This window comes from Electrona antarctica, assembly GCF_951216825.1.
Source record: "Electrona antarctica genome assembly, contig: scaffold_43, whole genome shotgun sequence".
Classification (NCBI taxonomy): Eukaryota; Metazoa; Chordata; class Actinopteri; order Myctophiformes; family Myctophidae; genus Electrona; species Electrona antarctica.
Genome location: NW_027637030.1, coordinates 345,596 through 417,684, shown reverse-complemented (window position 1 = coordinate 417,684; position 72,089 = coordinate 345,596).

The following is a 72,089-nucleotide window of genomic DNA, read 5'->3' as shown; positions in this document are numbered from 1 at the left end:
TCAAAAGTCAAATACTGACTTTGCGATGGGCTATAGCCCATGGTCTCGAACGGCATACTATAGCATGCCGTTTTCCATCATTTTTGAGGATTTGAAAAAAAGGCGAAAATGACTCCGAGACCATGGGCTATAGCCCATCGTCTCGGAGTCATTTTCGTCTTTTTTTCAAATCCTCGTTTTTCATAATTTATGACCATGGCGATGGGCTATAGCCCATGGTCTCGAACGGCATACTATAGCATGCCGTTTTCCATCATTTTTGAGGATTTGAAAAAAAGACGAAAATCACTCCGAGACCATGGGCTATATATAGCCCATCGTCTTGGAGTCATTTTCGTCTTTTTTTCAAATCCTCGTTTTTCATAATTTATGACCATGGCGATGGGCAGCCCAGTATCACAATTAAAAGTCAAACCTCGACTTTTTGACAGACCCCGGGAAAAGTCACCGTTTGACTTTTCAAAAGTCAAAAACTGACTTTGCGATGGGCTATAGCCCATGGTCTCGAACGGCATACTATAGCATGCCGTTTTCCATCATTTTTGAGGATTTGAAAAAAAGACGAAAATGACTCCGAGACCATGGGCTATAGCCCATCGTCTCGGAGTCATTTTCGTCTTTTTTTCAAATCCTCGTTTTTCATAATTTATGACCATGGCGATGGGCTATAGCCCATGGTCTCGAACGGCATACTATAGCATGCCGTTTTCCATCATTTTTGAGGATTTGAAAAAAAGACGAAAATCACTCCGAGACCATGGGCTATATATAGCCCATCGTCTTGGAGTCATTTTCGTCTTTTTTTCAAATCCTCGTTTTTCATAATTTATGACCATGGCGATGGGCAGCCCAGTATCACAATTAAAAGTCAAACCTCGACTTTTTGACAGACCCCGGGAAAAGTCACTGTTTGACTTTTCAAAAGTCAAATACTGACTTTGCGATGGGCTATAGCCCATGGTCTCGAACGGCATACTATAGCATGCCGTTTTCCATCATTTTTGAGGATTTGAAAAAAAGACGAAAATGACTCCGAGACCATGGGCTATAGCCCATCGTCTCGGAGTCATTTTCGTCTTTTTTTCAAATCCTCGTTTTTCATAATTTATGACCATGGCGATGGGCTATAGCCCATGGTCTCGAACGGCATACTATAGCATGCCGTTTTCCATCATTTTTGAGGATTTGAAAAAAAGACGAAAATCACTCCGAGACCATGGGCTATATATAGCCCATCGTCTTGGAGTCATTTTCGTCTTTTTTTCAAATCCTCGTTTTTCATAATTTATGACCATGGCGATGGGCAGCCCAGTATCACAATTAAAAGTCAAACCTCGACTTTTTGACAGACCCCGGGAAAAGTCACCGTTTGACTTTTCAAAAGTAAAATACTGACTTTGCGATGGGCTATAGCCCATGGTCTCGAACGGCATACTATAGCATGCCGTTTTCCATCATTTTTGAGGATTTGAAAAAAGACGAAAATGACTCCGAGACCATGGGCTATAGCCCATCGTCTCGGAGTCATTTTCGTCTTTTTTTCAAATCCTCGTTTTTCATAATTTATGACCATGGCGATGGGCTATAGCCCATGGTCTCGAACGGCATACTATAGCATGCCGTTTTCCATCATTTTTGAGGATTTGAAAAAAAGACGAAAATCACTCCGAGACCATGGGCTATATATAGCCCATCGTCTTGGAGTCATTTTCGTCTTTTTTTCAAATCCTCGTTTTTCATAATTTATGACCATGGCGATGGGCAGCCCAGTATCACAATTAAAAGTCAAACCTCGACTTTTTGACAGACCCCGGGAAAAGTCACCGTTTGACTTTTCAAAAGTCAAATACTGACTTTGCGATGGGCTATAGCCCATGGTCTCGAACGGCATACTATAGCATGCCGTTTTCCATCATTTTTGAGGATTTGAAAAAAAGGCGAAAATGACTCCGAGACCATGGGCTATAGCCCATCGTCTCGGAGTCATTTTCGTCTTTTTTTCAAATCCTCGTTTTTCATAATTTATGACCATGGCGATGGGCTATAGCCCATGGTCTCGAACGGCATACTATAGCATGCCGTTTTCCATCATTTTTGAGGATTTGAAAAGTCAAACCTCGACTTTTTGACAGACCCCGGGAAAAGTCACCGTTTGACTTTTCAAAAGTCAAATACTGACTTTGCGATGGGCTATAGCCCATGGTCTCGAACGGCATACTATAGCATGCCGTTTTCCATCATTTTTGAGGATTTGAAAAAAAGACGAAAATGACTCCGAGACCATGGGCTATATATAGCCCATCGTCTTGGAGTCATTTTCGTCTTTTTTTCAAATCCTCGTTTTTCATAATTTATGACCATGGCGATGGGCAGCCCAGTATCACAATTAAAAGTCAAACCTCGACTTTTTGACAGACCCCGGGAAAAGTCACCGTTTGACTTTTCAAAAGTCAAATACTGACTTTGCGATGGGCTATAGCCCATGGTCTCGAACGGCATACTATAGCATGCCGTTTTCCATCATTTTTGAGGATTTGAAAAAAAGGCGAAAATGACTCCGAGACCATGGGCTATAGCCCATCGTCTCGGAGTCATTTTCGTCTTTTTTTCAAATCCTCGTTTTTCATAATTTATGACCATGGCGATGGGCTATAGCCCATGGTCTCGAACGGCATACTATAGCATGCCGTTTTCCATCATTTTTGAGGATTTGAAAAAAAGACGAAAATCACTCCGAGACCATGGGCTATATATAGCCCATCGTCTTGGAGTCATTTTCGTCTTTTTTTCAAATCCTCGTTTTTCATAATTTATGACCATGGCGATGGGCAGCCCAGTATCACAATTAAAAGTCAAACCTCGACTTTTTGACAGACCCCGGGAAAAGTCACCGTTTGACTTTTCAAAAGTCAAATACTGACTTTGCGATGGGCTATAGCCCATGGTCTCGAACGGCATACTATAGCATGCCGTTTTCCATCATTTTTGAGGATTTGAAAAAAAGACGAAAATGACTCCGAGACCATGGGCTATAGCCCATCGTCTCGGAGTCATTTTCGTCTTTTTTTCAAATCCTCGTTTTTCATAATTTATGACCATGGCGATGGGCTATAGCCCATGGTCTCGAACGGCATACTATAGCATGCCGTTTTCCATCATTTTTGAGGATTTGAAAAAAAGACGAAAATCACTCCGAGACCATGGGCTATATATAGCCCATCGTCTTGGAGTCATTTTCGTCTTTTTTTCAAATCCTCGTTTTTCATAATTTATGACCATGGCGATGGGCAGCCCAGTATCACAATTAAAAGTCAAACCTCGACTTTTTGACAGACCCCGGGAAAAGTCACCGTTTGACTTTTCAAAAGTCAAATACTGACTTTGCGATGGGCTATAGCCCATGGTCTCGAACGGCATACTATAGCATGCCGTTTTCCATCATTTTTGAGGATTTGAAAAAAAGACGAAAATGACTCCGAGACCATGGGCTATAGCCCATCGTCTCGGAGTCATTTTCGTCTTTTTTTCAAATCCTCGTTTTTCATAATTTATGACCATGGCGATGGGCTATAGCCCATGGTCTCGAACGGCATACTATAGCATGCCGTTTTCCATCATTTTTGAGGATTTGAAAAAAAGACGAAAATCACTCCGAGACCATGGGCTATATATAGCCCATCGTCTTGGAGTCATTTTCGTCTTTTTTTCAAATCCTCGTTTTTCATAATTTATGACCATGGCGATGGGCAGCCCAGTATCACAATTAAAAGTCAAACCTCGACTTTTTGACAGACCCCGGGAAAAGTCACCGTTTGACTTTTCAAAAGTCAAATACTGACTTTGCGATGGGCTATAGCCCATGGTCTCGAACGGCATACTATAGCATGCCGTTTTCCATCATTTTTGAGGATTTGAAAAAAAGACGAAAATGACTCCGAGACCATGGGCTATATATAGCCCATCGTCTTGGAGTCATTTTCGTCTTTTTTTCAAATCCTCGTTTTTCATAATTTATGACCATGGCGATGGGCAGCCCAGTATCACAATTAAAAGTCAAACCTCGACTTTTTGACAGACCCCGGGAAAAGTCACCGTTTGACTTTTCAAAAGTCAAATACTGACTTTGCGATGGGCTATAGCCCATGGTCTCGAACGGCATACTATAGCATGCCGTTTTCCATCATTTTTGAGGATTTGAAAAAAAGACGAAAATGACTCCGAGACCATGGGCTATAGCCCATCGTCTCGGAGTCATTTTCGTCTTTTTTTCAAATCCTCGTTTTTCATAATTTATGACCATGGCGATGGGCTATAGCCCATGGTCTCGAACGGCATACTATAGCATGCCGTTTTCCATCATTTTTGAGGATTTGAAAAAAAGACGAAAATCACTCCGAGACCATGGGCTATATATAGCCCATCGTCTTGGAGTCATTTTCGTCTTTTTTTCAAATCCTCGTTTTTCATAATTTATGACCATGGCGATGGGCAGCCCAGTATCACAATTAAAAGTCAAACCTCGACTTTTTGACAGACCCCGGGAAAAGTCACCGTTTGACTTTTCAAAAGTCAAATACTGACTTTGCGATGGGCTATAGCCCATGGTCTCGAACGGCATACTATAGCATGCCGTTTTCCATCATTTTTGAGGATTTGAAAAAAAGGCGAAAATGACTCCGAGACCATGGGCTATAGCCCATCGTCTCGGAGTCATTTTCGTCTTTTTTTCAAATCCTCGTTTTTCATAATTTATGACCATGGCGATGGGCTATAGCCCATGGTCTCGAACGGCATACTATAGCATGCCGTTTTCCATCATTTTTGAGGATTTGAAAAAAAGACGAAAATCACTCCGAGACCATGGGCTATATATAGCCCATCGTCTTGGAGTCATTTTCGTCTTTTTTTCAAATCCTCGTTTTTCATAATTTATGACCATGGCGATGGGCAGCCCAGTATCACAATTAAAAGTCAAACCTCGACTTTTTGACAGACCCCGGGAAAAGTCACCGTTTGACTTTTCAAAAGTCAAATACTGACTTTGCGATGGGCTATAGCCCATGGTCTCGAACGGCATACTATAGCATGCCGTTTTCCATCATTTTTGAGGATTTGAAAAAAAGACGAAAATGACTCCGAGACCATGGGCTATAGCCCATCGTCTCGGAGTCATTTTCGTCTTTTTTTCAAATCCTCGTTTTTCATAATTTATGACCATGGCGATGGGCTATAGCCCATGGTCTCGAACGGCATACTATAGCATGCCGTTTTCCATCATTTTTCAGGATTTGAAAAAAAGACGAAAATCACTCCGAGACCATGGGCTATATATAGCCCATCGTCTTGGAGTCATTTTCGTCTTTTTTTCAAATCCTCGTTTTTCATAATTTATGACCATGGCGATGGGCAGCCCAGTATCACAATTAAAAGTCAAACCTCGACTTTTTGACAGACCCCGGGAAAAGTCACCGTTTGACTTTTCAAAAGTCAAATACTGACTTTGCGATGGGCTATAGCCCATGGTCTCGAACGGCATACTATAGCATGCCGTTTTCCATCATTTTTGAGGATTTGAAAAAAAGGCGAAAATGACTCCGAGACCATGGGCTATAGCCCATCGTCTCGGAGTCATTTTCGTCTTTTTTTCAAATCCTCGTTTTTCATAATTTATGACCATGGCGATGGGCTATAGCCCATGGTCTCGAACGGCATACTATAGCATGCCGTTTTCCATCATTTTTGAGGATTTGAAAAGTCAAACCTTGACTTTTTGACAGACCCCGGGAAAAGTCACCGTTTGACTTTTCAAAAGTCAAATACTGACTTTGCGATGGGCTATAGCCCATGGTCTCGAACGGCATACTATAGCATGCCGTTTTCCATAATTTTTGAGGATTTGAAAAAAAGACGAAAATGACTCCGAGACCATGGGCTATATATAGCCCATCGTCTTGGAGTCATTTTCGTCTTTTTTTCAAATCCTCGTTTTTCATAATTTATGACCATGGCGATGGGCTATAGCCCATGGTCTCGAACGGCATACTATAGCATGCCGTTTTCCATCATTTTTGAGGATTTGAAAAAAAGACGAAAATCACTCCGAGACCATGGGCTATATATAGCCCATCGTCTTGGAGTCATTTTCGTCTTTTTTTCAAATCCTCGTTTTTCATAATTTATGACCATGGCGATGGGCAGCCCAGTATCACAATTAAAAGTCAAACCTCGACTTTTTGACAGACCCCGGGAAAAGTCACCGTTTGACCTTTCAAAAGTCAAATACTGACTTTGCGATGGGCTATAGCCCATGGTCTCGAACGGCATACTATAGCATGCCGTTTTCCATCATTTTTGAGGATTTGAAAAAAAGGCGAAAATGACTCCGAGACCATGGGCTATAGCCCATCGTCTCGGAGTCATTTTCGTCTTTTTTTCAAATCCTCGTTTTTCATAATTTATGACCATGGCGATGGGCTATAGCCCATGGTCTCGAACGGCATACTATAGCATGCCGTTTTCCATCATTTTTGAGGATTTGAAAAAAAGACGAAAATCACTCCGAGACCATGGGCTATATATAGCCCATCGTCTTGGAGTCATTTTCGTCTTTTTTTCAAATCCTCGTTTTTCATAATTTATGACCATGGCGATGGGCAGCCCAGTATCACAATTAAAAGTCAAACCTCGACTTTTTGACAGACCCCGGGAAAAGTCACCGTTTGACATTTCAAAAGTCAAATACTGACTTTGCGATGGGCTATAGCCCATGGTCTCGAACGGCATACTATAGCATGCCGTTTTCCATCATTTTTGAGGATTTGAAAAAAGACGAAAATGACTCCGAGACCATGGGCTATAGCCCATCGTCTCGGAGTCATTTTCGTCTTTTTTTCAAATCCTCGTTTTTCATAATTTATGACCATGGCGATGGGCTATAGCCCATGGTCTCGAACGGCATACTATAGCATGCCGTTTTCCATCATTTTTGAGGATTTGAAAAAAAGACGAAAATCACTCCGAGACCATGGGCTATATATAGCCCATCGTCTTGGAGTCATTTTCGTCTTTTTTTCAAATCCTCGTTTTTCATAATTTATGACCATGGCGATGGGCAGCCCAGTATCACAATTAAAAGTCAAACCTCGACTTTTTGACAGACCCCGGGAAAAGTCACCGTTTGACATTTCAAAAGTCAAATACTGACTTTGCGATGGGCTATAGCCCATGGTCTCGAACGGCATACTATAGCATGCCGTTTTCCATCATTTTTGAGGATTTGAAAAAAAGACGAAAATGACTCCGAGACCATGGGCTATAGCCCATCGTCTCGGAGTCATTTTCGTCTTTTTTTCAAATCCTCGTTTTTCATAATTTATGACCATGGCGATGGGCTATAGCCCATGGTCTCGAACGGCATACTATAGCATGCCGTTTTCCATCATTTTTGAGGATTTGAAAAAAAGACGAAAATCACTCCGAGACCATGGGCTATATATAGCCCATCGTCTTGGAGTCATTTTCGTCTTTTTTTCAAATCCTCGTTTTTCATAATTTATGACCATGGCGATGGGCAGCCCAGTATCACAATTAAAAGTCAAACCTCGACTTTTTGACAGACCCCGGGAAAAGTCACCGTTTGACTTTTCAAAAGTCAAATACTGACTTTGCGATGGGCTATAGCCCATGGTCTCGAACGGCATACTATAGCATGCCGTTTTCCATCATTTTTGAGGATTTGAAAAAAAGACGAAAATGACTCCGAGACCATGGGCTATAGCCCATCGTCTCGGAGTCATTTTCGTCTTTTTTTCAAATCCTCGTTTTTCATAATTTATGACCATGGCGATGGGCTATAGCCCATGGTCTCGAACGGCATACTATAGCATGCCGTTTTCCATCATTTTTGAGGATTTGAAAAAAATACGAAAATCACTCCGAGACCATGGGCTATATATAGCCCATCGTCTTGGAGTCATTTTCGTCTTTTTTTCAAATCCTCGTTTTTCATAATTTATGACCATGGCGATGGGCAGCCCAGTATCACAATTAAAAGTCAAACCTCGACTTTTTGACAGACCCCGGGAAAAGTCACCGTTTGACTTTTCAAAAGTCAAATACTGACTTTGCGATGGGCTATAGCCCATGGTCTCGAACGGCATACTATAGCATGCCGTTTTCCATCATTTTTGAGGATTTGAAAAAAAGGCGAAAATGACTCCGAGACCATGGGCTATAGCCCATCGTCTCGGAGTCATTTTCGTCTTTTTTTCAAATCCTCGTTTTTCATAATTTATGACCATGGCGATGGGCTATAGCCCATGGTCTCGAACGGCATACTATAGCATGCCGTTTTCCATCATTTTTGAGGATTTGAAAAGTCAAACCTCGACTTTTTGACAGACCCCGGGAAAAGTCACCGTTTGACTTTCAAAAGTCAAATACTGACTTTGCGATGGGCTATAGCCCATGGTCTCGAACGGCATACTATAGCATGCCGTTTTCCATCATTTTTGAGGATTTGAAAAAAAGACGAAAATGACTCCGAGACCATGGGCTATAGCCCATCGTCTCGGAGTCATTTTCGTCTTTTTTTCAAATCCTCGTTTTTCATAATTTATGACCATGGCGATGGGCTATAGCCCATGGTCTCGAACGGCATACTATAGCATGCCGTTTTCCATCATTTTTGAGGATTTGAAAAAAAGACGAAAATCACTCCGAGACCATGGGCTATATATAGCCCATCGTCTTGGAGTCATTTTCGTCTTTTTTTCAAATCCTCGTTTTTCATAATTTATGACCATGGCGATGGGCAGCCCAGTATCACAATTAAAAGTCAAACCTCGACTTTTTGACAGACCCCGGGAAAAGTCACCGTTTGACTTTTCAAAAGTCAAATACTGACTTTGCGATGGGCTATAGCCCATGGTCTCGAACGGCATACTATAGCATGCCGTTTTCCATCATTTTTGAGGATTTGAAAAAAAGGCGAAAATGACTCCGAGACCATGGGCTATAGCCCATCGTCTCGGAGTCATTTTCGTCTTTTTTTCAAATCCTCGTTTTTCATAATTTATGACCATGGCGATGGGCTATAGCCCATGGTCTCGAACGGCATACTATAGCATGCCGTTTTCCATCATTTTTGAGGATTTGAAAAGTCAAACCTCGACTTTTTGACAGACCCCGGGAAAAGTCACCGTTTGACTTTCAAAAGTCAAATACTGACTTTGCGATGGGCTATAGCCCATGGTCTCGAACGGCATACTATAGCATGCCGTTTTCCATAATTTTTGAGGATTTGAAAAAAAGACGAAAATGACTCCGAGACCATGGGCTATATATAGCCCATCGTCTTGGAGTCATTTTCGTCTTTTTTTCAAATCCTCGTTTTTCATAATTTATGACCATGGCGATGGGCAGCCCAGTATCACAATTAAAAGTCAAACCTCGACTTTTTGACAGACCCCGGGAAAAGTCACCGTTTGACTTTTCAAAAGTCAAATACTGACTTTGCGATGGGCTATAGCCCATGGTCTCGAACGGCATACTATAGCATGCCGTTTTCCATCATTTTTGAGGATTTGAAAAAAAGACGAAAATGACTCCGAGACCATGGGCTATAGCCCATCGTCTCGGAGTCATTTTCGTCTTTTTTTCAAATCCTCGTTTTTCATAATTTATGACCATGGCGATGGGCTATAGCCCATGGTCTCGAACGGCATACTATAGCATGCCGTTTTCCATCATTTTTGAGGATTTGAAAAAAAGACGAAAATCACTCCGAGACCATGGGCTATATATAGCCCATCGTCTTGGAGTCATTTTCGTCTTTTTTTCAAATCCTCGTTTTTCATAATTTATGACCATGGCGATGGGCAGCCCAGTATCACAATTAAAAGTCAAACCTCGACTTTTTGACAGACCCCGGGAAAAGTCACCGTTTGACTTTTCAAAAGTCAAATACTGACTTTGCGATGGGCTATAGCCCATGGTCTCGAACGGCATACTATAGCATGCCGTTTTCCATCATTTTTGAGGATTTGAAAAAAAGACGAAAATGACTCCGAGACCATGGGCTATAGCCCATCGTCTCGGAGTCATTTTCGTCTTTTTTTCAAATCCTCGTTTTTCATAATTTATGACCATGGCGATGGGCTATAGCCCATGGTCTCGAACTGCATACTATAGCATGCCGTTTTCCATCATTTTTGAGGATTTGAAAAAAAGACGAAAATCACTCCGAGACCATGGGCTATATATAGCCCATCGTCTTGGAGTCATTTTCGTCTTTTTTTCAAATCCTCGTTTTTCATAATTTATGACCATGGCGATGGGCAGCCCAGTATCACAATTAAAAGTCAAACCTCGACTTTTTGACAGACCCCGGGAAAAGTCACCGTTTGACTTTTCAAAAGTCAAATACTGACTTTGCGATGGGCTATAGCCCATGGTCTCGAACGGCATACTATAGCATGCCGTTTTCCATAATTTTTGAGGATTTGAAAAGTCAAACCTCGACTTTTTGACAGACCCCGGGAAAAGTCACCGTTTGACTTTTCAAAAGTCAAATACTGACTTTGCGATGGGCTATAGCCCATGGTCTCGAACGGCATACTATAGCATGCCGTTTTCCATCATTTTTGAGGATTTGAAAAAAAGACGAAAATGACTCCGAGACCATGGGCTATAGCCCATCGTCTCGGAGTCATTTTCGTCTTTTTTTCAAATCCTCGTTTTTCATAATTTATGACCATGGCGATGGGCTATAGCCCATGGTCTCGAACGGCATACTATAGCATGCCGTTTTCCATCATTTTTGAGGATTTGAAAAAAAGACGAAAATCACTCCGAGACCATGGGCTATATATAGCCCATCGTCTTGGAGTCATTTTCGTCTTTTTTTCAAATCCTCGTTTTTCATAATTTATGACCATGGCGATGGGCAGCCCAGTATCACAATTAAAAGTCAAACCTCGACTTTTTGACAGACCCCGGGAAAAGTCACCGTTTGACTTTTCAAAAGTCAAATACTGACTTTGCGATGGGCTATAGCCCATGGTCTCGAACGGCATACTATAGCATGCCGTTTTCCATCATTTTTGAGGATTTGAAAAAAAGACGAAAATCACTCCGAGACCATGGGCTATATATAGCCCATCGTCTTGGAGTCATTTTCGTCTTTTTTTCAAATCCTCGTTTTTCATAATTTATGACCATGGCGATGGGCAGCCCAGTATCACAATTAAAAGTCAAACCTCGACTTTTTGACAGACCCCGGGAAAAGTCACCGTTTGACTTTTCAAAAGTCAAATACTGACTTTGCGATGGGCTATAGCCCATGGTCTCGAACGGCATACTATAGCATGCCGTTTTCCATCATTTTTGAGGATTTGAAAAAAAGGCGAAAATGACTCCGAGACCATGGGCTATAGCCCATCGTCTCGGAGTCATTTTCGTCTTTTTTTCAAATCCTCGTTTTTCATAATTTATGACCATGGCGATGGGCTATAGCCCATGGTCTCGAACGGCATACTATAGCATGCCGTTTTCCATCATTTTTGAGGATTTGAAAAAAAGACGAAAATCACTCCGAGACCATGGGCTATATATAGCCCATCGTCTTGGAGTCATTTTCGTCTTTTTTTCAAATCCTCGTTTTTCATAATTTATGACCATGGCGATGGGCAGCCCAGTATCACAATTAAAAGTCAAACCTCGACTTTTTGACAGACCCCGGGAAAAGTCACCGTTTGACTTTTCAAAAGTCAAATACTGACTTTGCGATGGGCTATAGCCCATGGTCTCGAACGGCATACTATAGCATGCCGTTTTCCATCATTTTTGAGGATTTGAAAAAAAGACGAAAATGACTCCGAGACCATGGGCTATAGCCCATCGTCTCGGAGTCATTTTCGTCTTTTTTTCAAATCCTCGTTTTTCATAATTTATGACCATGGCGATGGGCTATAGCCCATGGTCTCGAACGGCATACTATAGCATGCCGTTTTCCATCATTTTTGAGGATTTGAAAAAAAGACGAAAATCACTCCGAGACCATGGGCTATATATAGCCCATCGTCTTGGAGTCATTTTCGTCTCTTTTTCAAATCCTCGTTTTTCATAATTTATGACCATGGCGATGGGCAGCCCAGTATCACAATTAAAAGTCAAACCTCGACTTTTTGACAGACCCCGGGAAAAGTCACCGTTTGACTTTTCAAAAGTCAAATACTGACTTTGCGATGGGCTATAGCCCATGGTCTCGAACGGCATACTATAGCATGCCGTTTTCCATCATTTTTGAGGATTTGAAAAGTCAAACCTCGACTTTTTGACAGACCCCGGGAAAAGTCACCGTTTGACTTTTCAAAAGTCAAATACTGACTTTGCGATGGGCTATAGCCCATGGTCTCGAACGGCATACTATAGCATGCCGTTTTCCATCATTTTTGAGGATTTGAAAAAAAGACGAAAATGACTCCGAGACCATGGGCTATAGCCCATCGTCTCGGAGTCATTTTCGTCTTTTTTTCAAATCCTCGTTTTTCATAATTTATGACCATGGCGATGGGCTATAGCCCATGGTCTCGAACGGCATACTATAGCATGCCGTTTTCCATCATTTTTGAGGATTTGAAAAAAAGACGAAAATCACTCCGAGACCATGGGATATATATAGCCCATCGTCTTGGAGTCATTTTCGTCTTTTTTTCAAATCCTCGTTTTTCATAATTTATGACCATGGCGATGGGCAGCCCAGTATCACAATTAAAAATCAAACCTCGACTTTTTGACAGACCCCGGGAAAAGTCACCGTTTGACTTTTCAAAAGTCAAATACTGACTTTGCGATGGGCTATAGCCCATGGTCTCGAACGGCATACTATAGCATGCCGTTTTCCATCATTTTTGAGGATTTGAAAAAAAGACGAAAATGACTCCGAGACCATGGGCTATAGCCCATCGTCTCGGAGTCATTTTCGTCTTTTTTTCAAATCCTCGTTTTTCATAATTTATGACCATGACGATGGGCTATAGCCCATGGTCTCGAACGGCATACTATAGCATGCCGTTTTCCATCATTTTTGAGGATTTGAAAAAAAGACGAAAATCACTCCGAGACCATGGGCTATATATAGCCCATCGTCTTGGAGTCATTTTCGTCTTTTTTTCAAATCCTCGTTTTTCATAATTTATGACCATGGCGATGGGCAGCCCAGTATCACAATTAAAAGTCAAACCTCGACTTTTTGACAGACCCCGGGAAAAGTCACCGTTTGACTTTTCAAAAGTCAAATACTGACTTTGCGATGGGCTATAGCCCATGGTCTCGAACGGCATACTATAGCATGCCGTTTTCCATCATTTTTGAGGATTTGAAAAAAAGACGAAAATGACTCCGAGACCATGGGCTATAGCCCATCGTCTCGGAGTCATTTTCGTCTTTTTTTCAAATCCTCGTTTTTCATAATTTATGACCATGGCGATGGGCTATAGCCCATGGTCTCGAACGGCATACTATAGCATGCCGTTTTCCATCATTTTTGAGGATTTGAAAAAAAGACGAAAATCACTCCGAGACCATGGGCTATATATAGCCCATCGTCTTGGAGTCATTTTCGTCTTTTTTTCAAATCCTCGTTTTTCATAATTTATGACCATGGCGATGGGCAGCCCAGTATCACAATTAAAAGTCAAACCTCGACTTTTTGACAGACCCCGGGAAAAGTCACCGTTTGACTTTTCAAAAGTCAAATACTGACTTTGCGATGGGCTATAGCCCATGGTCTCGAACGGCATACTATAGCATGCCGTTTTCCATCATTTTTGAGGATTTGAAAAAAAGACGAAAATGACTCCGAGACCATGGGCTATAGCCCATCGTCTCGGAGTCATTTTCGTCTTTTTTTCAAATCCTCGTTTTTCATAATTTATGACCATGGCGATGGGCTATAGCCCATGGTCTCGAACGGCATACTATAGCATGCCGTTTTCCATCATTTTTGAGGATTTGAAAAAAAGACGAAAATCATTCCGAGACCATGGGCTATATATAGCCCATCGTCTTGGAGTCATTTTCGTCTTTTTTTCAAATCCTCGTTTTTCATAATTTATGACCATGGCGATGGGCAGCCCAGTATCACAATTAAAAGTCAAACCTCGACTTTTTGACAGACCCCGGGAAAAGTCACCGTTTGACTTTTCAAAAGTCAAATACTGACTTTGCGATGGGCTATAGCCCATGGTCTCGAACGGCATACTATAGCATGCCGTTTTCCATCATTTTTGAGGATTTGAAAAAAAGACGAAAATGACTCCGAGACCATGGGCTATAGCCCATCGTCTCGGAGTCATTTTCGTCTTTTTTTCAAATCCTCGTTTTTCATAATTTATGACCATGGCGATGGGCTATAGCCCATGGTCTCGAACGGCATACTATAGCATGCCGTTTTCCATCATTTTTGAGGATTTGAAAAAAAGACGAAAATCACTCCGAGACCATGGGCTATATATAGCCCATCGTCTTGGAGTCATTTTCGTCTTTTTTTCAAATCCTCGTTTTTCATAATTTATGACCATGGCGATGGGCAGCCCAGTATCACAATTAAAAGTCAAACCTCGACTTTTTGACAGACCCTGGGAAAAGTCACCGTTTGACTTTTCAAAAGTCAAATACTGACTTTGCGATGGGCTATAGCCCATGGTCTCGAACGGCATACTATAGCATGCCGTTTTCCATCATTTTTGAGGATTTGAAAAGTCAAACCTCAACTTTTTGACAGACCCCGGGAAAAGTCACCGTTTGACTTTTCAAAAGTCAAATACTGACTTTGCGATGGGCTATAGCCCATGGTCTCGAACGGCATACTATAGCATGCCGTTTTCCATCATTTTTGAGGATTTGAAAAAAAGACGAAAATGACTCCGAGACCATGGGCTATATAGCCTATCGTCTCGGAGTCATTTTCGTCTTTTTTTCAAATCCTCGTTTTTCATAATTTATGACCATGGCGATGGGCTATAGCCCATGGTCTCGAACGGCATACTATAGCATGCCGTTTTCCATCATTTTTGAGGATTTGAAAAAAAGACGAAAATGACTCCGAGACCATGGGCTATAGCCCATCGTCTCGGAGTCATTTTCGTCTTTTTTCAAATCCTCGTTTTTCATAATTTATGACCATGGCGATGGGCTATAGCCCATGGTCTCGAACGGCATACTATAGCATGCCGTTTTCCATCATTTTTGAGGATTTGAAAAAAAGACGAAAATCACTCCGAGACCATGGGCTATATATAGCCCATCGTCTTGGAGTCATTTTCGTCTTTTTTTCAAATCCTCGTTTTTCATAATTTATGACCATGGCGATGGGCAGCCCAGTATCACAATTAAAAGTCAAACCTCGACTTTTTGACAGACCCCGGGAAAAGTCACCGTTTGACTTTTCAAAAGTCAAATACTGACTTTGCGATGGGCTATAGCCCATGGTCTCGAACGGCATACTATAGCATGCCGTTTTCCATCATTTTTGAGGATTTGAAAAAAAGACGAAAATCACTCCGAGACCATGGGCTATATATAGCCCATCGTCTTGGAGTCATTTTCGTCTTTTTTTCAAATCCTCGTTTTTCATAATTTATGACCATGGCGATGGGCAGCCCAATATCACAATTAAAAGTCAAACCTCGACTTTTTGACAGACCCCGGGAAAAGTCACCGTTTGACTTTTCAAAAGTCAAATACTGACTTTGCGATGGGCTATAGCCCATGGTCTCGAACGGCATACTATAGCATGCCGTTTTCCATCATTTTTGAGGATTTGAAAAGTCAAACCTCGACTTTTTGACAGACCCCGGGAAAAGTCACCGTTTGACTTTTCAAAAGTCAAATACTGACTTTGCGATGGGCTATAGCCCATGGTCTCGAACGGCATACTATAGCATGCCGTTTTCCATCATTTTTGAGGATTTGAAAAAAAGACGAAAATCACTCCGAGACCATGGGCTATAGCCCATCGTCTCGGAGTCATTTTCGTCTTTTTTTCAAATCCTCGTTTTTCATAATTTATGACCATGGCGATGGGCTATAGCCCATGGTCTCGAACGGCATACTATAGCATGCCGTTTTCCATCATTTTTGAGGATTTGAAAAAAAGACGAAAATCACTCCGAGACCATGGGCTATATATAGCCCATCGTCTTGGAGTCATTTTCGTCTTTTTTTCAAATCCTCGTTTTTCATAATTTATGACCATGGCGATGGGCAGCCCAGTATCACAATTAAAAGTCAAACCTCGACTTTTTGACAGACCCCGGGAAAAGTCACCGTTTGACTTTTCAAAAGTCAAATACTGACTTTGCGATGGGCTATAGCCCATGGTCTCGAACGGCATACTATAGCATGCCGTTTTCCATCATTTTTGAGGATTTGAAAAGTCAAACCTCAACTTTTTGACAGACCCCGGGAAAAGTCACCGTTTGACTTTTCAAAAGTCAAATACTGACTTTGCGATGGGCTATAGCCCATGGTCTCGAACGGCATACTATAGCATGCCGTTTTCCATCATTTTTGAGGATTTGAAAAAAAGACGAAAATGACTCCGAGACCATGGGCTATATAGCCTATCGTCTCGGAGTCATTTTCGTCTTTTTTTCAAATCCTCGTTTTTCATAATTTATGACCATGGCGATGGGCTATAGCCCATGGTCTCGAACGGCATACTATAGCATGCCGTTTTCCATCATTTTTGAGGATTTGAAAAAAAGACGAAAATGACTCCGAGACCATGGGCTATAGCCCATCGTCTCGGAGTCATTTTCGTCTTTTTTCAAATCCTCGTTTTTCATAATTTATGACCATGGCGATGGGCTATAGCCCATGGTCTCGAACGGCATACTATAGCATGCCGTTTTCCATCATTTTTGAGGATTTGAAAAAAAGACGAAAATCACTCCGAGACCATGGGCTATATATAGCCCATCGTCTTGGAGTCATTTTCGTCTTTTTTTCAAATCCTCGTTTTTCATAATTTATGACCATGGCGATGGGCAGCCCAGTATCACAATTAAAAGTCAAACCTCGACTTTTTGACAGACCCCGGGAAAAGTCACCGTTTGACTTTTCAAAAGTCAAATACTGACTTTGCGATGGGCTATAGCCCATGGTCTCGAACGGCATACTATAGCATGCCGTTTTCCATCATTTTTGAGGATTTGAAAAAAAGACGAAAATCACTCCGAGACCATGGGCTATATATAGCCCATCGTCTTGGAGTCATTTTCGTCTTTTTTTCAAATCCTCGTTTTTCATAATTTATGACCATGGCGATGGGCAGCCCAATATCACAATTAAAAGTCAAACCTCGACTTTCTGACAGACCCCGGGAAAAGTCACCGTTTGACTTTTCAAAAGTCAAATACTGACTTTGCGATGGGCTATAGCCCATGGTCTCGAACGGCATACTATAGCATGCCGTTTTCCATCATTTTTGAGGATTTGAAAAGTCAAACCTCGACTTTTTGACAGACCCCGGGAAAAGTCACCGTTTGACTTTTCAAAAGTCAAATACTGACTTTGCGATGGGCTATAGCCCATGGTCTCGAACGGCATACTATAGCATGCCGTTTTCCATCATTTTTGAGGATTTGAAAAAAAGACGAAAATCACTCCGAGACCATGGGCTATAGCCCATCGTCTCGGAGTCATTTTCGTCTTTTTTTCAAATCCTCGTTTTTCATAATTTATGACCATGGCGATGGGCTATAGCCCATGGTCTCGAACGGCATACTATAGCATGCCGTTTTCCATCATTTTTGAGGATTTGAAAAAAAGACGAAAATCACTCCGAGACCATGGGCTATATATAGCCCATCGTCTTGGAGTCATTTTCGTCTTTTTTTCAAATCCTCGTTTTTCATAATTTATGACCATGGCGATGGGCAGCCCAGTATCACAATTAAAAGTCAAACCTCGACTTTTTGACAGACCCCGGGAAAAGTCACCGTTTGACTTTTCAAAAGTCAAATACTGACTTTGCGATGGGCTATAGCCCATGGTCTCGAACGGCATACTATAGCATGCCGTTTTCCATCATTTTTGAGGATTTGAAAAAAGACGAAAATGACTCCGAGACCATGGGCTATAGCCCATCGTCTCGGAGTCATTTTCGTCTTTTTTTCAAATCCTCGTTTTTCATAATTTATGACCATGGCGATGGGCTATAGCCCATGGTCTCGAACGGCATACTATAGCATGCCGTTTTCCATCATTTTTGAGGATTTGAAAAAAAGACGAAAATCACTCCGAGACCATGGGCTATATATAGCCCATCGTCTTGGAATCATTTTCGTCTTTTTTTCAAATCCTCGTTTTTCATAATTTATGACCATGGCGATGGGCAGCCCAGTATCACAATTAAAAGTCAAACCTCGACTTTTTGACAGACCCCGGGAAAAGTCACCGTTTGACTTTTCAAAAGTCAAATACTGACTTTGCGATGGGCTATAGCCCATGGTCTCGAACGGCATACTATAGCATGCCGTTTTCCATCATTTTTGAGGATTTGAAAAGTCAAACCTCAACTTTTTGACAGACCCCGGGAAAAGTCACCGTTTGACTTTTCAAAAGTCAAATACTGACTTTGCGATGGGCTATAGCCCATGGTCTCGAACGGCATACTATAGCATGCCGTTTTCCATCATTTTTGAGGATTTGAAAAAAAGACGAAAATGACTCCGAGACCATGGGCTATAGCCTATCGTCTCGGAGTCATTTTCGTCTTTTTTTCAAATCCTCGTTTTTCATAATTTATGACCATGGCGATGGGCTATAGCCCATGGTCTCGAACGGCATACTATAGCATGCCGTTTTCCATCATTTTTGAGGATTTGAAAAAAAGACGAAAATGACTCTGAGACCATGGGCTATAGCCCATCGTCTCGGAGTCATTTTCGTCTTTTTTCAAATCCTCGTTTTTCATAATTTATGACCATGGCGATGGGCTATAGCCCATGGTCTCGAACGGCATACTATAGCATGCCGTTTTCCATCATTTTTGAGGATTTGAAAAAAAGACGAAAATCACTCCGAGACCATGGGCTATATATAGCCCATCGTCTTGGAGTCATTTTCGTCTTTTTTTCAAATCCTCGTTTTTCATAATTTATGACCATGGCGATGGGCAGCCCAGTATCACAATTAAAAGTCAAACCTCGACTTTTTGACAGACCCCGGGAAAAGTCACCGTTTGACTTTTCAAAAGTCAAATACTGACTTTGCGATGGGCTATAGCCCATGGTCTCGAACGGCATACTATAGCATGCCGTTTTCCATCATTTTTGAGGATTTGAAAAAAAGACGAAAATCACTCCGAGACCATGGGCTATATATAGCCCATCGTCTTGGAGTCATTTTCGTCTTTTTTTCAAATCCTCGTTTTTCATAATTTATGACCATGGCGATGGGCAGCCCAGTATCACAATTAAAAGTCAAACCTCGACTTTTTGACAGACCCCGGGAAAAGTCACCGTTTGACTTTTCAAAAGTCAAATACTGACTTTGCGATGGGCTATAGCCCATGGTCTCGAACGGCATACTATAGCATGCCGTTTTCCATCATTTTTGAGGATTTGAAAAGTCAAACCTCGACTCTTTGACAGACCCCGGGAAAAGTCACCATTTGACTTTTCAAAAGTCAAATACTGACTTTGCGATGGGCTATAGCCCATGGTCTCGAACGGCATACTATAGCATGCCGTTTTCCATCATTTTTGAGGATTTGAAAAAAAGACGAAAATGACTCCGAGACCATGGGCTATAGCCCATCGTCTCGGAGTCATTTTCGTCTTTTTTTCAAATCCTCGTTTTTCATAATTTATGACCATGGCGATGGGCTATAGCCCATGGTCTCGAACGGCATACTATAGCATGCCGTTTTCCATCATTTTTGAGGATTTGAAAAAAAGACGAAAATCACTCCGAGACCATGGGCTATATATAGCCCATCGTCTTGGAGTCATTTTCGTCTTTTTTTCAAATCCTCGTTTTTCATAATTTATGACCATGGCGATGGGCAGCCCAGTATCACAATTAAAAGTCAAACCTCGACTTTTTGACAGACCCCGGGAAAAGTCACCGTTTGACTTTTCAAAAGTCAAATACTGACTTTGCGATGGGCTATAGCCCATGGTCTCGAACGGCATACTATAGCATGCCGTTTTCCATCATTTTTGAGGATTTGAAAAAAAGACGAAAATGACTCCGAGACCATGGGCTATAGCCCATCGTCTCGGAGTCATTTTCGTCTTTTTTTCAAATCCTCGTTTTTCATAATTTATGACCATGGCGATGGGCTATAGCCCATGGTCTCGAACGGCATACTATAGCATGCCGTTTTCCATCATTTTTGAGGATTTGAAAAAAAGACGAAAATCACTCCGAGACCATGGGCTATATATAGCCCATCGTCTTGGAGTCATTTTCGTCTTTTTTTCAAATCCTCGTTTTTCATAATTTATGACCATGGCGATGGGCAGCCCAGTATCACAATTAAAAGTCAAACCTCGACTTTTTGACAGACCCCGGGAAAAGTCACCGTTTGACTTTTCAAAAGTCAAATACTGACTTTGCGATGGGCTATAGCCCATGGTCTCGAACGGCATACTATAGCATGCCGTTTTCCATCATTTTTGAGGATTTGAAAAAAAGACGAAAATGACTCCGAGACCATGGGCTATAGCCCATCGTCTCGGAGTCATTTTCGTCTTTTTTTCAAATCCTCGTTTTTCATAATTTATGACCATGGCGATGGGCTATAGCCCATGGTCTCGAACGGCATACTATAGCATGCCGTTTTCCATCATTTTTGAGGATTTGAAAAAAAGACGAAAATCACTCCGAGACCATGGGCTATATATAGCCCATCGTCTTGGAGTCATTTTCGTCTTTTTTTCAAATCCTCGTTTTTCATAATTTATGACCATGGCGATGGGCAGCCCAGTATCACAATTAAAAGTCAAACCTCGACTTTTTGACAGACCCCGGGAAAAGTCACCGTTTGACTTTTCAAAAGTCAAATACTGACTTTGCGATGGGCTATAGCCCATGGTCTCGAACGGCATACTATAGCATGCCGTTTTCCATCATTTTTGAGGATTTGAAAAAAAGACGAAAATGACTCCGAGACCATGGGCTATAGCCCATCGTCTCGGAGTCATTTTCGTCTTTTTTTCAAATCCTCGTTTTTCATAATTTATGACCATGGCGATGGGCTATAGCCCATGGTCTCGAACGGCATACTATAGCATGCCGTTTTCCATCATTTTTGAGGATTTGAAAAAAAGACGAAAATCACTCCGAGACCATGGGCTATATATAGCCCATCGTCTTGGAGTCATTTTCGTCTTTTTTTCAAATCCTCGTTTTTCATAATTTATGACCATGGCGATGGGCAGCCCAGTATCACAATTAAAAGTCAAACCTCGACTTTTTGACAGACCCCGGGAAAAGTCACCGTTTGACTTTTCAAAAGTCAAATACTGACTTTGCGATGGGCTATAGCCCATGGTCTCGAACGGCATACTATAGCATGCCGTTTTCCATCATTTTTGAGGATTTGAAAAAAAGACGAAAATGACTCCGAGACCATGGGCTATAGCCCATCGTCTCGGAGTCATTTTCGTCTTTTTTTCAAATCCTCGTTTTTCATAATTTATGACCATGGCGATGGGCTATAGCCCATGGTCTCGAACGGCATACTATAGCATGCCGTTTTCCATCATTTTTGAGGATTTGAAAAAAAGACGAAAATCACTCCGAGACCATGGGCTATATATAGCCCATCGTCTTGCAGTCATTTTCGTCTTTTTTTCGAATCCTCGTTTTTCATAATTTATGACCATGGCGATGGGCAGCCCAGTATCACAATTAAAAGTCAAACCTCGACTTTTTGACAGACCCTGGGAAAAGTCACCGTTTGACTTTTCAAAAGTCAAATACTGACTTTGCGATGGGCTATAGCCCATGGTCTCGAACGGCATACTATAGCATGCCGTTTTCCATCATTTTTGAGGATTTGAAAAGTCAAACCTCGACTTTTTGACAGACCCCGGGAAAAGTCACCATTTGACTTTTCAAAAGTCAAATACTGACTTTGCGATGGGCTATAGCCCATGGTCTCGAACGGCATACTATAGCATGCCGTTTTCCATCATTTTTGAGGATTTGAAAAAAAGACGAAAATGACTCCGAGACCATGGGCTATAGCCCATCGTCTCGGAGTCATTTTCGTCTTTTTTTCAAATCCTCGTTTTTCATAATTTATGACCATGGCGATGGGCTATAGCCCATGGTCTCGAACGGCATACTACAGCATGCCGTTTTCCATCATTTTTGAGGATTTGAAAAAAAGACGAAAATCACTCCGAGACCATGGGCTATATATAGCCCATCGTCTTGGAGTCATTTTCGTCTTTTTTTCAAATCCTCGTTTTTCATAATTTATGACCATGGCGATGGGCAGCCCAGTATCACAATTAAAAGTCAAACCTCAACTTTTTGACAGACCCCGGGAAAAGTCACCGTTTGACTTTTCAAAAGTCAAATACTGACTTTGCGATGGGCTATAGCCCATGGTCTCGAACGGCATACTATAGCATGCCGTTTTCCATCATTTTTGAGGATTTGAAAAGTCAAACCTCGACTTTTTGACAGACCCCGGGAAAAGTCACCATTTGACTTTTCAAAAGTCAAATACTGACTTTGCGATGGGCTATAGCCCATGGTCTCGAACGGCATACTATAGCATGCCGTTTTCCATCATTTTTGAGGATTTGAAAAAAAGACGAAAATGACTCCGAGACCATGGGCTATAGCCCATCGTCTCGGAGTCATTTTCGTCTTTTTTTCAAATCCTCGTTTTTCATAATTTATGACCATGGCGATGGGCTATAGCCCATGGTCTCGAACGGCATACTATAGCATGCCGTTTTCCATCATTTTTGAGGATTTGAAAAAAAGACGAAAATCACTCCGAGACCATGGGCTATATATAGCCCATCGTCTTGGAGTCATTTTCGTCTTTTTTTCAAATCCTCGTTTTTCATAATTTATGACCATGGCGATGGGCTATAGCCCATGGTCTCGAACGGCATACTATAGCATGCCGTTTTCCATCATTTTTGAGGATTTGAAAAAAAGACGAAAATCACTCCGAGACCATGGGCTATATATAGCCCATCGTCTTGGAGTCATTTTCGTCTTTTTTTCAAATCCTCGTTTTTCATAATTTATGACCATGGCGATGGGCAGCCCAGTATCACAATTAAAAGTCAAACCTCGACTTTTTGACAGACCCCGGGAAAAGTCACCGTTTGACTTTTCAAAAGTCAAATACTGACTTTGCGATGGGCTATAGCCCATGGTCTCGAACGGCATACTATAGCATGCCGTTTTCCATCATTTTTGAGGATTTGAAAAAAAGACGAAAATGACTCCGAGACCATGGGCTATAGCCCATCGTCTCGGAGTCATTTTCGTCTTTTTTTCAAATCCTCGTTTTTCATAATTTATGACCATGGCGATGGGCTATAGCCCATGGTCTCGAACGGCATACTATAGCATGCCGTTTTCCATCATTTTTGAGGATTTGAAAAAAAGACGAAAATCACTCCGAGACCATGGGCTATATATAGCCCATCGTCTTGGAGTCATTTTCGTCTTTTTTTCAAATCCTCGTTTTTCATAATTTATGACCATGGCGATGGGCAGCCCAGTATCACAATTAAAAGTCAAACCTCGACTTTTTGACAGACCCCGGGAAAAGTCACCGTTTGACTTTTCAAAAGTCAAATACTGACTTTGCGATGGGCTATAGCCCATGGTCTCGAACGGCATACTATAGCATGCCGTTTTCCATCATTTTTGAGGATTTGAAAAAAAGACGAAAATGACTCCGAGACCATGGGCTATAGCCCATCGTCTCGGAGTCATTTTCGTCTTTTTTTCAAATCCTCGTTTTTCATAATTTATGACCATGGCGATGGGCTATAGCCCATGGTCTCGAACGGCATACTATAGCATGCCGTTTTCCATCATTTTTGAGGATTTGAAAAAAAGACGAAAATCACTCCGAGACCATGGGCTATATATAGCCCATCGTCTTGCAGTCATTTTCGTCTTTTTTTCGAATCCTCGTTTTTCATAATTTATGACCATGGCGATGGGCAGCCCAGTATCACAATTAAAAGTCAAACCTCGACTTTTTGACAGACCCCGGGAAAAGTCACCGTTTGACTTTTCAAAAGTCAAATACTGACTTTGCGATGGGCTATAGCCCATGGTCTCGAACGGCATACTATAGCATGCCGTTTTCCATCATTTTTGAGGATTTGAAAAGTCAAACCTCGACTTTTTGACAGACCCCGGGAAAAGTCACCATTTGACTTTTCAAAAGTCAAATACTGACTTTGCGATGGGCTATAGCCCATGGTCTCGAACGGCATACTATAGCATGCCGTTTTCCATCATTTTTGAGGATTTGAAAAAAAGACGAAAATGACTCCGAGACCATGGGCTATAGCCCATCGTCTCGGAGTCATTTTCGTCTTTTTTTCAAATCCTCGTTTTTCATAATTTATGACCATGGCGATGGGCTATAGCCCATGGTCTCGAACGGCATACTACAGCATGCCGTTTTCCATCATTTTTGAGGATTTGAAAAAAAGACGAAAATCACTCCGAGACCATGGGCTATATATAGCCCATCGTCTTGGAGTCATTTTCGTCTTTTTTTCAAATCCTCGTTTTTCATAATTTATGACCATGGCGATGGGCAGCCCAGTATCACAATTAAAAGTCAAACCTCAACTTTTTGACAGACCCCGGGAAAAGTCACCGTTTGACTTTTCAAAAGTCAAATACTGACTTTGCGATGGGCTATAGCCCATGGTCTCGAACGGCATACTATAGCATGCCGTTTTCCATCATTTTTGAGGATTTGAAAAGTCAAACCTCGACTTTTTGACAGACCCCGGGAAAAGTCACCATTTGACTTTTCAAAAGTCAAATACTGACTTTGCGATGGGCTATAGCCCATGGTCTCGAACGGCATACTATAGCATGCCGTTTTCCATCATTTTTGAGGATTTGAAAAAAAGACGAAAATGACTCCGAGACCATGGGCTATAGCCCATCGTCTCGGAGTCATTTTCGTCTTTTTTTCAAATCCTCGTTTTTCATAATTTATGACCATGGCGATGGGCTATAGCCCATGGTCTCGAACGGCATACTATAGCATGCCGTTTTCCATCATTTTTGAGGATTTGAAAAAAAGACGAAAATCACTCCGAGACCATGGGCTATATATAGCCCATCGTCTTGGAGTCATTTTCGTCTTTTTTTTAAATCCTCGTTTTTCATAATTTATGACCATGGCGATGGGCAGCCCAGTATCACAATTAAAAGTCAAACCTCGACTTTTTGACAGACACCGGGAAAAGTCACCGTTTTACTTTTCAAAAGTCAAATACTGACTTTGCGATGGGCTATAGCCCATGGTCTCGAACGGCATACTATAGCATGCCGTTTTCCATCATTTTTGAGGATTTGAAAAAAAGACGAAAATGACTCCGAGACCATGGGCTATAGCCCATCGTCTCGGAGTCATTTTCGTCTTTTTTTCAAATCCTCGTTTTTCATAATTTATGACCATGGCGATGGGCTATAGCCCATGGTCTCGAACGGCATATTATAGCATGCCGTTTTCCATAATTTTTGAGGATTTGAAAAAAATACGAAAATCACTCCGAGACCATGGGCTATATATAGCCCATCGTCTTGGAGTCATTTTCGTCTTTTTTTCAAATCCTCGTTTTTCATAATTTATGACCATGGCGATGGGCAGCCCAGTATCACAATTAAAAGTCAAACCTCGACTTTTTGACAGACCCCGGGAAAAGTCACCGTTTGACTTTTCAAAAGTCAAATACTGACTTTGCGATGGGCTATAGCCCATGGTCTCGAACGGCATACTATAGCATGCCGTTTTCCATCATTTTTGAGGATTTGAAAAGTCAAACCTCGACTTTTTGACAGACCCCGGGAAAAGTCACCATTTGACTTTTCAAAAGTCAAATACTGACTTTGCGATGGGCTATAGCCCATGGTCTCGAACGGCATACTATAGCATGCCGTTTTCCATCATTTTTGAGGATTTGAAAAAAAGACGAAAATGACTCCGGGACCATGGGCTATAGCCCATCGTCTCGGAGTCATTTTCGTCTTTTTTTCAAATCCTCGTTTTTCATAATTTATGACCATGGCGATGGGCTATAGCCCATGGTCTCGAACGGCATACTATAGCATGCCGTTTTCCATCATTTTTGAGGATTTGAAAAAAAGACGAAAATCACTCCGAGACCATGGGCTATATATAGCCCATCGTCTTGGAGTCATTTTCGTCTTTTTTTCAAATCCTCGTTTTTCATAATTTATGACCATGGCGATGGGCAGCCCAGTATCACAATTAAAAGTCAAACCTCGACTTTTTGACAGACCCCGGGAAAAGTCACCGTTTGACTTTTCAAAAGTCAAATACTGACTTTGCGATGGGCTATAGCCCATGGTCTCGAACGGCATACTATAGCATGCCGTTTTCCATCATTTTTGAGGATTTGAAAAAAAGACGAAAATGACTCCGAGACCATGGGCTATAGCCCATCGTCTCGGAGTCATTTTCGTCTTTTTTTCAAATCCTCGTTTTTCATAATTTATGACCATGGCGATGGGCTATAGCCCATGGTCTCGAACGGCATACTATAGCATGCCGTTTTCCATCATTTTTGAGGATTTGAAAAAAAGACGAAAATCACTCCGAGACCATGGGCTATATATAGCCCATCGTCTTGGAGTCATTTTCGTCTTTTTTTCAAATCCTCGTTTTTCATAATTTATGACCATGGCGATGGGCAGCCCAGTATCACAATTAAAAGTCAAACCTCGACTTTTTGACAGACCCCGGGAAAAGTCACCGTTTGACTTTTCAAAAGTCAAATACTGACTTTGCGATGGGCTATAGCCCATGGTCTCGAACGGCATACTATAGCATGCCGTTTTCCATCATTTTTGAGGATTTGAAAAAAAGACGAAAATGACTCCGAGACCATGGGCTATAGCCCATCGTCTCGGAGTCATTTTCGTCTTTTTTTCAAATCCTCGTTTTTCATAATTTATGACCATGGCGATGGGCTATAGCCCATGGTCTCGAACGGCATACTATAGCATGCCGTTTTCCATCATTTTTGAGGATTTGAAAAAAAGACGAAAATCACTCCGAGACCATGGGCTATATATAGCCCATCGTCTTGGAGTCATTTTCGTCTTTTTTTCAAATCCTCGTTTTTCATAATTTATGACCATGGCGATGGGCAGCCCAGTATCACAATTAAAAGTCAAACCTCGACTTTTTGACAGACCCCGGGAAAAGTCACCGTTTGACTTTTCAAAAGTCAAATACTGACTTTGCGATGGGCTATAGCCCATGGTCTCGAACGGCATACTATAGCATGCCGTTTTCCATCATTTTTGAGGATTTGAAAAGTCAAACCTCGACTTTTTGACAGACCCCGGGAAAAGTCACCATTTGACTTTTCAAAAGTCAAATACTGACTTTGCGATGGGCTATAGCCCATGGTCTCGAACGGCATACTATAGCATGCCGTTTTCCATCATTTTTGAGGATTTGAAAAAAAGACGAAAATGACTCCGAGACCATGGGCTATAGCCCATCGTCTCGGAGTCATTTTCGTCTTTTTTTCAAATCCTCGTTTTTCATAATTTATGACCATGGCGATGGGCTATAGCCCATGGTCTCGAACGGCATACTACAGCATGCCGTTTTCCATCATTTTTGAGGATTTGAAAAAAAGACGAAAATCACTCCGAGACCATGGGCTATATATAGCCCATCGTCTTGGAGTCATTTTCGTCTTTTTTTCAAATCCTCGTTTTTCATAATTTATGACCATGGCGATGGGCAGCCCAGTATCACAATTAAAAGTCAAACCTCAACTTTTTGACAGACCCCGGGAAAAGTCACCGTTTGACTTTTCAAAAGTCAAATACTGACTTTGCGATGGGCTATAGCCCATGGTCTCGAACGGCATACTATAGCATGCCGTTTTCCATCATTTTTGAGGATTTGAAAAGTCAAACCTCGACTTTTTGACAGACCCCGGGAAAAGTCACCATTTGACTTTTCAAAAGTCAAATACTGACTTTGCGATGGGCTATAGCCCATGGTCTCGAACGGCATACTATAGCATGCCGTTTTCCATCATTTTTGAGGATTTGAAAAAAAGACGAAAATGACTCCGAGACCATGGGCTATAGCCCATCGTCTCGGAGTCATTTTCGTCTTTTTTTCAAATCCTCGTTTTTCATAATTTATGACCATGGCGATGGGCTATAGCCCATGGTCTCGAACGGCATACTATAGCATGCCGTTTTCCATCATTTTTGAGGATTTGAAAAAAAGACGAAAATCACTCCGAGACCATGGGCTATATATAGCCCATCGTCTTGGAGTCATTTTCGTCTTTTTTTCAAATCCTCGTTTTTCATAATTTATGACCATGGCGATGGGCAGCCCAGTATCACAATTAAAAGTCAAACCTCGACTTTTTGACAGACCCCGGGAAAAGTCACCGTTTTACTTTTCAAAAGTCAAATACTGACTTTGCGATGGGCTATAGCCCATGGTCTCGAACGGCATACTATAGCATGCCGTTTTCCATCATTTTTGAGGATTTGAAAAAAAGACGAAAATGACTCCGAGACCATGGGCTATAGCCCATCGTCTCGGAGTCATTTTCGTCTTTTTTTCAAATCCTCGTTTTTCATAATTTATGACCATGGCGATGGGCTATAGCCCATGGTCTCGAACGGCATATTATAGCATGCCGTTTTCCATCATTTTTGAGGATTTGAAAAAAATACGAAAATCACTCCGAGACCATGGGCTATATATAGCCCATCGTCTTGGAGTCATTTTCGTCTTTTTTTCAAATCCTCGTTTTTCATAATTTATGACCATGGCGATGGGCTATAGCCCATGGTCTCGAACGGCATACTATAGCATGCCGTTTTCCATCATTTTTGAGGATTTGAAAAAAAGACGAAAATCACTCCGAGACCATGGGCTATAGCCCATCGTCTCGGAGTCATTTTCGTCTTTTTTTCAAATCCTCGTTTTTCATAATTTATGACCATGGCGATGGGCAGCCCAGTATCACAATTAAAAGTCAAACCTCGACTTTTTGACAGACCCCGGGAAAAGTCACCGTTTGACTTTTCAAAAGTCAAATACTGACTTTGCGATGGGCTATAGCCCATGGTCTCGAACGGCATACTATAGCATGCCGTTTTCCATCATTTTTGAGGATTTGAAAAAAAGACGAAAATCACTCCGAGACCATGGGCTATATATAGCCCATCGTCTTGGATTCATTTTCGTCTTTTTTTCAAATCCTCGTTTTTCATAATTTATGACCATGGCGATGGGCAGCCCAGTATCACAATTAAAAGTCAAACCTCGACTTTTTGACAGACCCCGGGAAAAGTCACCATTTGACTTTTCAAAAGTCAAATACTGACTTTGCGATGGGCTATAGCCCATGGTCTCGAACGGCATACTATAGCATGCCGTTTTCCATCATTTTTGAGGATTTGAAAAAAAGACGAAAATGACTCCGAGACCATGGGCTATAGCCCATCGTCTCGGAGTCATTTTCGTCTTTTTTTCAAATCCTCGTTTTTCATAATTTATGACCATGGCGATGGGCTATAGCCCATGGTCTCGAACGGCATACTATAGCATGCCGTTTTCCATCATTTTTGAGGATTTGAAAAAAAGACGAAAATCACTCCGAGACCATGGGCTATATATAGCCCATCGTCTTGGAGTCATTTTCGTCTTTTTTTCAAATCCTCGTTTTTCATAATTTATGACCATGGCGATGGGCAGCCCAGTATCACAATTAAAAGTCAAACCTCGACTTTTTGACAGACCCCGGGAAAAGTCACCGTTTTACTTTTCAAAAGTCAAATACTGACTTTGCGATGGGCTATAGCCCATGGTCTCGAACGGCATACTATAGCATGCCGTTTTCCATCATTTTTGAGGATTTGAAAAAAAGACGAAAATGACTCCGAGACCATGGGCTATAGCCCATCGTCTCGGAGTCATTTTCGTCTTTTTTTCAAATCCTCGTTTTTCATAATTTATGACCATGGCGATGGGCTATAGCCCATGGTCTCGAACGGCATATTATAGCATGCCGTTTTCCATCATTTTTGAGGATTTGAAAAAAATACGAAAATCACTCCGAGACCATGGGCTATATATAGCCCATCGTCTTGGAGTCATTTTCGTCTTTTTTTCAAATCCTCGTTTTTCATAATTTATGACCATGGCGATGGGCTATAGCCCATGGTCTCGAACGGCATACTATAGCATGCCGTTTTCCATCATTTTTGAGGATTTGAAAAAAAGACGAAAATCACTCCGAGACCATGGGCTATAGCCCATCGTCTCGGAGTCATTTTCGTCTTTTTTTCAAATCCTCGTTTTTCATAATTTATGACCATGGCGATGGGCAGCCCAGTATCACAATTAAAAGTCAAACCTCGACTTTTTGACAGACCCCGGGAAAAGTCACCGTTTGACTTTTCAAAAGTCAAATACTGACTTTGCGATGGGCTATAGCCCATGGTCTCGAACGGCATACTATAGCATGCCGTTTTCCATCATTTTTGAGGATTTGAAAAAAAGACGAAAATGACTCCGAGACCATGGGCTATAGCCCATCGTCTCGGAGTCATTTTCGTCTTTTTTTCAAATCCTCGTTTTTCATAATTTATGACCATGGCGATGGGCTATAGCCCATGGTCTCGAACTGCATACTATAGCATGCCGTTTTCCATCATTTTTGAGGATTTGAAAAAAAGACGAAAATCACTCCGAGACCATGGGCTATATATAGCCCATCGTCTTGGAGTCATTTTCGTCTTTTTTTCAAATCCTCGTTTTTCATAATTTATGACCATGGCGATGGGCAGCCCAGTATCACAATTAAAAGTCAAACCTCGACTTTTTGACAGACCCCGGGAAAAGTCACCGTTTGACTTTTCAAAAGTCAAATACTGACTTTGCGATGGGCTATAGCCCATGGTCTCGAACGGCATACTATAGCATGCCGTTTTCCATCATTTTTGAGGATTTGAAAAGTCAAACCTCGACTTTTTGACAGACCCCGGGAAAAGTCACCGTTTGACTTTTCAAAAGTCAAATACTGACTTTGCGATGGGCTATAGCCCATGGTCTCGAACGGCATACTATAGCATGCCGTTTTCCATCATTTTTGAGGATTTGAAAAAAAGACGAAAATCACTCCGAGACCATGGGCTATATATAGCCCATCGTCTTGGAGTCATTTTCGTCTTTTTTTCAAATCCTCGTTTTTCATAATTTATGACCATGGCGATGGGCAGCCCAGTATCACAATTAAAAGTCAAACCTCGACTTTTTGACAGACCCCGGGAAAAGTCACCGTTTGACTTTTCAAAAGTCAAATACTGACTTTGCGATGGGCTATAGCCCATGGTCTCGAACGGCATACTATAGCATGCCGTTTTCCATCATTTTTGAGGATTTGAAAAGTCAAACCTCGACTTTTTGACAGACCCCGGGAAAAGTCACCGTTTGACTTTTCAAAAGTCAAATACTGACTTTGCGATGGGCTATAGCCCATGGTCTCGAACGGCATACTATAGCATGCCGTTTTCCATCATTTTTGAGGATTTGAAAAAAAGACGAAAATGACTCCGAGACCATGGGCTATAGCCCATCGTCTCGGAGTCATTTTCGTCTTTTTTTCAAATCCTCGTTTTTCATAATTTATGACCATGGCGATGGGCTATAGCCCATGGTCTCGAACTGCATACTATAGCATGCCGTTTTCCATCATTTTTGAGGATTTGAAAAAAAGACGAAAATCACTCCGAGACCATGGGCTATATATAGCCCATCGTCTTGGAGTCATTTTCGTCTTTTTTTCAAATCCTCGTTTTTCATAATTTATGACCATGGCGATGGGCAGCCCAGTATCACAATTAAAAGTCAAACCTCGACTTTTTGACAGACCCCGGGAAAAGTCACCGTTTGACTTTTCAAAAGTCAAATACTGACTTTGCGATGGGCTATAGCCCATGGTCTCGAACGGCATACTATAGCATGCCGTTTTCCATCATTTTTGAGGATTTGAAAAGTCAAACCTCGACTTTTTGACAGACCCCGGGAAAAGTCACCGTTTGACTTTTCAAAAGTCAAATACTGACTTTGCGATGGGCTATAGCCCATGGTCTCGAACGGCATACTATAGCATGCCGTTTTCCATCATTTTTGAGGATTTGAAAAAAAGACGAAAATGACTCCGAGACCATGGGCTATAGCCCATCGTCTCGGAGTCATTTTCGTCTTTTTTTCAAATCCTCGTTTTTCATAATTTATGACCATGGCGATGGGCTATAGCCCATGGTCTCGAACGGCATACTATAGCATGCCGTTTTCCATCATTTTTGAGGATTTGAAAAAAAGACGAAAATCACTCCGAGACCATGGGCTATATATAGCCCATCGTCTTGGAGTCATTTTCGTCTTTTTTTCAAATCCTCGTTTTTCATAATTTATGACCATGGCGATGGGCAGCCCAGTATCACAATTAAAAGTCAAACCTCGACTTTTTGACAGACCCCGGGAAAAGTCACCGTTTGACTTTTCAAAAGTCAAATACTGACTTTGCGATGGGCTATAGCCCATGGTCTCGAACGGCATACTATAGCATGCCGTTTTCCATCATTTTTGAGGATTTGAAAAGTCAAACCTCGACTTTTTGACAGACCCCGGGAAAAGTCACCGTTTGACTTTTCAAAAGTCAAATACTGACTTTGCGTTGGGCTATAGCCCATGGTCTCGAACGGCATACTATAGCATGCCGTTTTCCATCATTTTTGAGGATTTGAAAAAAAGACGAAAATGACTCCGAGACCATGGGCTATAGCCTATCGTCTCGGAGTCATTTTCGTCTTTTTTTCAAATCCTCGTTTTTCATAATTTATGACCATGGCGATGGGCTATAGCCCATGGTCTCGAACGGCATACTATAGCATGCCGTTTTCCATCATTTTTGAGGATTTGAAAAAAAGACGAAAATCACTCCGAGACCATGGGCTATATATAGCCCATCGTCTTGGAGTCATTTTCGTCTTTTTTTCAAATCCTCGTTTTTCATAATTTATGACCATGGCGATGGGCAGCCCAGTATCACAATTAAAAGTCAAACCTCGACTTTTTGACAGACCCCGGGAAAAGTCACCGTTTGACTTTTCAAAAGTCAAATACTGACTTTGCGATGGGCTATAGCCCATGGTCTCGAACGGCATACTATAGCATGCCGTTTTCCATCATTTTTGAGGATTTGAAAAGTCAAACCTCGACTTTTTGACAGACCCCGGGAAAAGTCACCATTTGACTTTTCAAAAGTCAAATACTGACTTTGCGATGGGCTATAGCCCATGGTCTCGAACGGCATACTATAGCATGCCGTTTTCCATCATTTTTGAGGATTTGAAAAAAAGACGAAAATGACTCCGAGACCATGGGCTATAGCCCATCGTCTCGGAGTCATTTTCGTCTTTTTTTCAAATCCTCGTTTTTCATAATTTATGACCATGGCGATGGGCTATAGCCCATGGTCTCGAACGGCATACTATAGCATGCCGTTTTCCATCATTTTTGAGGATTTGAAAAAAAGACGAAAATCACTCCGAGACCATGGGCTATATATAGCCCATCGTCTTGGAGTCATTTTCGTCTTTTTTTCAAATCCTCGTTTTTCATAATTTATGACCATGGCGATGGGCAGCCCAGTATCACAATTAAAAGTCAAACCTCGACTTTTTGACAGACCCCGGGAAAAGTCACCGTTTGACTTTTCAAAAGTCAAATACTGACTTTGCGATGGGCTATAGCCCATGGTCTCGAACGGCATACTATAGCATGCCGTTTTCCATCATTTTTGAGGATTTGAAAAAAAGACGAAAATGACTCCGAGACCATGGGCTATAGCCCATCGTCTCGGAGTCATTTTCGTCTTTTTTTCAAATCCTCGTTTTTCATAATTTATGACCATGGCGATGGGCTATAGCCCATGGTCTCGAACGGCATACTATAGCATGCCGTTTTCCATCATTTTTGAGGATTTGAAAAAAAGACGAAAATCACTCCGAGACCATGGGCTATATATAGCCCATCGTCTTGGAGTCATTTTCGTCTTTTTTTCAAATCCTCGTTTTTCATAATTTATGACCATGGCGATGGGCAGCCCAGTATCACAATTAAAAGTCAAACCTCGACTTTTTGACAGACCCCGGGAAAAGTCACCGTTTGACTTTTCAAAAGTCAAATACTGACTTTGCGATGGGCTATAGCCCATGGTCTCGAACGGCATACTATAGCATGCCGTTTTCCATCATTTTTGAGGATTTGAAAAGTCAAACCTCGACTTTTTGACAGACCACGGGAAAAGTCACCGTTTGACTTTTCAAAAGTCAAATACTGACTTTGCGATGGGCTATAGCCCATGGTCTCGAACGGCATACTATAGCATGCCGTTTTCCATCATTTTTGAGGATTTGAAAAGTCAAACCTCGACTTTTTGACAGACCCCGGGAAAAGTCACCGTTTGACTTTTCAAAAGTCAAATACTGACTTTGCGATGGGCTATAGCCCATGGTCTCAAACGGCATACTATAGCATGCCGTTTTCCATCATTTTTGAGGATTTGAAAAGTCAAACCTCGACTTTTTGACAGACCCCGGGAAAAGTCACCATTTGACTTTTCAAAAGTCAAATACTGACTTTGCGATGGGCTATAGCCCATGGTCTCGAACGGCATACTATAGCATGCCGTTTTCCATCATTTTTGAGGATTTGAAAAAAAGACGAAAATGACTCCGAGACCATGGGCTATAGCCCATCGTCTCGGAGTCATTTTCGTCTTTTTTTCAAATCCTCGTTTTTCATAATTTATGACCATGGCGATGGGCTATAGCCCATGGTCTCGAACGGCATACTATAGCATGCCGTTTTCCATCATTTTTGAGGATTTGAAAAAAAGACGAAAATCACTCCGAGACCATGGGCTATATATAGCCCATCGTCTTGGAGTCATTTTCGTCTTTTTTTCAAATCCTCGTTTTTCATAATTTATGACCATGGCGATGGGCAGCCCAGTATCACAATTAAAAGTCAAACCTCGACTTTTTGACAGACCCCGGGAAAAGTCACCATTTGACTTTTCAAAAGTCAAATACTGACTTTGCGATGGGCTATAGCCCATGGTCTCGAACGGCATACTATAGCATGCCGTTTTCCATCATTTTTGAGGATTTGAAAAGTCAAACCTCGACTTTTTGACAGACCCCGGGAAAAGTCACCGTTTGACTTTTCAAAAGTCAAATACTGACTTTGCGATGGGCTATAGCCCATGGTCTCGAACGGCATACTATAGCATGCCGTTTTCCATCATTTTTGAGGATTTGAAAAGTCAAACCTCGACTTTTTGACAGACCCCGGGAAAAGTCACCGTTTGACTTTTCAAAAGTCAAATACTGACTTTGCGATGGGCTATAGCCCATGGTCTCGAACGGCATACTATAGCATGCCGTTTTCCATCATTTTTGAGGATTTGAAAAAAATACGAAAATGACTCCGAGACCATGGGCTATAGCCTATCGTCTCGGAGTCATTTTCGTCTTTTTTTCAAATCCTCGTTTTTCATAATTTATGACCATGGCGATGGGCTATAGCCCATGGTCTCGAACGGCATACTATAGCATGCCGTTTTCCATCATTTTTGAGGATTTGAAAAAAAGACGAAAATCACTCCGAGACCATGGGCTATAGCCCATCGTCTCGGAGTCATTTTCGTCTTTTTTTCAAATCCTCGTTTTTCATAATTTATGACCAAGGCGATGGGCAGCCCAGTATCACAATTAAAAGTCAAACCTCGACTTTTTGACAGACCCCGGGAAAAGTCACCGTTTGACTTTTCAAAAGTCAAATACTGACTTTGCGATGGGCTATAGCCCATGGTCTCGAACGGCATACTATAGCATGCCGTTTTCCATAATTTTTGAGGATTTGAAAAAAATACGAAAATGACTCCGAGACCATGGGCTATAGCCTATCGTCTCGGAGTCATTTTCGTCTTTTTTTCAAATCCTCGTTTTTCATAATTTATGACCATGGCGATGGGCTATAGCCCATGGTCTCGAACGGCATACTATAGCATGCCGTTTTCCATCATTTTTGAGGATTTGAAAAAAAGACGAAAATCACTCCGAGACCATGGGCTATATATAGCCCATCGTCTTGGAGTCATTTTCGTCTTTTTTTCAAATCCTCGTTTTTCATAATTTATGACCATGGCGATGGGCAGCCCAGTATCACAATTAAAAGTCAAACCTCGACTTTTTGACAGACCCCGGGAAAAGTCACCGTTTGACTTTTCAAAAGTCAAATACTGACTTTGCGATGGGCTATAGCCCATGGTCTCGAACGGCATACTATAGCATGCCGTTTTCCATCATTTTTGAGGATTTGAAAAGTCAAACCTCGACTTTTTGACAGACCCCGGGAAAAGTCACCATTTGACTTTTCAAAAGTCAAATACTGACTTTGCGATGGGCTATAGCCCATGGTCTCGAACGGCATACTATAGCATGCCGTTTTCCATCATTTTTGAGGATTTGAAAAAAAGACGAAAATGACTCCGAGACCATGGGCTATAGCCCATCGTCTCGGAGTCATTTTCGTCTTTTTTTCAAATCCTCGTTTTTCATAATTTATGACCATGGCGATGGGCTATAGCCCATGGTCTCGAACGGCATACTATAGCATGCCGTTTTCCATCATTTTTGAGGATTTGAAAAAAAGACGAAAATCACTCCGAGACCATGGGCTATATATAGCCCATCGTCTTGGAGTCATTTTCGTCTTTTTTTCAAATCCTCGTTTTTCATAATTTATGACCATGGCGATGGGCAGCCCAGTATCACAATTAAAAGTCAAACCTCGACTTTTTGACAGACTCCGGGAAAAGTCACCGTTTGACTTTTCAAAAGTCAAATACTGACTTTGCGATGGGCTATAGCCCATGGTCTCGAACGGCATACTATAGCATGCCGTTTTCCATCATTTTTGAGGATTTGAAAAAAAGACGAAAATGACTCCGAGACCATGGGCTATAGCCCATCGTCTCGGAGTCATTTTCGTCTTTTTTTCAAATCCTCGTTTTTCATAATTTATGACCATGGCGATGGGCTATAGCCCATGGTCTCGAACGGCATACTATAGCATGCCGTTTTCCATCATTTTTGAGGATTTGAAAAAAAGACGAAAATCACTCCGAGACCATGGGCTATATATAGCCCATCGTCTTGGAGTCATTTTCGTCTTTTTTTCAAATCCTCGTTTTTCATAATTTATGACCATGGCGATGGGCAGCCCAGTATCACAATTAAAAGTCAAACCTCGACTTTTTGACAGACCCCGGGAAAAGTCACCGTTTGACTTTTCAAAAGTCAAATACTGACTTTACGATGGGCTATAGCCCATGGTCTCGAACGGCATACTATAGCATGCCGTTTTCCATCATTTTTGAGGATTTGAAAAGTCAAACCTCGACTTTTTGACAGACCCCGGGAAAAGTCACCGTTTGACTTTTCAAAAGTCAAATACTGACTTTGCGATGGGCTATAGCCCATGGTCTCGAACGGCATACTATAGCATGCCGTTTTCCATCATTTTTGAGGATTTGAAAAAAAGACGAAAATGACTCCGAGACCATGGGCTATAGCCTATCGTCTCGGAGTCATTTTCGTCTTTTTTTCAAATCCTCGTTTTTCATAATTTATGACCATGGCGATGGGCTATAGCCCATGGTCTCGAACGGCATACTATAGCATGCCGTTTTCCATCATTTTTGAGGATTTGAAAAAAAGACGAAAATCACTCCGAGACCATGGGCTATAGCCCATCGTCTCGGAGTCATTTTCGTCTTTTTTTCAAATCCTCGTTTTTCATAATTTATGACCATGGCGATGGGCAGCCCAGTATCACAATTAAAAGTCAAACCTCGACTTTTTGACAGACCCCGGGAAAAGTCACCGTTTGACTTTTCAAAAGTCAAATACTGACTTTGCGATGGGCTATAGCCCATGGTCTCGAACGGCATACTATAGCATGCCGTTTTCCATCATTTTTGAGGATTTGAAAAAAAGACGAAAATGACTCCGAGACCATGGGCTATAGCCCATCGTCTCGGAGTCATTTTCGTCTTTTTTTCAAATCCTCGTTTTTCATAATTTATGACCATGGCGATGGGCTATAGCCCATGGTCTCGAACGGCATACTATAGCATGCCGTTTTCCATCATTTTTGAGGATTTGAAAAAAAGACGAAAATCACTCCGAGACCATGGGCTATATATAGCCCATCGTCTTGGAGTCATTTTCGTCTTTTTTTCAAATCCTCGTTTTTCATAATTTATGACCATGGCGATGGGCAGCCCAGTATCACAATTAAAAGTCAAACCTCGACTTTTTGACAGACCCCGGGAAAAGTCACCGTTTGACTTTTCAAAAGTCAAATACTGACTTTGCGATGGGCTATAGCCCATGGTCTCGAACGGCATACTATAGCATGCCGTTTTCCATCATTTTTGAGGATTTGAAAAGTCAAACCTCGACTTTTTGACAGACCCCGGGAAAAGTCACCATTTGACTTTTCAAAAGTCAAATACTGACTTTGCGATGGGCTATAGCCCATGGTCTCGAACGGCATACTATAGCATGCCGTTTTCCATCATTTTTGAGGATTTGAAAAAAAGACGAAAATGACTCCGAGACCATGGGCTATAGCCCATCGTCTCGGAGTCATTTTCGTCTTTTTTTCAAATCCTCGTTTTTCATAATTTATGACCATGGCGATGGGCTATAGCCCATGGTCTCGAACGGCATACTATAGCATGCCGTTTTCCATCATTTTTGAGGATTTGAAAAAAAGACGAAAATCACTCCGAGACCATGGGCTATATATAGCCCATCGTCTTGGAGTCATTTTCGTCTTTTTTTCAAATCCTCGTTTTTCATAATTTATGACCATGGCGATGGGCAGCCCAGTATCACAATTAAAAGTCAAACCTCGACTTTTTGACAGACCCCGGGAAAAGTCACCGTTTGACTTTTCAAAAGTCAAATACTGACTTTGCGATGGGCTATAGCCCATGGTCTCGAACGGCATACTATAGCATGCCGTTTTCCATCATTTTTGAGGATTTGAAAAAAAGACGAAAATGTCTCCGAGACCATGGGCTATAGCCCATCGTCTCGAAGTCATTTTCGTCTTTTTTTCAAATCCTCGTTTTTCATAATTTATGACCATGGCGATGGGCTATAGCCCATGGTCTCGAACGGCATACTATAGCATGCCGTTTTCCATCATTTTTGAGGATTTGAAAAAAAGACGAAAATCACTCCGAGACCATGGGCTATATATAGCCCATCGTCTTGGAGTCATTTTCGTCTTTTTTTCAAATCCTCGTTTTTCATAATTTATGACCATGGCGATGGGCAGCCCAGTATCACAATTAAAAGTCAAACCTCGACTTTTTGACAGACCCCGGGAAAAGTCACCGTTTGACTTTTCAAAAGTCAAATACTGACTTTGCGATGGGCTATAGCCCATGGTCTCGAACGGCATACTATAGCATGCCGTTTTCCATCATTTTTGAGGATTTGAAAAGTCAAACCTCGACTTTTTGACAGACCCCGGGAAAAGTCACCGTTTGACTTTTCAAAAGTCAAATACTGACTTTGCGATGGGCTATAGCCCATGGTCTCGAACGGCATACTATAGCATGCCGTTTTCCATCATTTTTGAGGATTTGAAAAAAAGACGAAAATGACTCCGAGACCATGGGCTATAGCCTATCGTCTCGGAGTCATTTTCGTCTTTTTTTCAAATCCTCGTTTTTCATAATTTATGACCATGGCGATGGGCTATAGCCCATGGTCTCGAACGGCATACTATAGCATGCCGTTTTCCATCATTTTTGAGGATTTGAAAAAAAGACGAAAATCACTCCGAGACCATGGGCTATAGCCCATCGTCTCGGAGTCATTTTCGTCTTTTTTTCAAATCCTCGTTTTTCATAATTTATGACCATGGCGATGGGCAGCCCAGTATCACAATTAAAAGTCAAACCTCGACTTTTTGACAGACCCCGGGAAAAGTCACCGTTTGACTTTTCAAAAGTCAAATACTGACTTTGCGATGGGCTATAGCCCATGGTCTCGAACGGCATACTATAGCATGCCGTTTTCCATCATTTTTGAGGATTTGAAAAAAAGACGAAAATGACTCCGAGACCATGGGCTATAGCCCATCGTCTCGGAGTCATTTTCGTCTTTTTTTCAAATCCTCGTTTTTCATAATTTATGACCATGGCGATGGGCTATAGCCCATGGTCTCGAACGGCATACTATAGCATGCCGTTTTCCATCATTTTTGAGGATTTGAAAAAAAGACGAAAATCACTCCGAGACCATGGGCTATATATAGCCCATCGTCTTGGAGTCATTTTCGTCTTTTTTTCAAATCCTCGTTTTTCATAATTTATGACCATGGCGATGGGCAGCCCAGTATCACAATTAAAAGTCAAACCTCGACTTTTTGACAGACCCCGGGAAAAGTCACCGTTTGACTTTTCAAAAGTCAAATACTGACTTTGCGATGGGCTATAGCCCATGGTCTCGAACGGCATACTATAGCATGCCGTTTTCCATCATTTTTGAGGATTTGAAAAGTCAAACCTCGACTTTTTGACAGACCCCGGGAAAAGTCACCGTTTGACTTTTCAAAAGTCAAATACTGACTTTGCGTTGGGCTATAGCCCATGGTCTCGAACGGCATACTATAGCATGCCGTTTTCCATCATTTTTGAGGATTTGAAAAAAAGACGAAAATGACTCCGAGACCATGGGCTATAGCCTATCGTCTCGGAGTCATTTTCGTCTTTTTTTCAAATCCTCGTTTTTCATAATTTATGACCATGGCGATGGGCTATAGCCCATGGTCTCGAACGGCATACTATAGCATGCCGTTTTCCATCATTTTTGAGGATTTGAAAAAAAGACGAAAATCACTCCGAGACCATGGGCTATAGCCCATCGTCTCGGAGTCATTTTCGTCTTTTTTTCAAATCCTCGTTTTTCATAATTTATGACCATGGCGATGGGCAGCCCAGTATCACAATTAAAAGTCAAACCTCGACTTTTTGACAGACCCCGGGAAAAGTCACCGTTTGACTTTTCAAAAGTCAAATACTGACTTTGCGATGGGCTATAGCCCATGGTCTCGAACGGCATACTATAGCATGCCGTTTTCCATCATTTTTGAGGATTTGAAAAAAAGACGAAAATGACTCCGAGACCATGGGCTATAGCCCATCGTCTCGGAGTCATTTTCGTCTTTTTTTCAAATCCTCGTTTTTCATAATTTATGACCATGGCGATGGGCTATAGCCCATGGTCTCGAACGGCATACTATAGCATGCCGTTTTCCATCATTTTTGAGGATTTGAAAAAAAGACGAAAATCACTCCGAGACCATGGGCTATATATAGCCCATCGTCTTGGAGTCATTTTCGTCTTTTTTTCAAATCCTCGTTTTTCATAATTTATGACCATGGCGATGGGCAGCCCAGTATCACAATTAAAAGTCAAACCTCGACTTTTTGACAGACCCCGGGAAAAGTCACCGTTTGACTTTTCAAAAGTCAAATACTGACTTTGCGATGGGCTATAGCCCATGGTCTCGAACGGCATACTATAGCATGCCGTTTTCCATCATTTTTGAGGATTTGAAAAGTCAAACCTCGACTTTTTGACAGACCCCGGGAAAAGTCACCGTTTGACTTTTCAAAAGTCAAATACTGACTTTGCGATGGGCTATAGCCCATGGTCTCGAACGGCATACTATAGCATGCCGTTTTCCATCATTTTTGAGGATTTGAAAAAAAGACGAAAATGACTCCGAGACCATGGGCTATAGCCTATCGTCTCGGAGTCATTTTCGTCTTTTTTTCAAATCCTCGTTTTTCATAATTTATGACCATGGCGATGGGCTATAGCCCATGGTCTCGAACGGCATACTATAGCATGCCGTTTTCCATCATTTTTGAGGATTTGAAAAAAAGACGAAAATCACTCCGAGACCATGGGCTATATATAGCCCATCGTCTTGGAGTCATTTTCGTATTTTTTTCAAATCCTCGTTTTTCATAATTTATGACCATGGCGATGGGCAGCCCAGTATCACAATTAAAAGTCAAACCTCGACTTTTTGACAGACCCCGGGAAAAGTCACCGTTTGACTTTTCAAAAGTCAAATACTGACTTTGCGATGGGCTATAGCCCATGGTCTCGAACGGCATACTATAGCATGCCGTTTTCCATCATTTTTGAGGATTTGAAAAGTCAAACCTCGACTTTTTGACAGACCCCGGGAAAAGTCACCGTTTGACTTTTCAAAAGTCAAATACTGACTTTGCGTTGGGCTATAGCCCATGGTCTCGAACGGCATACTATAGCATGCCGTTTTCCATCATTTTTGAGGATTTGAAAAAAAGACGAAAATGACTCCGAGACCATGGGCTATAGCCTATCGTCTCGGAGTCATTTTCGTCTTTTTTTCAAATCCTCGTTTTTCATAATTTATGACCATGGCGATGGGCTATAGCCCATGGTCTCGAACGGCATACTATAGCATGCCGTTTTCCATCATTTTTGAGGATTTGAAAAAAAGACGAAAATCACTCCGAGACCATGGGCTATAGCCCATCGTCTCGGAGTCATTTTCGTCTTTTTTTCAAATCCTCGTTTTTCATAATTTATGACCATGGCGATGGGCGGCCCAGTATCACAATTAAAAGTCAAACCTCGACTTTTTGACAGACCCCGGGAAAAGTCACCGTTTGACTTTTCAAAAGTCAAATACTGACTTTGCGATGGGCTATAGCCCATGGTCTCGAACGGCATACTATAGCATGCCGTTTTCCATCATTTTTGAGGATTTGAAAAAAAGACGAAAATGACTCCGAGACCATGGGCTATAGCCCATCGTCTCGGAGTCATTTTCGTCTTTTTTTCAAATCCTCGTTTTTCATAATTTATGACCATGGCGATGGGCTATAGCCCATGGTCTCGAACGGCATACTATAGCATGCCGTTTTCCATCATTTTTGAGGATTTGAAAAAAAGACGAAAATCACTCCGAGACCATGGGCTATATATAGCCCATCGTCTTGGAGTCATTTTCGTCTTTTTTTCAAATCCTCGTTTTTCATAATTTATGACCATGGCGATGGGCAGCCCAGTATCACAATTAAAAGTCAAACCTCGACTTTTTGACAGACCCCGGGAAAAGTCACCGTTTGACTTTTCAAAAGTCAAATACTGACTTTGCGATGGGCTATAGCCCATGGTCTCGAACGGCATACTATAGCATGCCGTTTTCCATCATTTTTGAGGATTTGAAAAGTCAAACCTCGACTTTTTGACAGACCCCGGGAAAAGTCACCGTTTGACTTTTCAAAAGTCAAATACTGACTTTGCGATGGGCTATAGCCCATGGTCTCGAACGGCATACTATAGCATGCCGTTTTCCATCATTTTTGAGGATTTGAAAAAAAGACGAAAATGACTCCGAGACCATGGGCTATAGCCTATCGTCTCGGAGTCATTTTCGTCTTTTTTTCAAATCCTCGTTTTTCATAATTTATGACCATGGCGATGGGCTATAGCCCATGGTCTCGAACGGCATACTATAGCATGCCGTTTTCCATCATTTTTGAGGATTTGAAAAAAAGACGAAAATCACTCCGAGACCATGGGCTATATATAGCCCATCGTCTTGGAGTCATTTTCGTCTTTTTTTCAAATCCTCGTTTTTCATAATTTATGACCATGGCGATGGGCAGCCCAATATCACAATTAAAAGTCAAACCTCGACTTTTTGACAGACCCCGGGAAAAGTCACCGTTTGACTTTTCAAAAGTCAAATACTGACTTTGCGATGGGCTATAGCCCATGGTCTCGAACGGCATACTATAGCATGCCGTTTTCCATCATTTTTGAGGATTTGAAAAGTCAAACCTCGACTTTTTGACAGACCCCGGGAAAAGTCACCGTTTGACTTTTCAAAAGTCAAATACTGACTTTGCGATGGGCTATAGCCCATGGTCTCGAACGGCATACTATAGCATGCCGTTTTCCATCATTTTTGAGGATTTGAAAAAAAGACGAAAATGACTCCGAGACCATGGGCTACAGCCTATCGTCTCGGAGTCATTTTCGTCTTTTTTTCAAATCCTCGTTTTTCATAATTTATGACCATGGCGATGGGCTATAGCCAATGGTCTCGAACGGCATACTATAGCATGCCGTTTTCCATCATTTTTGAGGATTTGAAAAAAAGACGAAAATCACTCCGAGACCATGGGCTATAGCCCATCGTCTCGGAGTCATTTTCGTCTTTTTTTCAAATCCTCGTTTTTCATAATTTATGACCATGGCGATGGGCTATAGCCCATGGTCTCGAACGGCATACTATAGCATGCCGTTTTCCATCATTTTTGAGGATTTGAAAAAAAGACGAAAATCACTCCGAGACCATGGGCTATATATAGCCCATCGTCTTGGAGTCATTTTCGTCTTTTTTTCAAATCCTCGTTTTTCATAATTTATGACCATGGCGATGGGCAGCCCAGTATCACAATTAAAAGTCAAACCTCGACTTTTTGACAGACCCCGGGAAAAGTCACCGTTTGACTTTTCAAAAGTCAAATACTGACTTTGCGATGGGCTATAGCCCATGGTCTCGAACGGCATACTATAGCATGCCGTTTTCCATCATTTTTGAGGATTTGAAAAGTCAAACCTCGACTTTTTGACAGACCCCGGGAAAAGTCACCGTTTGACTTTTCAAAAGTCAAATACTGACTTTGCGATGGGCTATAGCCCATGGTCTCGAACGGCATACTATAGCATGCCGTTTTCCATCATTTTTGAGGATTTGAAAAAAAGACGAAAATGACTCCGAGACCATGGGCTATAGCCTATCGTCTCGGAGTCATTTTCGTCTTTTTTTCAAATCCTCGTTTTTCATAATTTATGACCATGGCGATGGGCTATAGCCCATGGTCTCGAACGGCATACTATAGCATGCCGTTTTCCATCATTTTTGAGGATTTGAAAAAAAGACGAAAATCACTCCGAGACCATGGGCTATATATAGCCCATCGTCTTGGAGTCATTTTCGTCTTTTTTTCAAATCCTCGTTTTTCATAATTTATGACCATGGCGATGGGCAGCCCAGTATCACAATTAAAAGTCAAACCTCGACTTTTTGACAGACCCCGGGAAAAGTCACCGTTTGACTTTTCAAAAGTCAAATACTGACTTTGCGATGGGCTATAGCCCATGGTCTCGAACGGCATACTATAGCATGCCGTTTTCCATCATTTTTGAGGATTTGAAAAAAAGACGAAAATGACTCCGAGACCATGGGCTACAGCCTATCGTCTCGGAGTCATTTTCGTCTTTTTTTCAAATCCTCGTTTTTCATAATTTATGACCATGGCGATGGGCTATAGCCAATGGTCTCGAACGGCATACTATAGCATGCCGTTTTCCATCATTTTTGAGGATTTGAAAAAAAGACGAAAATCACTCCGAGACCATGGGCTATAGCCCATCGTCTCGGAGTCATTTTCGTCTTTTTTTCAAATCCTCGTTTTTCATAATTTATGACCATGGCGATGGGCTATAGCCCATGGTCTCGAACGGCATACTATAGCATGCCGTTTTCCATCATTTTTGAGGATTTGAAAAAAAGACGAAAATCACTCCGAGACCATGGGCTATATATAGCCCATCGTCTTGGAGTCATTTTCGTCTTTTTTTCAAATCCTCGTTTTTCATAATTTATGACCATGGCGATGGGCAGCCCAGTATCACAATTAAAAGTCAAACCTCGACTTTTTGACAGACCCCGGGAAAAGTCACCGTTTGACTTTTCAAAAGTCAAATACTGACTTTGCGATGGGCTATAGCCCATGGTCTCGAACGGCATACTATAGCATGCCGTTTTCCATCATTTTTGAGGATTTGAAAAGTCAAACCTCGACTTTTTGACAGACCCCGGGAAAAGTCACCGTTTTACTTTTCAAAAGTCAAATACTGACTTTGCGATGGGCTATAGCCCATGGTCTCGAACGGCATACTATAGCATGCCGTTTTCCATCATTTTTGAGGATTTGAAAAAAAGACGAAAATGACTCCGAGACCATGGGCTATAGCCTATCGTCTCGGAGTCATTTTCGTCTTTTTTTCAAATCCTCGTTTTTCATAATTTATGACCATGGCGATGGGCTATAGCCCATGGTCTCGAACGGCATACTATAGCATGCCGTTTTCCATCATTTTTGAGGATTTGAAAAAAAGACGAAAATCACTCCGAGACCATGGGCTATATATAGCCCATCGTCTTGGAGTCATTTTCGTCTTTTTTTCAAATCCTCGTTTTTCATAATTTATGACCATGGCGATGGTCAGCCCAGTATCACAATTAAAAGTCAAACCTCGACTTTTTGACAGACCCCGGGAAAAGTCACCGTTTGACTTTTCAAAAGTCAAATACTGACTTTGCGATGGGCTATAGCCCATGGTCTCGAACGGCATACTATAGCATGCCGTTTTCCATCATTTTTGAGGATTTGAAAAAAAGACGAAAATGACTCCGAGACCATGGGCTACAGCCTATCGTCTCGGAGTCATTTTCGTCTTTTTTTCAAATCCTCGTTTTTCATAATTTATGACCATGGCGATGGGCTATAGCCAATGGTCTCGAACGGCATACTATAGCATGCCGTTTTCCATCATTTTTGAGGATTTGAAAAAAAGACGAAAATCACTCCGAGACCATGGGCTATAGCCCATCGTCTCGGAGTCATTTTCGTCTTTTTTTCAAATCCTCGTTTTTCATAATTTATGACCATGGCGATGGGCTATAGCCCATGGTCTCGAACGGCATACTATAGCATGCCGTTTTCCATCATTTTTGAGGATTTGAAAAAAAGACGAAAATCACTCCGAGACCATGGGCTATATATAGCCCATCGTCTTGGAGTCATTTTCGTCTTTTTTTCAAATCCTCGTTTTTCATAATTTATGACCATGGCGATGGGCAGCCCAGTATCACAATTAAAAGTCAAACCTCGACTTTTTGACAGACCCCGGGAAAAGTCACCGTTTGACTTTTCAAAAGTCAAATACTGACTTTGCGATGGGCTATAGCCCATGGTCTCGAACGGCATACTATAGCATGCCGTTTTCCATCATTTTTGAGGATTTGAAAAGTCAAACCTCGACTTTTTGACAGACCCCGGGAAAAGTCACCGTTTTACTTTTCAAAAGTCAAATACTGACTTTGCGATGGGCTATAGCCCATGGTCTCGAACGGCATACTATAGCATGCCGTTTTCCATCATTTTTGAGGATTTGAAAAAAAGACGAAAATGACTCCGAGACCATGGGCTATAGCCTATCGTCTCGGAGTCATTTTCGTCTTTTTTTCAAATCCTCGTTTTTCATAATTTATGACCATGGCGATGGGCTATAGCCCATGGTCTCGAACGGCATACTATAGCATGCCGTTTTCCATCATTTTTGAGGATTTGAAAAAAAGACGAAAATCACTCCGAGACCATGGGCTATATATAGCCCATCGTCTTGGAGTCATTTTCGTCTTTTTTTCAAATCCTCGTTTTTCATAATTTATGACCATGGCGATGGTCAGCCCAGTATCACAATTAAAAGTCAAACCTCGACTTTTTGACAGACCCCGGGAAAAGTCACCGTTTGACTTTTCAAAAGTCAAATACTGACTTTGCGATGGGCTATAGCCCATGGTCTCGAACGGCATACTATAGCATGCCGTTTTCCATCATTTTTGAGGATTTGAAAAAAAGACGAAAATGACTCCGAGACCATGGGCTATAGCCCATCGTCTCGGAGTCATTTTCGTCTTTTTTTCAAATCCTCGTTTTTCATAATTTATGACCATGGCGATGGGCTATAGCCCATGGTCTCGAACGGCATACTATAGCATGCCGTTTTCCATCATTTTTGAGGATTTGAAAAAAAGACGAAAATCACTCCGAGACCATGGGCTATATATAGCCCATCGTCTTGGAGTCATTTTCGTCTTTTTTTCAAATCCTCGTTTTTCATAATGTATGACCATGGCGATGGGCAGCCCAGTATCACAATTAAAAGTCAAACCTCGACTTTTTGACAGACCCCGGGAAAAGTCACCGTTTGACTTTTCAAAAGTCAAATACTGACTTTGCGATGGGCTATAGCCCATGGTCTCGAACGGCATACTATAGCATGCCGTTTTCCATCATTTTTGAGGATTTGAAAAAAAGACGAAAATCACTCCGAGACCATGGGCTATATATAGCCCATCGTCTTGGAGTCATTTTCGTCTTTTTTTCAAATCCTCGTTTTTCATAATTTATGACCATGGCGATGGGCAGCCCAGTATCACAATTAAAAGTCAAACCTCGACTTTTTGACAGACCCCGGGAAAAGTCACCGTTTGACTTTTCAAAAGTCAAATACTGACTTTGCGATGGGCTATAGCCCATGGTCTCGAACGGCATACTATAGCATGCCGTTTTCCATCATTTTTGAGGATTTGAAAAGTCAAACCTCGACTTTTTGACAGACCCCGGGAAAAGTCACCGTTTGACTTTTCAAAAGTCAAATACTGACTTTGCGATGGGCTATAGCCCATGGTCTCGAACGGCATACTATAGCATGCCGTTTTCCATCATTTTTGAGGATTTGAAAAAAAGACGAAAATGACTCCGAGACCATGGGCTATAGCCTATCGTCCCGGAGTCATTTTCGTCTTTTTTTCAAATCCTCGTTTTTCATAATTTATGACCATGGCGATGGGCTATAGCCCATGGTCTCGAACGGCATACTATAGCATGCCGTTTTCCATCATTTTTGAGGATTTGAAAAAAAGACGAAAATCACTCCGAGACCATGGGCTATAGCCCATCGTCTCGGAGTCATTTTCGTCTTTTTTTCAAATCCTCGTTTTTCATAATTTATGACCATGGCGATGGGCAGCCCAGTATCACAATTAAAAGTCAAACCTCGACTTTTTGACAGACCCCGGGAAAAGTCACCGTTTGACTTTTCAAAAGTCAAATACTGACTTTGCGATGGGCTATAGCCCATGGTCTCGAACGGCATACTATAGCATGCCGTTTTCCATCATTTTTGAGGATTTGAAAAAAAGACGAAAATGACTCCGAGACCATGGGCTATAGCCTATCGTCTCGGAGTCATTTTCGTCTTTTTTTCAAATCCTCGTTTTTCATAATTTATGACCATGGCGATGGGCTATAGCCCATGGTCTCGAACGGCATACTATAGCATGCCGTTTTCCATCATTTTTGAGGATTTGAAAAAAAGACGAAAATCACTCCGAGACCATGGGCTATATATAGCCCATCGTCTTGGAGTCATTTTCGTCTTTTTTTCAAATCCTCGTTTTTCATAATTTATGACCATGGCGATGGGCTATAGCCAATGGTCTCGAACGGCATACTATAGCATGCCGTTTTCCATCATTTTTGAGGATTTGAAAAAAAGACGAAAATCACTCCGAGACCATGGGCTATAGCCCATCGTCTCGGAGTCATTTTCGTCTTTTTTTCAAATCCTCGTTTTTCATAATTTATGACCATGGCGATGGGCTATAGCCCATGGTCTCGAACGGCATACTATAGCATGCCGTTTTCCATCATTTTTGAGGATTTGAAAAAAAGACGAAAATCACTCCGAGACCATGGGCTATATATAGCCCATCGTCTTGGAGTCATTTTCGTCTTTTTTTCAAATCCTCGTTTTTCATAATTTATGACCATGGCGATGGGCAGCCCAGTATCACAATTAAAAGTCAAACCTCGACTTTTTGACAGACCCCGGGAAAAGTCACCGTTTGACTTTTCAAAAGTCAAATACTGACTTTGCGATGGGCTATAGCCCATGGTCTCGAACGGCATACTATAGCATGCCGTTTTCCATCATTTTTGAGGATTTGAAAAGTCAAACCTCGACTTTTTGACAGACCCCGGGAAAAGTCACCGTTTGACTTTTCAAAAGTCAAATACTGACTTTGCGATGGGCTATAGCCCATGGTCTCGAACGGCATACTATAGCATGCCGTTTTCCATCATTTTTGAGGATTTGAAAAAAAGACGAAAATGACTCCGAGACCATGGGCTATAGCCTATCGTCTCGGAGTCATTTTCGTCTTTTTTTCAAATCCTCGTTTTTCATAATTTATGACCATGGCGATGGGCTATAGCCCATGGTCTCGAACGGCATACTATAGCATGCCGTTTTCCATCATTTTTGAGGATTTGAAAAAAAGACGAAAATCACTCCGAGACCATGGGCTATATATAGCCCATCGTCTTGGAGTCATTTTCGTCTTTTTTTCAAATCCTCGTTTTTCATAATTTATGACCATGGCGATGGGCAGCCCAGTATCACAATTAAAAGTCAAACCTCGACTTTTTGACAGACCCCGGGAAAAGTCACCGTTTGACTTTTCAAAAGTCAAATACTGACTTTGCGATGGGCTATAGCCCATGGTCTCGAACGGCATACTATAGCATGCCGTTTTCCATCATTTTTGAGGATTTGAAAAAAAGACGAAAATGACTCCGAGACCATGGGCTACAGCCTATCGTCTCGGAGTCATTTTCGTCTTTTTTTCAAATCCTCGTTTTTCATAATTTATGACCATGGCGATGGGCTATAGCCAATGGTCTCGAACGGCATACTATAGCATGCCGTTTTCCATCATTTTTGAGGATTTGAAAAAAAGACGAAAATCACTCCGAGACCATGGGCTATAGCCCATCGTCTCGGAGTCATTTTCGTCTTTTTTTCAAATCCTCGTTTTTCATAATTTATGACCATGGCGATGGGCTATAGCCCATGGTCTCGAACGGCATACTATAGCATGCCGTTTTCCATCATTTTTGAGGATTTGAAAAAAAGACGAAAATCACTCCGAGACCATGGGCTATATATAGCCCATCGTCTTGGAGTCATTTTCGTCTTTTTTTCAAATCCTCGTTTTTCATAATTTATGACCATGGCGATGGGCAGCCCAGTATCACAATTAAAAGTCAAACCTCGACTTTTTGACAGACCCCGGGAAAAGTCACCGTTTGACTTTTCAAAAGTCAAATACTGACTTTGCGATGGGCTATAGCCCATGGTCTCGAACGGCATACTATAGCATGCCGTTTTCCATCATTTTTGAGGATTTGAAAAGTCAAACCTCGACTTTTTGACAGACCCCGGGAAAAGTCACCGTTTGACTTTTCAAAAGTCAAATACTGACTTTGCGATGGGCTATAGCCCATGGTCTCGAACGGCATACTATAGCATGCCGTTTTCCATCATTTTTGAGGATTTGAAAAAAAGACGAAAATGACTCCGAGACCATGGGCTATAGCCTATCGTCTCGGAGTCATTTTCGTCTTTTTTTCAAATCCTCGTTTTTCATAATTTATGACCATGGCGATGGGCTATAGCCCATGGTCTCGAACGGCATACTATAGCATGCCGTTTTCCATCATTTTTGAGGATTTGAAAAAAAGACGAAAATCACTCCGAGACCATGGGCTATATATAGCCCATCGTCTTGGAGTCATTTTCGTCTTTTTTTCAAATCCTCGTTTTTCATAATTTATGACCATGGCGATGGTCAGCCCAGTATCACAATTAAAAGTCAAACCTCGACTTTTTGACAGACCCCGGGAAAAGTCACCGTTTGACTTTTCAAAAGTCAAATACTGACTTTGCGATGGGCTATAGCCCATGGTCTCGAACGGCATACTATAGCATGCCGTTTTCCATCATTTTTGAGGATTTGAAAAAAAGACGAAAATGACTCCGAGACCATGGGCTATAGCCCATCGTCTCGGAGTCATTTTCGTCTTTTTTTCAAATCCTCGTTTTTCATAATTTATGACCATGGCGATGGGCTATAGCCCATGGTCTCGAACGGCATACTATAGCATGCCGTTTTCCATCATTTTTGAGGATTTGAAAAAAAGACGAAAATCACTCCGAGACCATGGGCTATATATAGCCCATCGTCTTGGAGTCATTTTCGTCTTTTTTTCAAATCCTCGTTTTTCATAATGTATGACCATGGCGATGGGCAGCCCAGTATCACAATTAAAAGTCAAACCTCGACTTTTTGACAGACCCCGGGAAAAGTCACCGTTTGACTTTTCAAAAGTCAAATACTGACTTTGCGATGGGCTATAGCCCATGGTCTCGAACGGCATACTATAGCATGCCGTTTTCCATCATTTTTGAGGATTTGAAAAAAAGACGAAAATCACTCCGAGACCATGGGCTATATATAGCCCATCGTCTTGGAGTCATTTTCGTCTTTTTTTCAAATCCTCGTTTTTCATAATTTATGACCATGGCGATGGGCAGCCCAGTATCACAATTAAAAGTCAAACCTCGACTTTTTGACAGACCCCGGGAAAAGTCACCGTTTGACTTTTCAAAAGTCAAATACTGACTTTGCGATGGGCTATAGCCCATGGTCTCGAACGGCATACTATAGCATGCCGTTTTCCATCATTTTTGAGGATTTGAAAAGTCAAACCTCGACTTTTTGACAGACCCCGGGAAAAGTCACCGTTTGACTTTTCAAAAGTCAAATACTGACTTTGCGATGGGCTATAGCCCATGGTCTCGAACGGCATACTATAGCATGCCGTTTTCCATCATTTTTGAGGATTTGAAAAAAAGACGAAAATGACTCCGAGACCATGGGCTATAGCCTATCGTCTCGGAGTCATTTTCGTCTTTTTTTCAAATCCTCGTTTTTCATAATTTATGACCATGGCGATGGGCTATAGCCCATGGTCTCGAACGGCATACTATAGCATGCCGTTTTCCATCATTTTTGAGGATTTGAAAAAAAGACGAAAATCACTCCGAGACCATGGGCTATATATAGCCCATCGTCTTGGAGTCATTTTCGTCTTTTTTTCAAATCCTCGTTTTTCATAATTTATGACCATGGCGATGGTCAGCCCAGTATCACAATTAAAAGTCAAACCTCGACTTTTTGACAGACCCCGGGAAAAGTCACCGTTTGACTTTTCAAAAGTCAAATACTGACTTTGCGATGGGCTATAGCCCATGGTCTCGAACGGCATACTATAGCATGCCGTTTTCCATCATTTTTGAGGATTTGAAAAAAAGACGAAAATGACTCCGAGACCATGGGCTATAGCCCATCGTCTCGGAGTCATTTTCGTCTTTTTTTCAAATCCTCGTTTTTCATAATTTATGACCATGGCGATGGGCTATAGCCCATGGTCTCGAACGGCATACTATAGCATGCCGTTTTCCATCATTTTTGAGGATTTGAAAAAAAGACGAAAATCACTCCGAGACCATGGGCTATATATAGCCCATCGTCTTGGAGTCATTTTCGTCTTTTTTTCAAATCCTCGTTTTTCATAATGTATGACCATGGCGATGGGCAGCCCAGTATCACAATTAAAAGTCAAACCTCGACTTTTTGACAGACCCCGGGAAAAGTCACCGTTTGACTTTTCAAAAGTCAAATACTGACTTTGCGATGGGCTATAGCCCATGGTCTCGAACGGCATACTATAGCATGCCGTTTTCCATCATTTTTGAGGATTTGAAAAAAAGACGAAAATCACTCCGAGACCATGGGCTATATATAGCCCATCGTCTTGGAGTCATTTTCGTCTTTTTTTCAAATCCTCGTTTTTCATAATTTATGACCATGGCGATGGGCAGCCCAGTATCACAATTAAAAGTCAAACCTCGACTTTTTGACAGACCCCGGGAAAAGTCACCGTTTGACTTTTCAAAAGTCAAATACTGACTTTGCGATGGGCTATAGCCCATGGTCTCGAACGGCATACTATAGCATGCCGTTTTCCATCATTTTTGAGGATTTGAAAAGTCAAACCTCGACTTTTTGACAGACCCCGGGAAAAGTCACCGTTTTACTTTTCAAAAGTCAAATACTGACTTTGCGATGGGCTATAGCCCATGGTCTCGAACGGCATACTATAGCATGCCGTTTTCCATCATTTTTGAGGATTTGAAAAAAAGACGAAAATGACTCCGAGACCATGGGCTATAGCCTATCGTCTCGAAGTCATTTTCGTCTTTTTTTCAAATCCTCGTTTTTCATAATTTATGACCATGGCGATGGGCTATAGCCCATGGTCTCGAACGGCATACTATAGCATGCCGTTTTCCATCATTTTTGAGGATTTGAAAAAAAGACGAAAATCACTCCGAGACCATGGGCTATATATAGCCCATCGTCTTGGAGTCATTTTCGTCTTTTTTTCAAATCCTCGTTTTTCATAATTTATGACCATGGCGATGGGCAGCCCAGTATCACAATTAAAAGTCAAACCTCGACTTTTTGACAGACCCCGGGAAAAGTCACCGTTTGACTTTTCAAAAGTCAAATACTGACTTTGCGATGGGCTATAGCCCATGGTCTCGAACGGCATACTATAGCATGCCGTTTTCCATCATTTTTGAGGATTTGAAAAAAAGACGAAAATGACTCCGAGACCATGGGCTATAGCCTATCGTCTCGGAGTCATTTTCGTCTTTTTTTCAAATCCTCGTTTTTCATAATTTATGACCATGGCGATGGGCTATAGCCCATGGTCTCGAACGGCATACTATAGCATGCCGTTTTCCATCATTTTTGAGGATTTGAAAAAAAGACGAAAATCACTCCGAGACCATGGGCTATATATAGCCCATCGTATTGGAGTCATTTTCGTCTTTTTTTCAAATCCTCGTTTTTCATAATTTATGACCATGGCGATGGGCAGCCCAGTATCACAATTAAAAGTCAAACCTCGACTTTTTGACAGACCCCGGGAAAAGTCACCGTTTGACTTTTCAAAAGTCAAATACTGACTTTGCGATGGGCTATAGCCCATGGTCTCGAACGGCATACTATAGCATGCCGTTTTCCATCATTTTTGAGGATTTGAAAAGTCAAACCTCGACTTTTTGACAGACCCCGGGAAAAGTCACCGTTTGACTTTTCAAAAGTCAAATACTGACTTTGCGATGGGCTATAGCCCATGGTCTCGAACGGCATACTATAGCATGCCGTTTTCCATCATTTTTGAGGATTTGAAAAAAAGACGAAAATGACTCCGAGACCATGGGCTACAGCCTATCGTCTCGGAGTCATTTTCGTCTTTTTTTCAAATCCTCGTTTTTCATAATTTATGACCATGGCGATGGGCTATAGCCAATGGTCTCGAACGGCATACTATAGCATGCCGTTTTCCATCATTTTTGAGGATTTGAAAAAAAGACGAAAATCACTCCGAGACCATGGGCTATAGCCCATCGTCTCGGAGTCATTTTCGTCTTTTTTTCAAATCCTCGTTTTTCATAATTTATGACCATGGCGATGGGCTATAGCCCATGGTCTCGAACGGCATACTATAGCATGCCGTTTTCCATCATTTTTGAGGATTTGAAAAAAAGACGAAAATGACTCCGAGACCATGGGCTATAGCCCATCGTCTTGGAGTCATTTTCGTCTTTTTTTCAAATCCTCGTTTTTCATAATTTATGACCATGGCGATGGGCAGCCCAGTATCACAATTAAAAGTCAAACCTCGACTTTTTGACAGACCCCGGGAAAAGTCACCGTTTGACTTTTCAAAAGTCAAATACTGACTTTGCGATGGGCTATAGCCCATGGTCTCGAACGGCATACTATAGCATGCCGTTTTCCATCATTTTTGAGGATTTGAAAAAAAGACGAAAATGACTCCGAGACCATGGGCTATAGCCTATCGTCTCGGAGTCATTTTCGTCTTTTTTTCAAATCCTCGTTTTTCATAATTTATGACCATGGCGATGGGCTATAGCCCATGGTCTCGAACGGCATACTATAGCATGCCGTTTTCCATAATTTTTGAGGATTTGAAAAAAAGACGAAAATCACTCCGAGACCATGGGCTATATATAGCCCATCGTCTTGGAGTCATTTTCGTCTTTTTTTCAAATCCTCGTTTTTCATAATTTATGACCATGGCGATGGGCAGCCCAGTATCACAATTAAAAGTCAAACCTCGACTTTTTGACAGACCCCGGGAAAAGTCACCGTTTGACTTTTCAAAAGTCAAATACTGACTTTGCGATGGGCTATAGCCCATGGTCTCGAACGGCATACTATAGCATGCCGTTTTCCATCATTTTTGAGGATTTGAAAAGTCAAACCTCGACTTTTTGACAGACCCCGGGAAAAGTCACCATTTGACTTTTCAAAAGTCAAATACTGACTTTGCGATGGGCTATAGCCCATGGTCTCGAACGGCATACTATAGCATGCCGTTTTCCATCATTTTTGAGGATTTGAAAAAAAGACGAAAATGACTCCGAGACCATGGGCTATAGCCCATCGTCTCGGAGTCATTTTCGTCTTTTTTTCAAATCCTCGTTTTTCATAATTTATGACCATGGCGATGGGCTATAGCCCATGGTCTCGAACGGCATACTATAGCATGCCGTTTTCCATCATTTTTGAGGATTTGAAAAGTCAAACCTCGACTTTTTGACAGACCCCGGGAAAAGTCACCATTTGACTTTTCAAAAGTCAAATACTGACTTTGCGATGGGCTATAGCCCATGGTCTCGAACGGCATACTATAGCATGCCGTTTTCCATCATTTTTGAGGATTTGAAAAAAAGACGAAAATGACTCCGAGACCATGGGCTATAGCCCATCGTCTCGGAGTCATTTTCGTCTTTTTTTCAAATCCTCGTTTTTCATAATTTATGACCATGGCGATGGGCTATAGCCCATGGTCTCGAACGGCATACTATAGCATGCCGTTTTCCATCATTTTTGAGGATTTGAAAAAAAGACGAAAATCACTCCGAGACCATGGGCTATATATAGCCCATCGTCTTGGAGTCATTTTCGTCTTTTTTTCAAATCCTCGTTTTTCATAATTTATGACCATGGCGATGGGCAGCCCAGTATCACAATTAAAAGTCAAACCTCGACTTTTTGACAGACCCCGGGAAAAGTCACCGTTTGACTTTTCAAAAGTCAAATACTGACTTTGCGATGGGCTATAGCCCATGGTCTCGAACGGCATACTATAGCATGCCGTTTTCCATCATTTTTGAGGATTTGAAAAGTCAAACCTCGACTTTTTGACAGACCCCGGGAAAAGTCACCGTTTGACTTTTCAAAAGTCAAATACTGACTTTGCGATGGGCTATAGCCCATGGTCTCGAACGGCATACTATAGCATGCCGTTTTCCATCATTTTTGAGGATTTGAAAAAAAGACGAAAATGACTCCGAGACCATGGGCTATAGCCTATCGTCTCGGAGTTTTTTTTGTCTTTTTTTCAAATCCTCGTTTTTCATAATTTATGACCATGGCGATGGGCTATAGCCCATGGTCTCGAACGGCATACTATAGCATGCCGTTTTCCATCATTTTTGAGGATTTGAAAAAAAGACGAAAATGACTCCGAGACCATGGGCTATAGCCTATCGTCTCGGAGTCATTTTCGTCTTTTTTTCAAATCCTCGTTTTTCATAATTTATGACCATGGCGATGGGCAGCCCAGTATCACAATTAAAAGTCAAACCTCGACTTTTTGACAGACCCCGGGAAAAGTCACCGTTTGACTTTTCAAAAGTCAAATACTGACTTTGCGATGGGCTATAGCCCATGGTCTCGAACGGCATACTATAGCATGCCGTTTTCCATCATTTTTGAGGATTTGAAAAGTCAAACCTCGACTTTTTGACAGACCCCGGGAAAAGTCACCATTTGACTTTTCAAAAGTCAAATACTGACTTTGCGATGGGCTATAGCCCATGGTCTCGAACGGCATACTATAGCATGCCGTTTTCCATCATTTTTGAGGATTTGAAAAAAAGACGAAAATGACTCCGAGACCATGGGCTATAGCCTATCGTCTCGGAGTCATTTTCGTCTTTTTTTCAAATCCTCGTTTTTCATAATTTATGACCATGGCGATGGGCAGCCCAGTATCACAATTAAAAGTCAAACCTCGACTTTTTGACAGACCCCGGGAAAAGTCACCGTTTGACTTTTCAAAAGTCAAATACTGACTTTGCGATGGGCTATAGCCCATGGTCTCGAACGGCATACTATAGCATGCCGTTTTCCATCATTTTTGAGGATTTGAAAAGTCAAACCTCGACTTTTTGACAGACCCCGGGAAAAGTCACCATTTGACTTTTCAAAAGTCAAATACTGACTTTGCGATGGGCTATAGCCCATGGTCTCGAACGGCATACTATAGCATGCCGTTTTCCATCATTTTTGAGGATTTGAAAAAAAGACGAAAATCACTCCGAGACCATGGGCTATATATAGCCCATCGTCTTGGAGTCATTTTCGTCTTTTTTTCAAATCCTCGTTTTTCATAATTTATGACCATGGCGATGGGCAGCCCAGTATCACAATTAAAAGTCAAACCTCGACTTTTTGACAGACCCCGGGAAAAGTCACTGTTTGACTTTTCAAAAGTCAAATACTGACTTTGCGATGGGCTATAGCCCATGGTCTCGAACGGCATACTATAGCATGCCGTTTTCCATCATTTTTGAGGATTTGAAAAAAAGACGAAAATGACTCCGAGACCATGGGCTATAGCCCATCGTCTCGGAGTCATTTTCGTCTTTTTTTCAAATCCTCGTTTTTCATAATTTATGACCATGGCGATGGGCTATAGCCCATGGTCTCGAACGGCATACTATAGCATGCCGTTTTCCATCATTTTTGAGGATTTGAAAAAAAGACGAAAATCACTCCGAGACCATGGGCTATATATAGCCCATCGTCTTGGAGTCATTTTCGTCTTTTTTTCAAATCCTCGTTTTTCATAATTTATGACCATGGCGATGGGCAGCCCAGTATCACAATTAAAAGTCAAACCTCGACTTTTTGACAGACCCCGGGAAAAGTCACCATTTGACTTTTCAAAAGTCAAATACTGACTTTGCGATGGGCTATAGCCCATGGTCTCGAACGGCATACTATAGCATGCCGTTTTCCATCATTTTTGAGGATTTGAAAAGTCAAACCTCGACTTTTTGACAGACCCCGGGAACAGTCACCATTTGACTTTTCAAAAGTCAAATACTGACTTTGCGATGGGCTATAGCCCATGGTCTCGAACGGCATACTATAGCATGCCGTTTTCCATCATTTTTGAGGATTTGAAAAAAAGACGAAAATGACTCCGAGACCATGGGCTATAGCCCATCGTCTCGGAGTCATTTTCGTCTTTTTTTCAAATCCTCGTTTTTCATAATTTATGACCATGGCGATGGGCTATAGCCCATGGTCTCGAACGGCATACTATAGCATGCCGTTTTCCATCATTTTTGAGGATTTGAAAAAAAGACGAAAATCACTCCGAGACCATGGGCTATATATAGCCCATCGTCTTGGAGTCATTTTCGTCTTTTTTTCAAATCCTCGTTTTTCATAATTTATGACCATGGCGATGGGCAGCCCAGTATCACAATTAAAAGTCAAACCTCGACTTTTTGACAGACCCCGGGAAAAGTCACCGTTTGACTTTTCAAAAGTCAAATACTGACTTTGCGATGGGCTATAGCCCATGGTCTCGAACGGCATACTATAGCATGCCGTTTTCCATCATTTTTGAGGATTTGAAAAGTCAAACCTCGACTTTTTGACAGACCCCGGGAAAAGTCACCGTTTGACTTTTCAAAAGTCAAATACTGACTTTGCGATGGGCTATAGCCCATGGTCTCGAACGGCATACTATAGCATGCCGTTTTCCATCATTTTTGAGGATTTGAAAAAAAGACGAAAATGACTCCGAGACCATGGGCTATAGCCTATCGTCTCGGAGTCATTTTCGTCTTTTTTTCAAATCCTCGTTTTTCATAATTTATGACCATGGCGATGGGCTATAGCCCATGGTCTCGAACGGCATACTATAGCATGCCGTTTTCCATCATTTTTGAGGATTTGAAAAAAAGACGAAAATCACTCCGAGACCATGGGCTATATATAGCCCATCGTCTTGGAGTCATTTTCGTCTTTTTTTCAAATCCTCGTTTTTCATAATTTATGACCATGGCGATGGTCAGCCCAGTATCACAATTAAAAGTCAAACCTCGACTTTTTGACAGACCCCGGGAAAAGTCACCGTTTGACTTTTCAAAAGTCAAATACTGACTTTGCGATGGGCTATAGCCCATGGTCTCGAACGGCATACTATAGCATGCCGTTTTCCATCATTTTTGAGGATTTGAAAAAAAGACGAAAATGACTCCGAGACCATGGGCTATAGCCCATCGTCTCGGAGTCATTTTCGTCTTTTTTTCAAATCCTCGTTTTTCATAATTTATGACCATGGCGATGGGCTATAGCCCATGGTCTCGAACGGCATACTATAGCATGCCGTTTTCCATCATTTTTGAGGATTTGAAAAAAAGACGAAAATCACTCCGAGACCATGGGCTATATATAGCCCATCGTCTTGGAGTCATTTTCGTCTTTTTTTCAAATCCTCGTTTTTCATAATTTATGACCATGGCGATGGGCAGCCCAGTATCACAATTAAAAGTCAAACCTCGACTTTTTGACAGACCCCGGGAAAAGTCACCGTTTGACTTTTCAAAAGTCAAATACTGACTTTGCGATGGGCTATAGCCCATGGTCTCGAACGGCATACTATAGCATGCCGTTTTCCATCATTTTTGAGGATTTGAAAAAAAGACGAAAATCACTCCGAGACCATGGGCTATATATAGCCCATCGTCTTGGAGTCATTTTCGTCTTTTTTTCAAATCCTCGTTTTTCATAATTTATGACCATGGCGATGGGCAGCCCAGTATCACAATTAAAAGTCAAACCTCGACTTTTTGACAGACCCCGGGAAAAGTCACCGTTTGACTTTTCAAAAGTCAAATACTGACTTTGCGATGGGCTATAGCCCATGGTCTCGAACGGCATACTATAGCATGCCGTTTTCCATCATTTTTGAGGATTTGAAAAGTCAAACCTCGACTTTTTGACAGACCCCGGGAAAAGTCACCGTTTGACTTTTCAAAAGTCAAATACTGACTTTGCGATGGGCTATAGCCCATGGTCTCGAACGGCATACTATAGCATGCCGTTTTCCATCATTTTTGAGGATTTGAAAAAAAGACGAAAATGACTCCGAGACCATGGGCTATAGCCTATCGTCTCGGAGTCATTTTCGTCTTTTTTTCAAATCCTCGTTTTTCATAATTTATGACCATGGCGATGGGCTATAGCCCATGGTCTCGAACGGCATACTATAGCATGCCGTTTTCCATCATTTTTGAGGATTTGAAAAAAAGACGAAAATCACTCCGAGACCATGGGCTATATATAGCCCATCGTCTTGGAGTCATTTTCGTCTTTTTTTCAAATCCTCGTTTTTCATAATTTATGACCATGGCGATGGGCAGCCCAGTATCACAATTAAAAGTCAAACCTCGACTTTTTGACAGACCCCGGGAAAAGTCACCGTTTGACTTTTCAAAAGTCAAATACTGACTTTGCGATGGGCTATAGCCCATGGTCTCGAACGGCATACTATAGCATGCCGTTTTCCATCATTTTTGAGGATTTGAAAAGTCAAACCTCGACTTTTTGACAGACCCCGGCAAATACTGACATTGCGATGGGCTATAGCCCATGGTCTCGAACGGCATACTATAGCATGCCGTTTTCCATCATTTTTGAGGATTTGAAAAAAAGACGAAAATGACTCCGAGACCATGGGCTATAGCCTATCGTCTCGGAGTCATTTTCGTCTTTTTTTCAAATCCTCGTTTTTCATAATTTATGACCATGGCGATGGGCTATAGCCCATGGTCTCGAACGGCATACTATAGCATGCCGTTTTCCATCATTTTTGAGGATTTGAAAAAAAGACGAAAACCACTCCGAGACCATGGGCTATATATAGCCCATCGTATTGGAGTCATTTTCGTCTTTTTTTCAAATCCTCGTTTTTCATAATTTATGACCATGGCGATGGGCAGCCCAGTATCACAATTAAAAGTCAAACCTCGACTTTTTGACAGACCCGGGGAAAAGTCACCGTTTGACTTTTCAAAAGTCAAATACTGACTTTGCGATGGGCTATAGCCCATGGTCTCGAACGGCATACTATAGCATGCCGTTTTCCATCATTTTTGAGGATTTGAAAAGTCAAACCTCGACTTTTTGACAGACCCCGGGAAAAGTCACCGTTTGACTTTTCAAAAGTCAAATACTGACTTTGCGATGGGCTATAGCCCATGGTCTCGAACGGCATACTATAGCATGCCGTTTTCCATCATTTTTGAGGATTTGAAAAAAAGACGAAAATGACTCCGAGACCATGGGCTACAGCCTATCGTCTCGGAGTCATTTTCGTCTTTTTTTCAAATCCTCGTTTTTCATAATTTATGACCATGGCGATGGGCTATAGCCAATGGTCTCGAACGGCATACTATAGCATGCCGTTTTCCATCATTTTTGAGGATTTGAAAAAAATACGAAAATCACTCCGAGACCATGGGCTATAGCCCATCGTCTCGGAGTCATTTTCGTCTTTTTTTCAAATCCTCGTTTTTCATAATTTATGACCATGGCGATGGGCTATAGCCCATGGTCTCGAACGGCATACTATAGCATGCCGTTTTCCATCATTTTTGAGGATTTGAAAAAAAGACGAAAATCACTCCGAGACCATGGGCTATATATAGCCCATCGTCTTGGAGTCATTTTCGTCTTTTTTTCAAATCCTCGTTTTTCATAATTTATGACCATGGCGATGGGCAGCCCAGTATCACAATTAAAAGTCAAACCTCGACTTTTTGACAGACCCCGGGAAAAGTCACCGTTTGACTTTTCAAAAGTCAAATACTGACTTTGCGATGGGCTATAGCCCATGGTCTCGAACGGCATACTATAGCATGCCGTTTTCCATCATTTTTGAGGATTTGAAAAGTCAAACCTCGACTTTTTGACAGACCCCGGGAAAAGTCACCATTTGACTTTTCAAAAGTCAAATACTGACTTTGCGATGGGCTATAGCCCATGGTCTCGAACGGCATACTATAGCATGCCGTTTTCCATCATTTTTGAGGATTTGAAAAAAAGACGAAAATGACTCCGAGACCATGGGCTATAGCCCATCGTCTCGGAGTCATTTTCGTCTTTTTTTCAAATCCTCGTTTTTCATAATTTATGACCATGGCGATGGGCAGCCCAGTATCACAATTAAAAGTCAAACCTCGACTTTTTGACAGACCCCGGGAAAAGTCACCGTTTGACTTTTCAAAAGTCAAATACTGACTTTGCGATGGGCTATAGCCCATGGTCTCGAACGGCATACTATAGCATGCCGTTTTCCATCATTTTTGAGGATTTGAAAAAAATACGAAAATGACTCCGAGACCATGGGCTATAGCCTATCGTCTCGGAGTCATTTTCGTCTTTTTTTCAAATCCTCGTTTTTCATAATTTATGACCATGGCGATGGGCTATAGCCCATGGTCTCGAACGGCATACTATAGCATGCCGTTTTCCATAATTTTTGAGGATTTGAAAAAAAGACGAAAATCACTCCGAGACCATGGGCTATATATAGCCCATCGTCTTGGAGTCATTTTCGTCTTTTTTTCAAATCCTCGTTTTTCATAATTTATGACCATGGCGATGGGCAGCCCAGTATCACAATTAAAAGTCAAACCTCGACTTTTTGACAGACCCCGGGAAAAGTCACCGTTTGACTTTTCAAAAGTCAAATACTGACTTTGCGATGGGCTATAGCCCATGGTCTCGAACGGCATACTATAGCATGCCGTTTTCCATCATTTTTGAGGATTTGAAAAGTCAAACCTCGACTTTTTGACAGACCCCGGGAAAAGTCACCATTTGACTTTTCAAAAGTCAAATACTGACTTTGCGATGGGCTATAGCCCATGGTCTCGAACGGCATACTATAGCATGCCGTTTTCCATCATTTTTGAGGATTTGAAAAAAAGACGAAAATGACTCCGAGACCATGGGCTATAGCCCATCGTCTCGGAGTCATTTTCGTCTTTTTTTCAAATCCTCGTTTTTCATAATTTATGACCATGGCGATGGGCTATAGCCCATGGTCTCGAACGGCATACTATAGCATGCCGTTTTCCATCATTTTTGAGGATTTGAAAAAAAGACGAAAATCACTCCGAGACCATGGGCTATATATAGCCCATCGTCTTGGAGTCATTTTCGTCTTTTTTTCAAATCCTCGTTTTTCATAATTTATGACCATGGCGATGGGCAGCCCAGTATCACAATTAAAAGTCAAACCTCGACTTTTTGACAGACCCCGGGAAAAGTCACCGTTTGACTTTTCAAAAGTCAAATACTGACTTTGCGATGGGCTATAGCCCATGGTCTCGAACGGCATACTATAGCATGCCGTTTTCCATCATTTTTGAGGATTTGAAAAGTCAAACCTCGACTTTTTGACAGACCCCGGGAAAAGTCACCATTTGACTTTTCAAAAGTCAAATACTGACTTTGCGATGGGCTATAGCCCATGGTCTCGAACGGCATACTATAGCATGCCGTTTTCCATCATTTTTGAGGATTTGAAAAAAAGACGAAAATGACTCCGAGACCATGGGCTATAGCCCATCGTCTCGGAGTCATTTTCGTCTTTTTTTCAAATCCTCGTTTTTCATAATTTATGACCATGGCGATGGGCTATAGCCCATGGTCTCGAACGGCATACTATAGCATGCCGTTTTCCATAATTTTTGAGGATTTGAAAAAAAGACGAAAATCACTCCGAGACCATGGGCTATATATAGCCCATCGTCTTGGAGTCATTTTCGTCTTTTTTTCAAATCCTCGTTTTTCATAATTTATGACCATGGCGATGGGCAGCCCAGTATCACAATTAAAAGTCAAACCTCGACTTTTTGACAGACCCCGGGAAAAGTCACCGTTTGACTTTTCAAAAGTCAAATACTGACTTTGCGATGGGCTATAGCCCATGGTCTCGAACGGCATACTATAGCATGCCGTTTTCCATCATTTTTGAGGATTTGAAAAGTCAAACCTCGACTTTTTGACAGACCCCGGGAAAAGTCACTGTTTGACTTTTCAAAAGTCAAATACTGACTTTGCGATGGGCTATAGCCCATGGTCTCGAACGGCATACTATAGCATGCCGTTTTCCATCATTTTTGAGGATTTGAAAAAAAGACGAAAATGACTCCGAGACCATGGGCTATAGCCTATCGTCTCGGAGTCATTTTCGTCTTTTTTTCAAATCCTCGTTTTTCATAATTTATGACCATGGCGATGGGCTATAGCCCATGGTCTCGAACGGCATACTATAGCATGCCGTTTTCCATCATTTTTGAGGATTTGAAAAAAAGACGAAAATCACTCCGAGACCATGGGCTATAGCCCATCGTCTCGGAGTCATTTTCGTCTTTTTTTCAAATCCTCGTTTTTCATAATTTATGACCATGGCGATGGGCAGCCCAGTATCACAATTAAAAGTCAAACCTCGACTTTTTGACAGACCCCGGGAAAAGTCACCGTTTGACTTTTCAAAAGTCAAATACTGACTTTGCGATGGGCTATAGCCCATGGTCTCGAACGGCATACTATAGCATGCCGTTTTCCATCATTTTTGAGGATTTGAAAAAAAGACGAAAATGACTCCGAGACCATGGGCTATAGCCCATCGTCTCGGAGTCATTTTCGTCTTTTTTTCAAATCCTCGTTTTTCATAATTTATGACCATGGCGATGGGCTATAGCCCATGGTCTCGAACGGCATACTATAGCATGCCGTTTTCCATCATTTTTGAGGATTTGAAAAAAAGACGAAAATCACTCCGAGACCATGGGCTATATATAGCCCATCGTCTTGGAGTCATTTTCGTCTTTTTTTCAAATCCTCGTTTTTCATAATTTATGACCATGGCGATGGGCAGCCCAGTATCACAATTAAAAGTCAAACCTCGACTTTTTGACAGACCCCGGGAAAAGTCACCGTTTGACTTTTCAAAAGTCAAATACTGACTTTGCGATGGGCTATAGCCCATGGTCTCGAACGGCATACTATAGCATGCCGTTTTCCATCATTTTTGAGGATTTGAAAAGTCAAACCTCGACTTTTTGACAGACCCCGGGAAAAGTCACCATTTGACTTTTCAAAAGTCAAATACTGACTTTGCGATGGGCTATAGCCCATGGTCTCGAACGGCATACTATAGCATGCCGTTTTCCATCATTTTTGAGGATTTGAAAAAAAGACGAAAATGACTCCGAGACCATGGGCTATAGCCCATCGTCTCGGAGTCATTTTCGTCTTTTTTTCAAATCCTCGTTTTTCATAATTTATGACCATGGCGATGGGCTATAGCCCATGGTCTCGAACGGCATACTATAGCATGCCGTTTTCCATCATTTTTGAGGATTTGAAAAAAAGACGAAAATCACTCCGAGACCATGGGCTATATATAGCCCATCGTCTTGGAGTCATTTTCGTCTTTTTTTCAAATCCTCGTTTTTCATAATTTATGACCATGGCGATGGGCAGCCCAGTATCACAATTAAAAGTCAAACCTCGACTTTTTGACAGACCCCGGGAAAAGTCACCGTTTGACTTTTCAAAAGTCAAATACTGACTTTGCGATGGGCTATAGCCCATGGTCTCGAACGGCATACTATAGCATGCCGTTTTCCATCATTTTTGAGGATTTGAAAAGTCAAATCTCGACTTTTTGACAGACCCCGGGAAAAGTCACCATTTGACTTTTCAAAAGTCAAATACTGACTTTGCGATGGGCTATAGCCCATGGTCTCGAACGGCATACTATAGCATGCCGTTTTCCATCATTTTTGAGGATTTGAAAAAAAGACGAAAATGACTCCGAGACCATGGGCTATAGCCCATCGTCTCGGAGTCATTTTCGTCTTTTTTTCAAATCCTCGTTTTTCATAATTTATGACCATGGCGATGGGCTATAGCCCATGGTCTCGAACGGCATACTATAGCATGCCGTTTTCCATCATTTTTGAGGATTTGAAAAAAAGACGAAAATCACTCCGAGACCATGGGCTATATATAGCCCATCGTCTTGGAGTCATTTTCGTCTTTTTTTCAAATCCTCGTTTTTCATAATTTATGACCATGGCGATGGGCAGCCCAGTATCACAATTAAAAGTCAAACCTCGACTTTTTGACAGACCCCGGGAAAAGTCACCGTTTGACTTTTCAAAAGTCAAATACTGACTTTGCGATGGGCTATAGCCCATGGTCTCGAACGGCATACTATAGCATGCCGTTTTCCATCATTTTTGAGGATTTGAAAAGTCAAATCTCGACTTTTTGACAGACCCCGGGAAAAGTCACCATTTGACTTTTCAAAAGTCAAATACTGACTTTGCGATGGGCTATAGCCCATGGTCTCGAACGGCATACTATAGCATGCCGTTTTCCATCATTTTTGAGGATTTGAAAAAAAGACGAAAATGACTCCGAGACCATGGGCTATAGCCCATCGTCTCGGAGTCATTTTCGTCTTTTTTTCAAATCCTCGTTTTTCATAATTTATGACCATGGCGATGGGCTATAGCCCATGGTCTCGAACGGCATACTATAGCATGCCGTTTTCCATCATTTTTGAGGATTTGAAAAAAAGACGAAAATCACTCCGAGACCATGGGCTATATATAGCCCATCGTCTTGGAGTCATTTTCGTCTTTTTTTCAAATCCTCGTTTTTCATAATTTATGACCATGGCGATGGGCAGCCCAGTATCACAATTAAAAGTCAAACCTCGACTTTTTGACAGACCCCGGGAAAAGTCACCGTTTGACTTTTCAAAAGTCAAATACTGACTTTGCGATGGGCTATAGCCCATGGTCTCGAACGGCATACTATAGCATGCCGTTTTCCATCATTTTTGAGGATTTGAAAAGTCAAACCTCGACTTTTTGACAGACCCCGGGAAAAGTCACTGTTTGACTTTTCAAAAGTCAAATACTGACTTTGCGATGGGCTATAGCCCATGGTCTCGAACGGCATACTATAGCATGCCGTTTTCCATCATTTTTGAGGATTTGAAAAAAAGACGAAAATGACTCCGAGACCATGGGCTATAGCCTATCGTCTCGGAGTCATTTTCGTCTTTTTTTCAAATCCTCGTTTTTCATAATTTATGACCATGGCGATGGGCTATAGCCCATGGTCTCGAACGGCATACTATAGCATGCCGTTTTCCATCATTTTTGAGGATTTGAAAAAAAGACGAAAATCACTCCGAGACCATGGGCTATAGCCCATCGTCTCGGAGTCATTTTCGTCTTTTTTTCAAATCCTCGTTTTTCATAATTTATGACCATGGCGATGGGCAGCCCAGTATCACAATTAAAAGTCAAACCTCGACTTTTTGACAGACCCCGGGAAAAGTCACCGTTTGACTTTTCAAAAGTCAAATACTGACTTTGCGATGGGCTATAGCCCATGGTCTCGAACGGCATACTATAGCATGCCGTTTTCCATCATTTTTGAGGATTTGAAAAAAAGACGAAAATGACTCCGAGACCATGGGCTATAGCCCATCGTCTCGGAGTCATTTTCGTCTTTTTTTCAAATCCTTGTTTTTCATAATTTATGACCATGGCGATGGGCTATAGCCCATGGTCTCGAACGGCATACTATAGCATGCCGTTTTCCATCATTTTTGAGGATTTGAAAAAAAGACGAAAATCACTCCGAGACCATGGGCTATATATAGCCCATCGTCTTGGAGTCATTTTCGTCTTTTTTTCAAATCCTCGTTTTTCATAATTTATGACCATGGCGATGGGCAGCCCAGTATCACAATTAAAAGTCAAACCTCGACTTTTTGACAGACCCCGGGAAAAGTCACCGTTTGACTTTTCAAAAGTCAAATACTGACTTTGCGATGGGCTATAGCCCATGGTCTCGAACGGCATACTATAGCATGCCGTTTTCCATCATTTTTGAGGATTTGAAAAGTCAAACCTCGACTTTTTGACAGACCCCGGGAAAAGTCACCATTTGACTTTTCAAAAGTCAAATACTGACTTTGCGATGGGCTATAGCCCATGGTCTCGAACGGCATACTATAGCATGCCGTTTTCCATCATTTTTGAGGATTTGAAAAAAAGACGAAAATGACTCCGAGACCATGGGCTATAGCCCATCGTCTCGGAGTCATTTTCGTCTTTTTTTCAAATCCTCGTTTTTCATAATTTATGACCATGGCGATGGGCTATAGCCCATGGTCTCGAACGGCATACTATAGCATGCCGTTTTCCATCATTTTTGAGGATTTGAAAAAAAGACGAAAATCACTCCGAGACCATGGGCTATATATAGCCCATCGTCTTGGAGTCATTTTCGTCTTTTTTTCAAATCCTCGTTTTTCATAATTTATGACCATGGCGATGGGCAGCTCAGTATCACAATTTAAAGTCAAACCTCGACTTTTTGACAGACCCCGGGAAAAGTCACCGTTTGACTTTTCAAAAGTCAAATACTGACTTTGCGATGGGCTATAGCCCATGGTCTCGAACGGCATACTATAGCATGCCGTTTTCCATCATTTTTGAGGATTTGAAAAGTCAAATCTCGACTTTTTGACAGACCCCGGGAAAAGTCACCATTTGACTTTTCAAAAGTCAAATACTGACTTTGCGATGGGCTATAGCCCATGGTCTCGAACGGCATACTATAGCATGCCGTTTTCCATCATTTTTGAGGATTTGAAAAAAAGACGAAAATGACTCCGAGACCATGGGCTATAGCCCATCGTCTCGGAGTCATTTTCGTCTTTTTTTCAAATCCTCGTTTTTCATAATTTATGACCATGGCGATGGGCTATAGCCCATGGTCTCGAACGGCATACTATAGCATGCCGTTTTCCATCATTTTTGAGGATTTGAAAAAAAGACGAAAATCACTCCGAGACCATGGGCTATATATAGCCCATCGTCTTGGAGTCATTTTCGTCTTTTTTTCAAATCCTCGTTTTTCATAATTTATGACCATGGCGATGGGCAGCCCAGTATCACAATTAAAAGTCAAACCTCGACTTTTTGACAGACCCCGGGAAAAGTCACCGTTTGACTTTTCAAAAGTCAAATACTGACTTTGCGATGGGCTATAGCCCATGGTCTCGAACGGCATACTATAGCATGCCGTTTTCCATCATTTTTGAGGATTTGAAAAAAAGACGAAAATGACTCCGAGACCATGGGCTATAGCCTATCGTCTCGGAGTCATTTTCGTCTTTTTTTCAAATCCTCGTTTTTCATAATTTATGACCATGGCGATGGGCTATAGCCCATGGTCTCGAACGGCATACTATAGCATGCCGTTTTCCATCATTTTTGAGGATTTGGAAAAAAAGACGAAAATCACTCCGAGACCATGGGCTATATATAGCCCATCGTCTTGGAGTCATTTTCGTCTTTTTTTCAAATCCTCGTTTTTCATAATTTATGACCATGGCGATGGGCAGCCCAGTATCACAATTAAAAGTCAAACCTCGACTTTTTGACAGACCCCGGGAAAAGTCACCGTTTGACTTTTCAAAAGTCAAATACTGACTTTGCGATGGGCTATAGCCCATGGTCTCGAACGGCATACTATAGCATGCCGTTTTCCATCATTTTTGAGGATTTGAAAAGTCAAACCTCGACTTTTTGACAGACCCCAGGAAAAGTCACCATTTGACTTTTCAAAAGTCAAATACTGACTTTGCGATGGGCTATAGCCCATGGTCTCGAACGGCATACTATAGCATGCCGTTTTCCATCATTTTTGAGGATTTGAAAAAAAGACGAAAATGACTCCGAGACCATGGGCTATAGCCCATCGTCTCGGAGTCATTTTCGTCTTTTTTTCAAATCCTCGTTTTTCATAATTTATGACCATGGCGATGGGCTATAGCCCATGGTCTCGAACGGCATACTATAGCATGCCGTTTTCCATCATTTTTGAGGATTTGAAAAAAAGACGAAAATCACTCCGAGACCATGGGCTATATATAGCCCATCGTCTTGGAGTCATTTTCGTCTTTTTTTCAAATCCTCGTTTTTCATAATTTATGACCATGGCGATGGGCAGCCCAGTATCACAATTAAAAGTCAAACCTCGACTTTTTGACAGACCCCGGGAAAAGTCACCGTTTGACTTTTCAAAAGTCAAATACTGACTTTGCGATGGGCTATAGCCCATGGTCTCGAACGGCATACTATAGCATGCCGTTTTCCATCATTTTTGAGGATTTGAAAAAAAGACGAAAATGACTCCGAGACCATGGGCTATAGCCCATCGTCTCGGAGTCATTTTCGTCTTTTTTTCAAATCCTCGTTTTTCATAATTTATGACCATGGCGATGGGCTATAGCCCATGGTCTCGAACGGCATACTATAGCATGCCGTTTTCCATCATTTTTGAGGATTTGAAAAAAAGACGAAAATCACTCCGAGACCATGGGCTATATATAGCCCATCGTCTTGGAGTCATTTTCGTCTTTTTTTCAAATCCTCGTTTTTCATAATTTATGACCATGGCGATGGGCAGCCCAGTATCACAATTAAAAGTCAAACCTCGACTTTTTTACAGACCCCGGGAAAAGTCACCG